The 72,089-nt window shown below is 41.0% G+C and overlaps 2 protein-coding genes and 1 pseudogene across 2 annotated transcripts; 2 read left to right on the forward strand and 1 right to left on the reverse strand.

Moving 5' to 3' along the window:
- The first annotated feature begins 795 nt into the window (after positions 1-795).
- On the forward strand, positions 796-23,435 carry LOC127754163 (parkeol synthase). The gene is made up of 18 exons (XM_052279637.1): positions 796-1,020; positions 1,347-1,532; positions 5,143-5,232; positions 5,469-5,663; positions 5,776-5,860; positions 7,443-7,609; positions 8,605-8,793; positions 13,177-13,290; positions 14,297-14,419; positions 14,535-14,657; positions 17,420-17,518; positions 17,647-17,703; positions 18,246-18,292; positions 18,389-18,532; positions 18,633-18,810; positions 20,491-20,571; positions 20,671-20,754; positions 23,316-23,435. The coding sequence occupies exons 1-18, from the start codon at positions 823-825 to the stop codon at positions 23,433-23,435; spliced, it is 2,280 nt and encodes a 759-aa protein (XP_052135597.1). The 5' UTR covers positions 796-822.
- Positions 23,436-23,470: 35 nt separating this feature from the next.
- Positions 23,471-32,747, reverse strand: LOC127754164 (probable NAD kinase 2, chloroplastic; annotated as a pseudogene).
- Positions 32,748-33,046: 299 nt separating this feature from the next.
- LOC127754165 (uncharacterized) lies at positions 33,047-36,596 on the forward strand. The gene is made up of 6 exons (XM_052279638.1): positions 33,047-33,228; positions 35,094-35,207; positions 35,295-35,699; positions 35,817-35,899; positions 35,977-36,027; positions 36,161-36,596. Exons 2-6 carry the CDS (start codon positions 35,103-35,105, stop codon positions 36,204-36,206), a joined length of 690 nt encoding a protein of 229 aa, XP_052135598.1. The 5' UTR covers positions 33,047-33,228; positions 35,094-35,102; the 3' UTR covers positions 36,207-36,596.
- The last annotated feature ends 35,493 nt before the right edge of the window (positions 36,597-72,089 follow it).

Below are 72,089 nucleotides of genomic sequence, written 5' to 3' on the forward strand. Positions count from 1 at the left end.
AATGATAATGATGTTCGATTTTAAAATCTCAGTGACAATAAAGAAGGAAGGCAGTGGGCGAGCCATAAAGGAGTACAATGGAAAAACCGCTGACGGTTTGGTGGGACTTCTATAAAGTAAAAAATGAACCCGAACGATAATTATGTTTGATTTTTAAAATCCCAATGACAATAAAGAGAAAAGGCAGTGGACGGGCCGTAGAAGAGTATAATGCTAGCGTTCGATGGAACTTCTAGAAATTATAAAAATAAAACTCAGCGAAACAATAAACTCTAAAAATTACAAGATTCAATTTTTAAAGGTTTCAAAGAGAATAAATAGAAATAGTGGTAGATCGAGCAAGCAAATAAAGAAGGATATGACAGAAGTAAGGGGTAGCAGCTAGTGTGACTTTTAAAAACTATATAATTAGAAATACGGTGATGATAAGGTTTGGTTTTCAAAGTCATAAGACAACAACATAGCTATTTAATAAATTTGAAGTAAAATCATACTGAAAAATATATGATTTTGTTTGGGTGCTAGCCGCGCAATTGCGCGGGTCACCCAACTAGTTAAATCAATTGGAGAGATGGCTATATATATATATATATATATATATATATATATATATATATATATATATATATATATATATATATATATATATATATATATATATATATATATATAGATAGATAGATAGATAGATAGATGTTTGGAGAGAGTGATTTGGGTGGTGTGTTGGAGACGCTTTGACCCTCTATAAAATTAGTTGATACCGGAGCATACGCACGTACCTTAGCTATTAGACCACCACCTGCTTCAATTCCGGGCTCGTACATGTGGAGGCTCAAGGTGTCGGAGGGCGGCAGCCCATGGCTGCGGTCGGTAAACAATCTCCTCGGCCGGCAAGTGTGGGAGTTCGACCCTGACCTCGGCACGCCAGAGGAGCGCGCCGATGTGGAGAAGGCGCGCCGCGAGTTCGCCGACCACCGCTTCGACCGCAAGCATTCTAGCGACCTCCTCATGCGGATGCAGGTTCGTCCATGTCCACGACACATCGACCACATCTTCTCCTGTGGTCCTTGGCGCAACCCGTTGTACAAAATATTTTTAATTTCCAACACGGGAAGCTAGCTAGTGTTAAAAAAAATTAAGCTGGTTCACTGGAACAAGGCAGAGCTGTGCGCTAAACTGATCCTAATTCACACTAATCTACTTAACTTCTCTTGTAAATTAAATTGGCACTGAAAAAAAAACATACACTGTTCTGTGCTCTGGTGTAAGCTAATGCTTTCGAGGACTTTCATTCTGAGCTCATGAGACCACACTGATAACTCTCTTACCTTCTCTCTATTTTGCAGTTCGCTAAAGAAAACTGTCAAAGGCTGGACCTTCTCGCTGTCAAGCGTGGAGAGCATGAAGACGTCATGGGGGAAGCTGTGTGGAGCTCTTTGAAACGGGCCGTAAGCCGCGTTTGTAATTTGCAGGCACATGATGGACACTGGCCCGGGGATTATGCAGGACTTATGTTCCTTTTGCCAGGCTTGGTACCTGCTCTAGCTTGTTTTATCTACTACCTTCATTTCAGGTTATAAGACTTTCTAGCATTGCCCACATTCATATAGATGTTAATGAATCTAGACAAACATATATATCTAGATTCGTTAACATATATATGAATATGGACAATACTAGAAAGTATTATAATATGAAACGAAGGAAGTATTTATCTATTATATTATTAAAACAGTTTTGAAACGAGTCATTACGTTCCCTTTGGAGCCTAGAAATTACCACATTAATCGAAAAAAAAAAAAATATTGACCGCGTTAGATCATAGTATATCCATATTTTAATGGTCTTAGATTGATATAACAGGAAAAACAATGGATATAGACTCCCGCATATAGTCATAAAAGGATAGAGTCTGACCATATCGACTAAATCGAGCCCGTATAGTAGAAGTCATACACGTAAAAAAAAAAGGCATCTGCATCTCCCGCGTATGCAAATATATTATGAGTTTTCTTCTTCCTTAGCACTTTATGTTCTTCCCTGAAACATATCTATCCTGGCTTGATGCATTATCTTAAAAAGTATTTTATTTGTGTATACGTTTGCACAAAAATAATGTTAGGTCTTTAAATGATTTTCTTAAAAAATATTAGTTTTATATATTCTTCCTGTCATCGAAGGAAAAAAAGATAAAATTTAAGTAGGAATACAATGTATAAATTACCAATTTTTTTTTAATAAAACGAAAATTGAAATAGCATACATCTAGAAAACAACACGAGATTAATTAAAATTTAGAATAGAAAATAAAATAAATTCCAAACTGGATTTTCAGTACAAATTTCAAATAATCTTTAAAAAACAACCAAATTCAAAATAAAATATAATAAAATAATTTTATAAGTAAAGACTGCATAGCAAGAATAATGAGTTTAAGTAGGATTATAATTTAGATCGTGGTCGGTCTAGATTTTAACGGTTAAGATTCAATAAGAATCCATAAAAAGTTCTGGAAAATTACAGTCGTCTACCTAAAGTGCATTAGAAATAGACACATCAGTACATTGCAACAACAAACTATGACTCGGATACGTAGAAAAAATTCAAACAAATTAAGTAGAAAAAATTGGAATAATAAATCAAATAAATTCCAAAATTGGATTTCAACACAAATTCTAAATAAACTTTAAAATCATTAAAGGATCAAAATAAAAACTCACTTTGGATGGTAGATAGTCCCACATTAATCTGAGTAAAAATAAAGAAGAGTTCAAGTAGAAATATAATTTAAAAATATACCATGTTTATTTTAGATGTTAGAAATTCTCACATTAATTGAAGAAAAAGAGAAATATCCTTAGAAATAATTGAATACAAAACAAAATTATATCCTTAGAAATACTAGAAAGGGTTGTAAAAGGAGGAATTAAGAAAAGGTTGCATAACCGGTGGGCATCCTAATACGATCCGGACTATTATGAGGACTTTAGCCTAATGGAATTTTTTTCTTTAAAAAAAAAAAGACTCGGGACCTGCTAGAAAAATTGAAGGCCTTCCGATAGGGGAAAAAAACATGCAGAGGCGTTGTTCGATCAGGCTGAACTGCTTAAGGCTCATGTACAGGCATTCAGCCCTATATTGCAGCCATACATCGATTATCTCATTAAAATTTGAAATAAAAAAATACATTGTAAAATTGGATTTCAATATGAGTTTCAAATAAACTTAAAGAATCATTAAATTCTGAAATGAAAATACAATATCAAGAACTACCAGAGGGCGATGACAGGAGGAAAGCGGGTAAGACAGGGGATACGGTGTCGACCACATATATGGGACTTCTATCGTAATCAGAGCGACAATAAGTTTAATGAAAATATAATATCAAGAACTACCAGAGCTACCAAAGGGTGATGACAGGCGGAAAGCAAGTAAGACAGGGGATACGATGCCGACCACATATGTGGGACTTCTATCGTAATCACAGCGACAATAAGTTTCAATTTTGTTTGGCACTAAACGATAAAGAAAAATAAAGATGGCATGGCTTGACGAGTGGATAGACGAAAAAGGAGTAGGGAGGCAGTGGTTTCCATGGGAGAGCAAACCGAGAAGCAACAAATGAGTAAAGCAATGGTGACGGTGTCTAAAAACTATAAAAAGAAACCCGAACAATGCTAAGGTTCAATTTTTAAAGTGCCGATGCCAATAAAGATGAAAAATAGCAGTACCGTTAGATAAGTGGATGGGCAAGAAAGGAGCAGGGAAACGACGATTTGCCATCGAAGAGTGAGCTGAGGGATGGCAAATGACAATAAAGAGGGGAGCAACAAATGGACTGTAAAGGAGTACATCTAAATATTGTAAAAAAAACCTCAACTATAACTAGATCCAATTTTAAGAATCCCAATATCGATAAAGAGTAAATGTGGCATATAGGTCATAAAGGTGTAGGTTCATGGTGGTTGACTGGACTACTAGAAAGTAAAAGAGTAAACACACAATAATCAGGTTTTATTTTTAAATTTCCAATGACAATAAAGAGGGGAGGGGGCAATAAGCGGACAGTAAAGGAGCAGGGTGACGATATTTGACTGGACTTCTAAAAATTGTAAATACAGAACCTGACAAGACAACAAACTATGTAAGATCCAATTATTTTAAAAGTGGATGAACATAGAAGTCATGGAGGGCTAGATAAACAATTAAACGGCCAGTTAAGGAGTAAGGGATGGTGGCTGATGTGACTTAAAAATATAAAATTAAAAACTCGATGATCATGAGGTTTAACTTTTATAAAGTCCTAAGAGAATGATATTATTATTTAATAGTTCTTAAAGAAAATTATGTGTAAAAAGATTGAAAAATTTTATCTGGGTGCTAGCCGTGCAATTGTGTGGGCCACCCTACTAATTTATTGTATTCCACGACACACCGTGCTATTTTGATAATTACCCACGTCACGACCTGGGTGCATTTAATTTTGTATATGCAGAATGCACCCACCCTCTAGGGTGTTTGGTTCACAGGGACTAAAATTTAGTCTCTTTCACATCGGATATTTGGACGCTAATTTGGAGTATTAAACATAGACTAATTATAAAACCCATTCTATAACCTTGGACTAATTCGCGAGACGAATCTATTGAGCTTAATTAATCCATGATTAGCCTATGTGATGCTAAGTAAATATTTGCTAATTATGTATTAATTAGGCTTAAAAAATTCATCTGGCGGATTAGCTCTCATTTATGAAATTATTTTTTATTAGTCTATGTTTAATACTCCAAATTAGTGTATAAAATCCGATGTAACAAAAATTTAAAAAAAAAATTTAGCCCCATCTAAAAATTGCAGTCTTGTTGTAACTGCTCGATCCAAATTGCAACTCGAACCGTTGCAGCCGGCTCCATCCGAGTTGCAACCAGCTCGGTCCGAGTTGCAACTGGTTCGGTCCAATTGCAATCCGTTCCGTCAAGCTGCAATTGGTCTAGTCTCTTGGTTGCAACTGCAGCGTACGTGCATTCTGAATAGAGAATGCAACTGGGTGCATTTTAGCCTCATATGTAAATTGATTTTTCAGTTCTTGCTAGGTAATTAAGAAAGCTGATCATCATTATGTTTTGACTCGCATGTGCTCAGATTATAACATTGCATGTCAGTGGAGTTCTGAACATTGTTTTATCATCGGAACATCAGAAGGAGATGCGCCGGTACATCTATAATCACCAGGCAAGGTTACTTTAATTAATTTGTTGATAAACTTTACATTACTTTTCGTGAATATATGTTGGAAACTGAACTTAATTACCACAGCATCAACGTGAACAGATCTCGTTTATGCCACATGCTAATGCAACCACATTAAACAAATTAATGTGACTAGCTAGAACATCTCCACCCTAAATGCAAGATTCAAACATGCATAAGTCTAGATTATTCCTAACAATTAATATATATAATTGCAGAATGAAGATGGAGGGTGGGGGTTGCACATTGAGGGCCACAGCACCATGCTTGGCTCATCCCTGAACTATGTTGCTTTGAGATTGCTTGGGGAGGGTCCAAATGGTGGAGATGGATGCATAGAGAATGGTCGAAACTGGATTTTAGATCATGGAGGAGCCACATTTGCGTCATCATGGGGGAAGTTCTGGCTCTCGGTATGGGATTAATACACTTCTTTGTTTATGGCATTTATGCCATTTCAAACTTTTTCAAACTGGTTTCATATATGGAGAAGCTTCCGTAGTTTTATTTCACTTATTATCTCAGGTACTTGGAGTATTTGATTGGTCCGGTAATAACCCAGTGCCACCAGAGTTATTACTATTGCCGTATCAACTGCCATTTCACCCAGGTACCGCTTGCTTTCTTGAGGCACCATATTCATGCACGTGTTGTATAGGGAATGTGTTTGGGGTTAGCCCCAAAAAATCTTAGTCGCAACTTAAATTTAGGAAAACCTGGGGTGTTTGGATTGTAGCTATGCCAACACTATCGGTATAGGGAGCGTATCCTATGCACACAGGCCCTCGCGTGTACATACCGTGTACACCAACTAAAAATTATCACAAAAAATTCTAGAAAAATTTATACATGTACTTTCAATAGTATTACATCTACGTACAAAGTCGCATCTTCAAATTCATTCTATGTAGAGAATAACAAAAAAGATAAATTTCTAACAAAATTGCAACCTTAAAACTGTCAGACTTTTTGTTTTTTTTGTTACGGCTAAAATATAATGAATTTGACGTTAAGATTTTACCCCTAGGTGTAATACAATTGAAAGTATGTGTATGATTTTTTCTAGATTTTTTGGTGACATTTTTTAGTTGGTGTGCACGTGTGTACACGTGAGAACCTGTGTGCATAGGATATGTTGCCATCAGGATATACCACATATATATGGGCCTTATGTCAGCTCTATGGACAGCCCCCATGTACAAGTAGTCTAATTCGCGACTAATCGCGCTCGCTACCCCTCACGGGACTAGACGCGTGTCGCACGCGGAGAGGAGCCGGCAAACGCGCGTACGGTTTTTTTTCTGTTTTTTTTCTTCCGTATCCTCTCCAGTTTTCTTTTTTTTCTTTTTTTTCTTTTCCGTATATTTTTCTTTTTTTTGGTTTTGTAATACGTATGTACGCAAACTTTGTATACACATATTTTTTTTGTTTTTTATATGTAAGCACACAAACGAAAATTTTTGGTTTTGTATACACGTATTTTTTTTTGTTTTGTATACTCTAACATTGTCTATGACATGTGGGTCTAGTGTCAAATCGTTAAGCACCTCGTAAGAGTGGCAAATAGTTAAAAGCCTCCTTGAGCACGTCCTCCCTCAGACCGTGCTGGTACATCTTAAATCCATGCAGAGAGAGTGTGCTGCCACCTCTATTAAATATGTTTTAAAAAATATAAATCATATTTACGTGCAGTGCAATATATATAGGTATCCATGCATGTGTACATGAGTACTACTAAATAATGCAGTAACGCATGCAATGTGAAAAAAATACATATTTACGGGTGTTAATAGAAGAAAAGACATATGCTGCAACACCATCAGTTGCAACAAAGATTTCTAATCTAGTGCTGTCATAGAGGTTTTTCGTTTAAATAAAAAAAATGACCATAAATGTACAGGTTTCATAAAATCTGTGCCTAAATTGTAATTTTGAGATATTTTTACATTATAAAGCTGCTTCTTGAGATTTGTTTTTTACCTTGGTACCAGCCAATTAGACTATATCCAATCATTAAAATATTGCATCATAAAATTCTTCATTTGTGTACGTAGCTAACCAATTCAATTTAGTAGTGAACAATCAAATCATGCATTCAACTGCAATACACCGAATTGATAAATGTTAAAATTTCTATGTTGTTGGCCATTCATTGATAATATGATGTATTACTGATTCACAACATAATGCAGGTCGAATGTCGTGCTATATCCGAATGGTGTATATACCCATGTCTTACGTTTATGGAAAAAGGTTTGTTGGCCCAGTAACACCAGTTGTGCTAGAGCTAAGAAGTGAACTATACAATGACCCCTATGATGAGATTGACTGGAACAAAGCTCGTACTCAGTGTGCAAAGGTTGGTATAGAAAATTGTGTAGTCAATGTACTGTACTATTTTTTTATTAATGTACTGTACCACTAAAAAACTGTTGTTTGGAAAATATATTAACAACAAACTATTTGCTAATTACATATACTACCTTGGTTCTTAAATATAAGATGCCATTGATTTTTTTTCATTCATTTGAGTTTTCATATTTCCGACAAATATTTATTGAAATAGACAAATATATTTGTTAACCATAAAATAGTTCTGATGTTAGATCAAATGTTACCCATTTCACTTTAAACTAATTGATTAAATAAATATTGTGAGTCATTTGAGTAAGAAGTTAATGGTATCATACTTTTAAGAGCGGAGCTAGTACTTGACATTAATGTATTGTACCATTAAAATATTGTTGAATCACGACAAACTATTGGCTAACTACACATACTTTAAAACAAATATAGCTCTATAATTAGCGTCTTAATCGTCTCACCAGAATATACAAGTCAAATATTTTTAACTTTAACTATTAATAGAAAAAAATAAAGAAGATCAATCATATAAAATTGATGTTATTAGATTTATCATTATACAAACTATTATAATATGCAACTCTTTTTATTTTAAATATTTTATTTCTATAGATATTGTTAGTCAAAATAGTATCTCGAAGATCGTGTTAGAGTTTAAAAAATACTTATATTCTGAGACGGAGGGAGTAGTGAAACAAGAAAGTATATATATATATGTATATATACGTATGTATGTATATGTATATATATATATATATATGTATATGCATATATATATATATATATGTATGTGTGTGTGTATATATATATATATATATATATATATATATATATATATATATATATATGTATATATGTATGTTTATATATATATATATATATATATATATATATATATAAGAGATGTCATATTATAGATGTCATATCATCTTATTCTGTTACCAAGACTTTTCTACTGTCTAGATGATCATTTATATGCTCACACCTCAGGAAGATATGTACTATCCACGTTCATCCAATCTGGATATGTTTTGGTCCTTTCTCGACAAGTTTATTGAACCAGTTTTGTTGCGCTGGCCTGGGAGAAAACTGAGGGAGAAAGCTCTGGCCACTTCCATGAGGAATGTTCACTATGAAGATGAGTGCACTCGATACATCTGTTTGGGTGGTGTACCCAAGGTAAACTGACTATGATTGTTTGTTACTTTTTACATAATAGAGGTGCTGTCTTCTTGCTTAGAACTTTCTTGATGCTAATTGACGCAGCTACTTTTTTAGTGACCTTGCAAAAAAAATACATGAGTGGGTAGTAACACTCCATTTATTTTAGGAACAAGTCCATCTTTAGTCTTTTATAATATGACAGTGCATATACACATAGCGTCCCTATACATTTTCATGGCGCGTAAACAAGAAAGTACTCCATCTGTCCCAAATAACTATTTTATTTTGTCTTTTCTAAATTAATAGTAATTTGGAAGGAAGGGAGTACTATGGTTGATGACTACATATATATGGCTTATGAGGACCGCGCGTAGCGTGGGTGGCAGGAGCTAGTGGCTTGCTCCATGCTAACCAGCGTTGAGTCCCAGACTTAACACTCGTCTCTCGCCCATGGGGAATTTTCCCCTTTTTCTCCGGGACTGTCTTCAGATGGTCCCGGGTAGATAATAGGGTACAAACATGCGTGCGCGTTTAGTGGGACGGTACGTTTCCCGTGCACTGAGAACTAGTGCCTACAATCTCTTTCCTAGTGTGTGTGCGTGTGTCGTGGTGTGAGTATGGTGTATGTAAAGTGTGTATCCTAAGTTGTACCCTTCAAAAAAACATATATATATGGCTTATAGGAACAATCTAATCTCACGGAAGATTGTTTTGCGCTCTGAGTTGGAAAGTGTTCTACTATTAGCAACGACGACATTACTATGTGGAAAACAAATTGTGATCATCAAAATGCTTGGTAGAATAGCTTAATTAGTGAGAAAATATTGTAACGGCATCTTGTTATTTATTTCAGCATATACATTAGGAAAAAGTAGTATCATAAACCACCACTAATACATAAATTATTTGTAGGGGTGGACAAAAAGATCTGTCGCCCATGGAAATATACTTCCTCTATTTCACAATATAAGTCATTTTAGCATTTTTCACATTCATATTGATGCTAATGAACCTAGACATTGTGAAATGGAGAGAATATTCGAGAATCCTAATTCGCGCGCGCGCCGGCAGCGTGCACTCTCGGCCCACACAGCCCACGCGGCGCGCGCGATTTTTTTTGGCTAACCTACCGCCATTTTCTTTTTTTCGCTTTCTTTTTTTTGTGATTTTTTTCGCTTTCCTTTTTTTGCATTTTTTCCTGATTACTTTTTAATCTTTCAGCATCAAGTGTTTTCATTTTTTTTTTTTGAAAGTTTTTAAATCTTGACTTGAAAATTTTTAAATCTTTAAATTTTCAAATCTCGAGTTGAAAGTTTTCAAATTTCGAGTTGAAAGTTTTTAAATCCGAGTTGAAAGTTTTCAATCCCGAGTTGAAAGTTTTCAAATCTGAGTTGAAAGTTTTCAAAATCTCGAGTTGCTCTCGAGTTGAAAGCTTTAAACCCTAGTAGAAAGTTTTTCAAATTTGAGATGAGAAGTTGTAAGTTTTCAAATTTTGACTTCAAAAATTCAAATTTTGAGTTGAAAAGTTTTTAAATCTAGATTGAAAGTTTTCAAATTTTGACTTCACGTGTAGATATGTTTAAATCTGTTACTTAAAAAATTAGGACACGGTAAATTACTGAGAAATCAAAACTAGTTATGATACTAATTACGGTGTTAATCATGGGCTGTCGCGCGAGGGTTGGGCCGCGTGCGTGTTGCCGACACGCACGCGCCAACTAGGAATCCCCGGAAGTATTTACCATGGGTGGACGTGGAAGGCAAGCCACCCCTAAAAAGCAGCTCCATTTCCAAGGGCGGAACACGTACAAACGGGGATACAACTTCCAATCCAAGTAACAAGCAATGAAAGGTGAACCGCTTTAACTTCGATCCGGTTCTGGAATTCACACTGCACACGCTCCGAGAAACCGATCAATTAATTTTCTCTTGATGAATGGGTTCAAATTCTTATCCTAATTGGACATATACTGATATAGGCTTTAACACCATATGCTACAGCTAGCTTCATTACCTTGAGGTCGTGTCCTTCAGACAACGGGTAGTATGAACAAACATGTTGAATAGTTTTGCTAACTTCAAATCAGAGAGATCCACTATCTGTCTATCCATCTCTATTCTAATCACAACCTCTCAAGAAATTCCAATGTTAGTTTGAGAAAATAATTGACTGTTAATCCACTGTGGGGCCAAGTAATAATGGTGTGGAATAAAGATTTACCACCCCCAGGTCAAAAAAAAAAAGATTTACTACCCACGAGTCCATATCCCTCACGTTTTATCCGATGACAATTTCCTGAGATCATATCCACATAAAGGCAAAATCTAAATCAAAAGTTCTCTCGTTTTAGTGCTAACGAGAGGGGTGTGGCTAATGGGCGATCAATCGCTCCAAAGGAGCGATCCCCATGCCCCACTGTACACACCTCTCCTCTCCTCCCCTTTTTCTCTTCCTACTACACTATAAATTTTTTAAAAAATAAAAAAACAAAGTTGGAAAATTTTATGTATAGAAATACTATATATAAAAATATTTGAATTCAAATTTAAATTTGAAACGGGTATGTAAACTTTTGACTTATAAACTTTGGGTCTATAAACTAATATTTGAATTCAAATTCAAATTTGAATCGTGTATGTAAACTTTTGACTTATAAACTTTGGGTCTATAAACTTTAGGTGTATAAACTTTAGATGTATAGAAATACTATATATAAAAAATATTTGAATTTAAATTCAAATTTGAATAGGATATAAAACTTTTGATTTATAAACTTTGGGTTTGTAAACTTTAGATGTGTAAACTTAAGGTGTATAAACTTTAGGTACATAAATAAATTAAAATTGAAAAGTAATGCGGTGCCAAAAAAGGAAACCACGTGGAGGAGAGGGGGGAAACCGATCGCTCCTGGCGATCAATCGCCAACTAGGAGTTTCGTAACGAGAAACTCTATCTCGATGCCTTAACTGTAGTACTCCCATCAAGTAAGTAGAAAATATATTCCTATCACCTATATTTCAAATAAAATTTTCTCTTAAACTACACATCTGATTTATGATCCAATTACATGGTTGTGTTCGTAAGAATTAAATCTTTACAACAAGATCTCACATGATTATATTTTGATGAAAAATTACAAATTACTTTTATAGTATATCTAAATTACTTTTGGATTTCACTAAATTACTTCTTATACATATAAAAGTAATTTCAGTAAAACTTAAAAGTAATTTACATAAATTATAGAAGTAACTTTATCATGACATTAAAAGTAGATCCGTTATGGAGGTAAAAACATGAGTCTATCTAAAAATTAAATTTAATCAGCACAAATTATGGAATTGACTAAAAAAGATAATAAAATAAACAACTCACAACATTATGATTGTATAATAAATAATTTAATCAAATCGAAAAGTAATTTATATATATGATAAAAGTAACTTACATATACAATAAAAGTAATTTACAACATAGATATTTCTTTTATCAAAATATAGTCATGTAAGATCTTGTTGTAAAAATTTAATTGCAACGAACACAATGGTGTAATCGGATTATAAATCAGATAAATAATTTAAAAAGAAAAATCTATAAGAAGAAAAAAAACATGTATCATTTGGTGTACTAGTATGCAACCAGGTCTAAGATGAATCTCTGGTTAAAACAATATAGAGTGCGGTCACTATGTAGTCATGTCCCTAAAATGTACACTAAGAAATCAGAGTCATCCATCCAAGAAATCCGAAACCCTCAACTGTAATATCCATGCCCTATGTATCACTGTAGTAGTAGTTGATGGCCTATGTGGCCCAACTGTAGTAGTGACATGGTGGGGTTGGTACAACGTTCTATGTTTAGGGGTGAGGGGCCAGCAAATACTCGTTATTGCTCGAAATGTAATAACTTTGGTTTTAACCGTTTTACATGAACTGATCCTCATATAGGTTACGATTTACTCTCCTCATTCCAAATTGATCTGTATATTTCATAGGTACACCAAGATTAAGAAAAGCTAATAACTCTTTCATACTCTAGCAACAAACTCGATGCATGCACCATCCCCACTATTTCCTAGCCAATAGTAAATCAAGATATTGAATGTGGGTTATAAATACTTGTGTGCATAGATGCATGCATCAATGTCTGTTTACTCCAATGCACAACTAACGAATAGACTTAATGAATGAACACAAATATGTAGATCATTTAGGAATGACCTAAAAAAACTATATGTAGACCAATTTGGAATGGAGAGAGGGAGTATTACTTTGTGTACTTCATAGTTATTGAACTTCTGTCAGAAATTAGTTTATGCCCTAGTGTGGTTACATTTGTTTCCCATCAGCTTGTCACTAATAGCTGAAAAATAAAATAACTAAGTAAATTATACACAGGCATTAAATACTCTTGCTTGCTGGGTTGAAGATCCAAGCTCAGAGGCATTCAAATGCCATATTGCACGCGTATATGATTATTTATGGATCGCTGAAGACGGCATGAAGATGCAGGTAAGTTTTGGTCGTTCTTTGAGTTTTTAAGGCTTACTTCCTGCTATTTGCTTCGCAACATTCCATACAATGGCTACTGCATTAACAAACTAATCAACATTAATTTACACTTCAACGGTGTTTACTAATTGTTGTTCATGCTCAATAAAACCATTTTTAGTATACTGAATATTTCATAATTGTTGAGATTGATGTATAGTTTTTTTTTTTTTTTTTTTTTTTTTTTTTTTTTTTTTTTTTTGCGGGGAGATTGATGTATAGTTTAATAGATGAAAAGTCCTTCCTACTCTCTCAATATAAGTCCTTGAATATACTACTATTCGGGCAAGGTGAAGGTAAATAGAAAAATTACATGCAAGGACTCCACTGCTACCTTGGTGGGTAGTCAGTACGAGTTTTAATTTGGGCTACGCAGCCATTTGCAGTTGCTCAGAAGTCTCCACTAGCATTCATATTAGCATAAATAATCTCCATTAGCATTCAAATTTAAAAATGAGTAAATTTCACAAAATTACATGTTTTATGGTTTAAGTTGCAAAAAACCACATACATTTTGATACTTGACACTTAAATCCATATATTTTAGTAGTTTAGTTTCACAAAACCACACTATCGATGAATGGATTAACCCTTGAGATGGCGTGTTTGTTCCATATAGGATAAGGACGTGACATCCTATTAATTTCGTGCGATGGTTGGTAATAGGATGCCATATCCTTGTTCTAAATGAAACAACCATGCATGGCATCTCGCGGGTGAATCCATTCATTAATAGTGTGGTTGTGTGAAACTACACTATCAAAATATATATACTTAAGTGTTAAGTATCAAAGTGTGTGTGGTTTTCTGCAACTTAGACCATAAAACGTATAGTTTTGTGAAATTTACTTTTTAAAAATTACTATTCATAACATAAATGTGTGGTGGAGGTGTGGAGCAGCAGCGCCCCGATTTCACTGCAGGGTTACGACTTCTCAGGCCCTACAACGTTAACTGTTCGCTGCAGATTTACGATGGCAGCCAGGTATGGGACGCAAGTCTCACAGTTGAGGCCCTTGTGGCTACTGACCTTGTCAAAGAGCTTGGACCAACTCTTAAACGAGCGCATTCCTTCCTTAAGAATTCGCAGGTATATATAATCATGCCATTAGACCTCAGTAATTTGTCCATAAAATGTCAATTTCAATCAGCATTAATTAATGGTTATGTATAATAAGGAAAGCTATTTTCTATATGAAATTAAGTTGCTTGACAATTGCCCCCGAGATTTCAACCGCTGGTATCGCCATATATCCAAAGGTGGATGGACATTTACAACAGCTGATGATGGCTGGCAAGTTTCAGATTGCACGGCGACAGCACTGAAGGTAAACGATTAAATTTTCCTTATTACCAATATAGATAGATGATTTTTCATCTATTTTAATTTCTTTCCCTTTGTCTACCGAAAACGTTATATATGTGCTCATGCATACACAAAAAATAAAGTAATTCTTTCAGAAGCATACTAATAGTTTTCCTGGACACCACTACTAAAAAACTCCTTTTACAGTTGCTGCAGAACTATTACCGCAGTAGGATAAAGAATTTGCTGTCAAATAAATTAGTATAATGTTGGAATGGCCATATATATATATGGGGCATGCATGAATGAAAGTTATCTTTTTTATTGTCCAACCAAATTAAGTTGGAGAACTAAGATACTATACATTATTTTCTCGAATACATTATAGAATAGCTGCAAATCGTATTATTATGGAAGGATAGAAAAAAACCTCTAGAAAGAACACGCCCAAATCAAAAGATGCATAATTACAACCCACCAAAGTTAAATTAGATGGGCTGGCGATACAAACACCACGTAGGATTTTTGAATGATGTGGAGGAGAGATAGTTGAGGAGAGAGAACGAGCGAGCGACTAATTAGTCGTCCGGCTCCACGCGCGACCTAAGGTCGTGGGCCCGCCTCCTGCAAGGATGGCGCACGCCGCACACCTGCGCTAGCCGCAAGCCCGCATCGCATGCCTCCATCCGCCCTCGTCGGCGGATTAGGATTCGGTGACATTCCCCCGTGACATTCTCGGTGACATTGAGTCACTGACACATAGGTCCTGAGAATGTCGCGGGGGTATGTCATCGAATCCCAATCCCTCGTCGGCACGGCCGTCGTCGGGGTCGCCGCCGTTTTCTGCGTCCGCGTCGTCTGGATCGACCGCCGCCCCGTCTTCCGCGTTCGCCATCGTCCGGATCAACCGCCGTCGCCCGAATCGGCCGTCGTCGTCTTCCGCGTCCGCCGTCGTCCGGCTCGGCCGTCCTCGTCTTCCGCGTCCGCGTCGTCTGGATCGACCACTGACATCTTCCGTGTCAGCCGTCGTCGTCTTCCAGCACGGCCGCCGTCGCTTGCCGCGTCGCCCAGCACGCCCGTCGTCGCCTTCTGCGTCGCCCAGCACGGCCGCCGTCGCCTGCCGCGTCGCCCAGCACGGTTGCCGTCGCCTTCCGCGTCGCCCAGCACGGCCGCCGTCGTCCAGCTCGACCGCCGCTGTCTCCCGCGTCTGGCGCACGGCCGCGGCCTTCGTCCTGCTCGTATCCCGCGTTATCCGCACGCCCGCCGTCCGGCCTGACCGCCGCCGTCTCTCACGTCTGCCGCATGCCCGCATGGCGCTCTCATCATGCACAGTCGCCGGCATCACTCACATCCGTCGCACGGCTGCCATCCATCATCCATGTAAAGAAGAAACAGAAGACAAAGACAGGCAAGATCGCAAGCAAGGAAGGAGGATAGGAGGGAGAAAGAGAAAGGTGGGAGAAGATGGTGGGTCCCATTAAGATAATAAACTATTTGTGCTATAGTATTTCTATTGTACACATTAGCTATACTGTTTATATAGATGATATGGCTAATTTTTGGAGCCAACAGCAGGCTACGTTATTGACCTTGCTCTTAGCTGAAGAACTGTGGGTCCCACCTGCCCTTACTCATTCCTTATCTTCTTTATTTTCTTCCTTTCCACCATCTTCTTCCCCACCACGCGTCTGCACCAGCAGCATGTACAGCCCCCCCACCTCCCTTTTTGTTTCGCATGACGAAGAGTTGAAGACAACGGGTGTGGATGGATCATGGCAGAATCAATATCAGCATCTTACACGTGTCCTTTCATTGCTTATGGTAGCCACACACGTTCATCAAATAAATAATATAAGGATTTCGCAAATCAGAACAGAAACACCACTGTCAATGAAAGGACCACCATAGCACATGACAACACATGGAGGTGTTCCTGGATCAGTATATATTAAGACCAAACTCTTTAGATACTAAATAATTGATTGTAGAAACTGGTAGCAACTTTTAAGGGGTGGACTTTCTAGCCATAGAAAATGTGAATATGAATATTAGAGACTAGCTGTTATCTAGTTAACCTCATATCATGGTTGTCTCCTTCAAATAATTAATGAGTTGTCCAGGACATTAAAATGGCCAAATTGGATTTGAGTAAGGGTTGAAGAAAGTTTTAATTATGGAATAGGTTCAAGTTCAAACTAGTCAAGTAAAATATAACAAAATTCAAGAAAATCCCATCTGCAGCATCATTCTTGGGTGCAAGTTCATTATTAGTGCTGTTAAATTGGAGTAAATAACTAGCCCAGTGCAATAGTAATTTGTTTATGCTTATTGTTGGTTCCAAATATTAAATGTTTAGCTAATTTTCCCAACTTGAAACACATGCATGTTGGAATTACAACAAAACAATAGGGTGTGCGAGTGCCTGCGGGAAATACTGAGGGGGAGAGGGAGCAAATGGTCATGGAACATATAGGGCCTCCACTTTTTGCCCTCCACATTTTTAATTATATTATCTTTGTGTCATCAAGTAACACACCAGATACACATTTAGTACAGTCAGTTAAAAGACTTGGCTCCCTTGAAGTAATATTACAGTTGGCCATGCACTGTACAACATGTTTATCAATATCAGTTCGTAGATCCTCACATGGTTCAAGAACTCAAGATAATGAACCAGCTGTACTGTCAACATCTTTTTTAACCAACTGTTGCATGTTGTTTTTTGTTTCTTAATAAATTTCTTTGGTTTTTAAAAGTATCTATGCTGTTACAATTTACGTACAGGCATGTCTATTGTTATCAAGGATATCTCCTGAAATCGTTGGTGAACCACTGGAAATTGATGCACAATACAATGCTATTAATTGTCTGATGTCTTTCATGGTAAACATTTTTCAATCTTCCGTCTACTATTCTGCACGAGTTGTTGTAGTCAATGATCAGAATTTTGTACAATATTCAACTTTGAAGAGCCTTGTGTCTGATATGTTTGTGTTAATTACCATTTACAGAATGATAATGGTGGCTTTTCAGCATTTGAACTCGTAAGGTCTAATACATGGCTGGAGGTGAGGAGTTGATTTCTTTCAGGATGCTCCTTTGTCCTTTCCCATATGTTATATACACACGTAAATCGCAATGTACCAAGTTATTTTTTCTGTTGCTAGCAAAAGGGGGAAGATAGCGCGCCTAAATAAGTGGACTTTGCTAATGAATAATAATGATACCAATGCTATATGATAGCGGTATTAATCTGTCCGGGAAAAAAAATACAATTGCACTCTTAACAGGACAAGAGAGAAGATCTCTAACCGTGGTAAATTTATAGAAATAAAGTGTTGCAGTTAAAAAAAAGGTGGATGGAGAAAATCAAGTGCAACGGATCAGAACTTCAAATTCACCCCTGTTTTGTACAATCTCAAGTAAATGGTGTCATAGAATGCAAACTTAAACAGGTTTACTGTTAACATAGTTAAATGCACATATGCATATATGTAAATTAAATGCGTATCTGTTTTTCTCCCTAATTATATGGTCGATCAAAAAGCACAGCTACATTCATCACTATGACTAAATTTGGCTAATACTGACATGTTTTGTTGGAGTTCAGCATATTAATCCTACAGAGGCATTTGGGCGTGCAATGATTGAATATCCGTAAGATGAGATAACCCATTGAATTTCATTTCTTATGTACTTCCCTTTTTTATCGTATATAAGACAATCCCAAACAATATGCATCTGAATTGACAGGTATGTCGAATGTACATCATCATCAATTCAGTGTCTAGCATTTTTCAGAAAACTTCACCCAGGGCACCGCAAGGAAGAGGTGGAAAATTGTATCAGCAAAGGTGCTAATTTCATTGAGAAATCTCAGAGAAGCGATGGTTCATGGTATGTATTAGGACAGGATGCATACATAACTACAAATATGTACGACCGATGATTTTATAAAAAATCCCTACTCAATTCTGATTAAGCTGTGTTCTTACAGGTATGGTTCTTGGGGGGTTTGTTTCACCTATGCCACATGGTTTGCAGTGACAGGATTAGTTGCTGCAGGCAGGACACTTGGGAATAGCGCTACAGTTAGAAAGGCATGTGACTTTCTCTTGTCAAAACAGCTTCCTTCGGGTGGCTGGGGCGAGAGCTATTTGTCAAGTCATGACGAGGTAACTTTCACATCAGCCTTATCAGTTTGGGACAATTTCGTTGATGCTATCACTTCAATGTCCAATATTGATTTTACCTCTATTTTTAGGATTTTTGTTTTTGTCCCCACTTTTTCTTTTAACCGAACAATCTTTTTGCCCCTGTTTTAGATGGAGAAGTTAATGGTGTTAAATACTTGGCAAAAGGACATTTATACTCTCTCCTATCTCTATTTATTAATTGTGTTTTGCCTCCATTTTATGCATGGCTTTGGAAATTTATTTATGTGAATATGTTTCAAATTAAATGATCCACATTGAGTAACATAACAATTTGGACATACTCTAAATTTGATGAAATTTTGACAAAATTCCAGGAACATTTTGACAAAATTTCAACAACATTTTACGCAGTCGTATTAAGTCATTTAACAGCCTCACAAGTATCACAAATTTCAACTCAATGTGACTTGTCCTACAAATCACAGCAACAAAAATACACATGTAGCTAATTGTTGCTTGGATGGACGGCGCCGTCCGGTTTGAACCCGCCGCCGGTGTCGTGTTGCTGCATGCTGATCCTCCGTTAATGGCGTGGAGCAGCGGCCCCGTGCTGTTGTCGAGGAGGCAGGTGGACTGCTTCCCCCTGTACGTACGGGTACGACGCCTCCAACGCCATGCCGCCTGGCCCGCGACGTGGTCCAACCAGGGTTTTCCAAACCACCGGGGCCGGGGTTACCACGCCCCAGCAGTAAGCACGGTTACCACGCGGTAACCGTGAAAAACTGTACAAAACCGTGTAAAATTTATCAAACATTCAAATTATTTTTAAAATTTATTTCAATTTAAGGAGGTTACCGTGGTATTTATATTACCGTACCCCCGCGGTAACTGCGCAGTTACCGGCGGTAACGTAAACCCTGAGTCCAACGACGTCGACACCCACCCATGGCTCGCCGCCACGCAGGTTGTTCGTCCGGATAGACGTGATGCCCTCCACCGCCGCGGCGAACGCCCAGCAGCTCCTGCAGTCACCCTGGTACAGAACGAGAGGACCTAGCCCTCTCCCCGCCGCCTAGCTCTCACAGAGCGCGCGCCTGCTCGCCGGCGGGAGGAGCTGCGCCTGGCCGACGCCTGCTTGCCGCCACCCGCACGCCGCCGCCTGCGCCGCTCGGATTGATTTCGGGACTGACCCGTGTGTGAGTGTGAGAGGAGAGAAGAGACTGTAGGTTAGATATTTCCCAGGGGTACAAAGGTAAATCACAAATTCGAAAAATGTTTATTTACTGCTATAAATCTAGTCCCGCTAACTTCCGTCTAAATCAGGGTTAAAAAAGTATGGGCAAAAATAAAAACCTAAAAATAGGGTTAAAATCAATATCGAACATTAAAGTAGGGGGAGAAACGAAATTATTGTTTTAAGCTGGTATTTAGGGATCAGGATTTTTTGTGGCTAGTGTTGCATGCTGCTATGTCAGGATTTAGTATTTCTACGTATTTCCTACAAGGAGTCAACACAACGGATGCTAATGGATTATTTATTTTCGCAAGAAATTTTGAAAAAAAAAACAGCTTGAAAATTATGGATTTTGGAAAACGAGATTTAGCAACCTGGTTCTAAAAGCTAAAATGAATAGGCCCTAAATCAAGCCTTCAACCACGTAGAGCTGACCAACCATCTTCTGATTTTCATTCAATCAGGTTTACACAAATCTTAAAGGCAACCGACCTCATGGTACGCACACTGCGTGGGCCATGATTGCACTAATTGATGCAGGGCAGGTATGTTCTTTTTTTATGTATAACTTTTGGTCTGTGGATTTTGGGACAATAATATAATGGGCGCATTCACAAGGAAACTAACTCAAGGTGCTGTTATAGGCTGAAAGAGATCCAGTGCCTCTGCATCGAGCAGCCAAGGCTTTGCTCAACTTGCAATTAGAGGATGGAGAATTTCCACAGCAAGTAAGTAACAGCTGACTGCTTACAACAGCAGTGTTAATTTAATTATAAACTATAATGGTAATAAGGTATCATGCACTACTACAGAAAGAGGCCCATCGTTTGGCCTAAACAGCCCAAAAAACAAGCCAAAATTTAAATTTTTTATCTTGATTTTGAGATGCTTTTAACGTAATTTTTATTAATGTTGGCTTTTAAATCGCTACGAACAAATCTATAAAAGTTTTATTTATAAATTAATTTTTATCTTCTAATAAGCCATTTTGGCTTATTAGGCAAAATGGGCAACCGATGGGAGCCAAAGCTTTTGATCGCTGATTCGTAACAACCCCCCCTCCCCTCACCACTGGTTTTGGCAACCACTAGATGAATAGTGACAGCGATAGTGTGTAGTGCATAGTTGCTTGAACCCACAACGATAGCCCTTAAGAATGAAAAAGAACAGTGTAAAAAATAGATAATGGTGGTAAACACTTTTCTCCCAGGAGACTACCTAATGTAGCACTGGATCAATCTTCCGGTAGGTATGATATATAGATTCGATTATTGGTGGATAGTACTTGGCTTAATGATCTAGGCCGGCTTTTAACTCGAACCGTTGAAGAACCCAACTCCATTGATATTGCCAAGGGCGGATCCAACGTGGGTGAGGGAGGGACTTAAGTCCCCCCTACACCTACAAGACCCATGGATATCCTCGAAGCACCCCCTGCGATTTTTTCACTATAAATAATAAACTAAAGGTCCCTAAATAGTTGGAGGTTGAAGAAACTGTGTAATTGAGCCCCTAAATTTTTGTTCCTGGATCCGTCTCTGGATCTTGCCAAGAATGCTTTCCATGCAAAGCGAATCAAAGGACACTAACAAGAAAGTGAAAGAACGTGATCTGAAATTGCAGATGCATATGAAGCGAATCCGAGTATGAAGTTCGAGCTCTTAACATGAAAGGACCTAATTGCCATTGTCGAGAATTAAGAACAAGAACAAGGGGCTTTGGATCACAACAAATGGACATGACATCACAGTTATAGTGAACGATATGTCTAAATAAAACACATGAAACTAAGAGGCGGCTATTGAGCTTTATGCACTATAGGATGACCTAGCTAGGGTTGGGAGGATTATTGCCCGACACGATATGAGGCCCGATACAGCCCAAAACTGGTGGCGTACATAGAGGTGTAAGTGGTTAACCCACGAAACTCACTTATAGACTAAAATAAACCGTAACCTATAAGTGGGTTCGCGGCTGATCCACTTACACCCACCGCGTACGTAGCACCTTGTCGTGAGTTCGTGACTACACGGTATGATCCACAAGATCGGCTTCTAGAGATAATACAAGAATTAACCGAAAGAAATCATTCAGCATTATTAGCTTACCAACGCATCAAATTAAGTATGCGTCGCTTCAATGTCGTATGAAGGAGATATTATCATTTCCGTGTAGGGTGGTCAGCTAGTTCCGAACCGAACGCTAAAGACTGAGTTTGTGACAACTTGTAACTTGGTGCGAGAATATTAATGGCTCGTGTGTATCCACCATGGTGATGTCCTAATTAATCACTACCAGACGATTTTGCACATATGTATCCTCGGGGATTCAAACACTCGTGCGACCAGAGCATACTATGCCATACAGTCGCTTGTGATTAGTGAAGGGACATTTTTACACTCTCTCCCCGTTTCGAAATGTTTGGCGCCATTGACTTTTTTAAACATGTTTAACCATTCATCTTATTCAAAAAATTTAAGTAATTATTAATTCTTTTCCTATCATTTGATTCATTGTTAAATATATTTTTATGTAGGCATATAATTTTACATATTTCACAAAAGTTTTTAATAAGACGAACGGTCAAACATGTGCTAAAAAGTCAACGGTGTCAAACATTTCAAAACAGAGGGAGTAATAACTAATTCTCTTAATCTCGCTATATTAAATATTTGGATATAAGAAAATGAACCCAACTGAAAAGTTCTAAACAATTAAGGTTCATATCTCGTAAAGCACTACAATTTCCTTCTGAGGTCATTTAAAAAATTCAAAATTTTGAATTTTAAAATATCAAAAATATTAATAAAAATATTTCAGCACCTAAACTTATAAATTATTTCATCAACTAAACCATTTTAACTGAAAAAGGTTGTCAACTACAAACTTTTACGCCTAATCGAGTTCTGAAACTTTTTATAGAACTTATCTCCATCTGAAGTCGTTTACAAAATCAAAAATTTAAATTTAGATGAAAACTTGTGAGCTACAAATTTTAGATGTCCTCAAAATCTATAATTTTAATACACAAAAAATAATCGTTATTGATCTCAAAATTTTTACACTAGTCTCAAAATCGTTATTGATCTCAGTATGTTTAAACATAATACACCTGAACCTATTTTGTATATATATCTGTGCACATTTTTTGCATTGTATAATATGGTCAGATACAATAGATCAGTCGTTGAGTTGAAATGAGAGAACATGTTTTATTGTAAATATACATAAACTTTTATTACTATATGCAAACAGTTGATTAAATTTTTATTATGACTGTCAACAACAGGAAATTGTTGGAGTCTTTCTCCAAACTGCCATGGCCAGTTATTCCCAGTTCAGGAACATCTTCCCTATAATGGCTCTCACAAGGTATCGCCGCCGAGTACTGCTTGAAGGCAACATATAGGAGCATGATTTTAAGTTATGCCAGCTCTTGGCATGTTGGTTTGCCAATAAAGTTACTGTTCTAGCGTTTGTATTTTGTATTTTTTAAGAAAAAAATGTTTTACCGCATTTACTTAGTTCCCTTTGTTTGTAATAAAACATGGAACATTATAGTACTGCTTCCTTGTAGTTACACGTGCGTTCTAATAAAGAAACCTTATTATATCTAGTATGCTTACCAAACCCCTAACACGTCGGCAATCCTCAAAACACCTGAGCCTCTTGAATTGCATTCTCAGTTCTGGCAACCACCGTTCTGATACCATCTTTTCTTGTTCACCATTAAGATAGCAGCTGGCCACCCTGTATAAAGGAAACATCAGTAGCCATTCTTAAAACGTACTCGTAGTAAGCTGGAACATAGATTCATTCCACCAAATATAAGAAAATATTCAAGACCAACACACAAAAAAAAAACAGGATTATTTTTGATAAATAAGGGCATCCCAAATTGCAATTCCTGTTTTAGATAGACATCAGCTGCAAATAATTATTTTTCCCTGCTCATCAGCATACTAAATAACATCTTGTGGACTTGCTACTAATTCAAAATAAGAGTATGGCTTCAGTTCATGAATCCCAACAGTACACTGATCAATTGGTAAATGTTACAGCTGACACAAGCATTACAGTGAACAAAATGTATTTGACACGCATGTTAGAATTCTTATTAAACAAAACCCCCCTTCCAAGAGAACATATGTACTGATAAAAAATACCCAAATTGAAATACTGTGATTCTAAGGAACAAGCCAAAAGAGGGTGGAAGGGCATAGAAACAAACATTGACACCAGTCCTACATACTGTATACCGACAATCATTGACACACTAGACATGCTTCATGCCAGTAAAGTTCCAGCTGGATTCAGTAAATATCTATTGTTAAGAAAGAAAAAGACTGAGTAAAATTTCGGCGTACCTTTCATATTCCTGTTGAGCACTATGTGCAGGGTTTAGCAAACACGATCATTCTCAACCAGATTTCTTCGCATCTGCACCAAATTAATAGCTTTTGATAAATCCTCTAGTAGACACGAGCAATGTATCAACAATTAAATCAAGAGAATACGCAATTGGTTGGGTTGGACACGAGACGGCTTGGAACTATACTATCGAATACTCCCTCCATCTATTTTTGATAGTCATATTTCCAAATCTGAAAAATTTATTTTTCATAGGCATATTTCAATCCAACAACTTATCATCTTAATGACTTTCTCGGAATTAATGCGTGACTCTTTATTCTTTCACACAAGATTAGCTACATGGGCATCGAGAAATGTAAATATTAATGAATCGCTTGTTTACGAGGAATGACTAGTAGCATGTTTAAATAGATGATAAGTAGAATTACTTATCCTTGGTCTATGTGTTAAGATGAAATATGACTATCAAAAGTAAATGGAGGGAGTATTAATTAACCATTGCTGGCATTACACCTGTCAAAAGGTGTATCTATGTGTAGTGTTATGTATGTACAAGGGAAAACTAAACTATAATGCCTTCTGGTCCAGTCGCTCTTTTCAGTTCAGGCACCTGATCAAGCTGAGGATCCAGTCACCAGTTTGGTCAGATTTATTAACAGTTGGGAGTGGGTGCTGACTCGTGGATATTTGAACAGTCTACTCTTGATAATTGCTGCCTCCTTTTGCCATCAAATGATACCCAGACGTTACTTCTTGCATCATCTGGTATCTGTGGAAGTTGCAAATGTAATGGCAGTTACAAAAGAGTGTGCAAATTTTACCAGTTAGCTAACCAGGTTGTGGTATTGTGGGTTAAAAACAGGAGCTAAAGCTGCTATAGAGTCTGAGTTACATAGTCATAGTAAACATTCTTAATTAAGGGTGATAATAAAGGTTGCGTGAAAGCATAAACATTTTATCGGATGTTGAATGTTGATTGCTCCATACCTTCAATTCAAGTCGTGCAGAAATCAGGAAGGATGACAAGTCTAAATGACAATGAGTGCGGGCAGATTGGAGTAAACAGCAAACATGGGGCATTTGGATGGACCTAGATAACAAGAGCAACAATGATCATAGTGAATAACTGTCCTGTTCAATTGGCACTGGGTAGCGTGCTTGGAAATGAAACATTTCCATGGCAGATATGAAAAGACTAATAAACACACATTATGTGATTGCATATCGAACACAATGTATTTGAATGAAACAACAAACAAGAGTACATGACCACCATAAAAGCAACAAATCTACCCATCATTTATCCTTGCTCAGTTTTCAGAAATCAAACTGGATTATACAAGAGCGCCAAAAATGATAAGTATTTTCAATGCAGTAACAATGTTCAATATTAAATATTTCCGATGAAATAGTTAAGAAGAAAGAAAATGATATTTAGCTCATTGACCTTGGAGATTGGCTGTTACAATTATTCTTAAAGTAAATGCTGGGCATGCTTCTTTGAAGTTTAGCAAGATGGTTCCAGGAACTATTTCACTGGTATAGAGTGGAAAGCGGCACAACTAGCCTTTTCATATGTTCCTCTTTGAACATGTACAGGATGCATTATTAGAGAGAAGTCATATTTATATAAAATAATGTCGTATTTTCATGTAAAAATCTTCCCTGAAAATATTAAGCATGTGCGTCATCAATGAGAAATATCTATAGATAACATGGAGCGGAAGGCAATAGAGGAAACAGATCTTATTTAATAACATGGGAAAATGCTTTTTTTCATGGTCATTTATCACTTAACATGGGGTAATTTAGTGCTTCTGAGGATTCCTACAACCTGTAAGAATTAGCCTACCATTGAGCCTCCAGCTGCACCAGAGTATGCTGTACTGCCAGTCGATATAGCTACTATCACCCTCATCTCCTTCAACCTAGAAATATTCTCATCATATTAAAAAAATAGAAGTTTTTAGTACATATCTAAAATAATATTAAAAATCCTGAACTTATAAACAAATACAGGAATAAAATAACAAAAATAAGCTCCAAGAAGTGTGTCTACATTAGTATTTAATCATTAGTTCCAACAAACACTTGCTTCAGGCAATCAAGTGACACAATGAGTTATGAAATTGTGAAGGACAATTCAGCTTAGAGAAATATGAACATAATGCAATATGTTTTTTATCATATGAACAGTAGCAAAAAACATAGTTATGGCTTCTCTATTTCAGTGCAGCTGTCGCCTAAACTCTGTCAAGCTTAAAAGAATTGAGAAATGGGCCTACCTTCATGATTCCATCCACTAAATATCCAAACAGAAAAGGTGGATTTATGCTACAAGAGATGTACTTTTTTAATACCCTCTGAATCTTACCTTTGTGATTAGATGGTTATGCTCGTAGCATTCAATTTTGGGCACGTATGGATCAGAACCCTGATCAACAAGTACGTCATTTAGGACATCAAATACTTTTCCTGGCATTGCTTTTCCATTGCAAAAGATCTCACCTCATATATGCATTTTAAGGGTTATATAAACTCCAAGTGTAATGTTACCATGGATGACAGTTCTCAAGTCTTGTCGGAAACTTCGAGCTGAGGAATCCTAGCACAAAACCTTGCATCTTGAATATAGAAGGTGTGCACAAAACCATAACCAGGAATCCTAGCAAATATATCATGAACAGCAGGCTCGATCAGAACATTCGAATGATCAAAAGCAAATCAACCTGAAAAGAAAGTGAATGAAAGTCAGCAGATCAAAAGCTATGTCTGTTGCCAAACAGAGATGGGAATTATGTAGAAGTACATGAAATATATTAGCCTAAGTGGCTAATAGACAGCTTTAGGGAGAACTAAATCAAGACCACCTTTGACACTCACAAAGATATGTTGCCAAAAAACATAAAATGAATGAGCTATCGATGCTGTGAAATCTTTAAGACTTAATTTATACACAAAAATACAAAACTGTGTCACACACAAAAAATCCCTACCATAAAATACCAGTTAATCAACTTGACATGAAAAGTGGTTATTGTATCCAATCAATTAAATAACCAGAAGACAAGTCCAATGGTGTATCCCACATTCCCATGAATTCATACAGCTCATTTTAGTTTTGAAGCAAGCTCTTAAACAGGAATTGTTGATCAATCAAAATATTTCTATAAACTAAAGCCAGAGAACATTTCCAAACTATGGAAGAAATTATTCTACAAGTATTGACTGTATTGTACTCCTCATACGATCCTAAAGAACTTTCAACTAATTACATGTAGTCCAACATCTTACTATATATTAATGAGATGCTCAGAACAGATCAGGACAAAAAAGTGCATTCTAACCATGAATCGTACAACTTTCATGGAAAGAATTCTCTAGCAGGATCTTTAAAAACTTCTAAAATCCTTAGTACATCGAGTTGCAATTTTGCATAAATAAATACTGTTCTCTAAGAAACAGGAATGAATAATAAGAAATGTCAGTGATAGCATATGAGGCAACCGTGGAGGCGCAATTGGCCGTACCAACAAAATGTAGAAATGTGCTATCGATTGCAACTTAGTGAACAAATCTTGGAGAAGACCAATAGTTTATCGTTCAGACAAAAATGACAGTTTTAAATTCTATACTGAGCAATGGAATTTTATACAAAACCATATGCCTTTGAAGCATGAAAAAAGGGTTTACTCCTATGACCACCAAGAAAAAGGCAACACCAAATGAGATTGCAATTTTATACTGATCGATAGGATTTTAGTACTGACCTGGCTATATGAATCACTACAGTCTCTGTTCACTTGGTAAAAGAGTTCACAATTCAATTTAATCCACTTTGGTCACTACTCATATTGGAGCACTGTTCCACGTCACAATTCTGGGTATTTTGACTCTTAGGTAATAGGCCTAAACATAAAAAAGATTGCAATTATCTTCCCTGAACAACTAAAGGACTCTCTTCTAGTGAACTAATCTATCACCAGGAGTTGTTGAGCTCTAGGTTCAACAGGTTAAAAATATTTCCCTCAAGCACATAGACAAACAACAATCTAAGCAATAGAGCACAAGTCAGAACATAACAGCTAGTTGACCCAACAGAGAGCACTCTCGGGTCCTCTCCTGTCCAGATCATATTAGTTTAAGATCAATTATGTGTATTATCATATTAGTTTCAGATCATTTCAAAAGATGCACAACATGATCGCTAAAAGGAAGATCAAATGTGATAATTTGAGTTCATTTGTAGAAATTAAAAAATGCATGCAGTTATCACGACTATCATGATGTAGAATATTGATGCTATGAAGGAAGGGACATTTTAGAATTTATAGAAAAACATCACATGATCTAGCAGGATAGAAACATATAATATACCTAACAAACCGAGACCCCATATGGCAAAATCTTACCATACAAAACCAGTCTACTATGTTTAGCAGTACACAAGATAATTTAATTAGTTCTCACTTATGTCAAAATCTATTTCAGAACTATTATTTTTAATGCATCAGGTATGCGTAGAAATTTAATCTATTAGTCATCTTGTCCGGCAGCTAACATATACAAAACATGGACCCTTGTGAAATATCCATGGAAACCACAAATCAAAAGAAAAAAAAAAGCATGAAGGCACTGAGGCACAAAAGCAAGAGAAAAGGATGCCACCATGGAATTCATCGCCAGCAAGGCTACATTTCATAGAATGGCTCTGCAAGTTCTTTGCGATAGCCAATAGCACGCACATCATTGTGTCACATATAGTGAACTATAACGATGGGTTTGCATGCCATGTTATGTCTAATGGTTTTTCAAATCAGTTACAGTTGAACAATAATAATAGGAATATATCTTTAAAAAAAATATGAAAGGAAGATTTAATGGTATTCAGCAACTTACTGTAATGCTATGCAGGATATCTGTCAATTGTTGAAACGATAACCTCTTTAAGATGCATCAATTGCAAGGGAAAGCCTGTTTCCTTTCCTCCCTTCTGACGCGGCCCAGTCAACCTCTTTTTTCCTGCACCAGCCTGGCCTAGTGTGTCGGCCTCTTCCTCCTCCCACGTGAGCGCCGTAGGTATAAAACCCCCTTACATGTACAGCTGTCAATTATTTATTATTTATACGCAAATAAAGATCAGACAAACATATATATTTGTAGCCGAGTCCATGAATATACCTTGAGACGAATTTCAGGCCTGCTGATCGATTATCAATTGATCTGCACATTTGGACTGCAGTAAAAACAGAAGAAAAAAGAAATCTCAGTCAATAAACAAAGCCAACGTGTGGGAATATCCTGTAAATTAGAACTAAACTGCACATAGATATTATACTGCTCTTCCTTCCTAATATCTGACCATGTACCGACTTGGCTATTCCCAGGAATCGCATGGGAATGATTAGAAAAAACCACTGTATACAACTATGATATGAAGTATATGAACCGTTCATACCTAGAACTCTGCATTGCAACACGATTACCTGACCAAACTTATCCAATGTAAACCTGAAAAATGTATCAAGCTTAACCAATGTAAACAAAGAAAAAAATTGAACGGGATGCTCATCAGCTGGGATAAAACCGGATAGAATATAACCAGCTCACGGCCATCAAGAAAGAATGTCGACGGCAGCGGCATGCATGCCAGGAGATACTTAACGATCTTCTCCACCGAGCAACAGCACAACCCAAGTCATATTAACATGTCGCATGAATCTGGCGAGGCTATTGAATGAAGAGCACCCTGAGTTAAATCTTAACAAGAGGGAAACATATCAGGTACGAATAAAGGTTTTATCCTAATGAAATTATGTTGCTAGGCTATCGAGAAAAATAAATTGTATTTACCATTAGCTTCCAGGTGTTGATGATCCATCAATATGACCTGTTTTTTTTTCTCTCCAGATAAGGGATACCGTTCCTTTCAGCAGATTTTTGTGATCCAAGCTGACAATTGCCTTTAGAATTGCTGGCATCAGATGTCCTAGGATCAACTGTTACCACTGAAGCTTCGATTTACCTTTCCTCAACAGATGTGGAGGCTCCATTGCTGGATGGTTTTCCATTAGTAATACCAGAAGCAACTGATAGAATATAGTCACTATCAAAGGATGCCCCAACTTTTCAAGACCATAACATCTCAGCTGCTTTATAGTCAATGGCTCATTTTGTTCAGCGCTGAGACTCTGTTTTGTCCTTAAGTGGTCAGTAAACTACTCGACCGTCACTGAGGGTTCAGAACAGATTTTGGATATACTCCTTTGCTTCTAAAAATGTCAGTCATCCCATTTGTTTGGGGAACACATCTCAAGAAGGAAACCATGCCTCAAGGGGATTACTCTCTAATCTATAGTTGACTGAAGTTCTGTCCTGGTGCCATGCAGTTCACCTTGCTCAGTACTTCTGTCGTGCTTGCTCAGTACTTTTGGATACACTTCTATGCCACATCCAGATTATGCCGTGCTGCTTCAATGCCTATGTTACATGTTTCCCTCTCCTTCACTGTTCCATCAGATTACAGAAGTGCTGTTTTTGCTACCTTCTGAGGAGAAACCTGGGCTGTTTGTGAGCTGGTCTGTTTGATCATTCTTCACAGGCTTACCATTCCAATTTAATGAGCCATTTTGTGTATCCACAGTCTCTCAGCACAAGTGACATGCTGCTTCCATCTCGAGACCATCACATATGTCCTACCATTCCCTTCCTGGCAATGAAGATAAATGGGCTTCTTCACACTATCAGACACAACTTCTGTCAATCACTGAACCTGTTTGGCAGAGGGTGCAGTCCCAATCTCAACAGGTATATTCACCACCTCTATCTTTCCCAGTGAGACAGCTTCCTGAACTGCCAAAGATATAAATCATCTTTAACATCTTCCTCCCAGAGATCAACTATAATTTTGAATCCCTTTGACAATAACCATTCTAGTTTCTCCCCGCTGAATTGTCCTCCCCTCCAAAATGCAACCTCAACAGTCTATCTCATCTGATGCTGAATCATCTGTCACAGTTGAAAAGTATACCGGAAACCAATTTGGAAATAGCGTTGGACAGGGATAACCATCAGCCCTTGGGAAACCTGCATAATATCAGGCATTTTCAACCTGTGTAGCATCCTCCATATATCCAACCATTGGGCCTCACTTGGTACAAGGTAGCTAGCTGGCAAGTGCAACCTGCATATTCTCACAGCATCGCTTCAAGTCCCCACAAAACATGACGAGAGGTGGAATCCTGTCCATTGTGCTGTCCTCAGAACCCTGAAATGCACTCGCAATACCTGATCGCCCTGAGAGCACCTCTTTTCAGCCCCGGTTCCGCAATGCTATCATGCATTAGAGCATGGCACCAACTTTGTCCTCCAGTACTGGCAGGTCCATGGCTTGCACATCATAGCGGACTGGGCATTCCCCTGTCTCTGGATCACAGATTGGCAACATGACTGCAGTGTGGAGCTGCTCGGCAGCACCGAATATGTGGCAGTACACCTCAATCTCTGGAATGTCGCCAGGCACCGCACCCACCCACAACAGTTGGGACAGGTCCCTGTGTGATAATTCTACAAGAAATCACTTAACCAACACAGAATCATTTCACTTGAGACATAATGAACTAATAGCCATCAAGTTTCATATCAAGCTATTGATGCAAAGAATTGATAAACAAAATTTCAAGCTCATCTGTAGAGTACAATCAAACTGTTCTACTAAATGCCCCCCAAGACCCAGAGTCCCTGATAATCTCAGGGTGAACTAGCATAACTGCGTAAGTCGTCAGCCATATATAACGGAAATTGATAGCCAAAAGAATTAGACGCCGCATCAACCCAGCAAGCAGAGCGCCAAGGTCCGCTCCGCAGATGTTCGACGAAATGCTCACAAGCAGCAGGAGATCGAACCAACGAACCTGGCAGTCGAGCCCGATCCGCGAGCTGAAGAACGACGCCCACGCGGCGACGACACCATGCCGCGCGCCACCACCACCTCCCGAAGACACCATGAAGCGCAGGAAGGGAAGGAGAAGAACGCGGTGGCGGGTGGCGACGGGGAAGGGGACGGAGTTGGCCGCGACGGCGTCGACGTGTGAGGCCGTGACGCGGAGGGGATCGGGAGGCGGCGCGGCGCTTCCGCCTCAACTCCGAGCGCCTAAGCCACAGCCGCCGCCCCACCACGCTCGAGCGCTGGCCCTACTCGCCGCCGCCTCCACTCGGACTCGCCGTAGCAGCCGCCGCCTCGGCCGCGCCGCCACCGCCGGCAGCAACGCCGCCGCGGCGACTGAACGGGGAGAGGGGAATCGACACGTCACACGCCACACGCCTCTCCCTTCCCCAAATCGACTTGACCCAAAACCCACCTAAAACCACCGGACCGGACCCTTGTGCTAGGTGACTGACAGGTGGGCCAACCACCGGAGCGCAGGACTGGGCCCACCTGTCAGCGAAGTGAACGGAGCGAGCATGAGGTGACCTCGCCGGCGCAGCCTCCTCCCGCCGAGAGGGCTGACAAGTGGGCCAACCAACGTCGTCCACATGGGACTGGGCCCACCTGTCAGCGAGACAGATTTGAACTGCGAAGGCCCCACCTCGCCGGAGAGAGCACCTCCCCCCTATAAAATGCCGTGCCTCGACTCCCTTGCTTCTTCGTGGCTGGCTCACCAACCAATCTGCCGCGGCGTGATCGGTTCGCAGCTTGGGCGTCTCGGAGCCGGAGCGGCGTGAACGCCTCCTCCCGAGGCGCGGGTTCGGCGTCTCGGAGGCGAGCGGCGGTGAACGCCTCCTCCCGCGGCGCATCGATCTTCCTTGGCCGGCCACCACCAGACCAGGTACGAGCCCAACTATCCCCTCCCCTCCCCTGCACGGATTGGTTCCCGATGAGGTGGGTTGCGGTTCACGGAATCACGGGTGAGGACGAGGAGGTGATTTGGTGGCGCGAGCACGAGGGGGAGTAGCGGCGAGTGGGTGGGTGGTGTTCTCCGGCGTCGACGAGTGGGTGGGTGGTGTTTTTCCGGCGGCGTCGAGTGGGTGGGTGACTGGGTGGTGTTTTTCCGGCGGCGTCGAGTGGGTGGGTGGTATTCTGTTGTTAGGCGCGGCGAGCCGGCGAGTCCCCGTCGAGTCGTGGTGTGACTGGTGTCCTCGGGGGTGTGGGGCTGTGGGCTTGGTGGGGGTCAGCTCTAGGGCAGAAATGGAGGTGAGCGAGCGGTTCGTCTCGGGTGGGTGGTGGAGGCGCGGGGTCTCAGATTGTGTAGCCGCATGCATTGATCGCCGGAGAGTTGCAAGGAGGTGGAGGTGGAGACGATTTGGGGCGGTGAAGAGCGGCGCGAGGCGAGCACGAAGGGGAGTCGGCGACGCGGTACGGGTCGCACGGCGTCGACGCGTAGGTCATGTTCTCCGGGGTGGCGAGTCCGCGTCGTGTCGTGGTTTACGCGGGGGCAGCGTGGTGGCGGAGGGCGCAGTCGCGGAGAGGCGAATCGCCGTGTGGTGCGGAGACGGTGGGCGGTGGAGGGGGTCGGGGATAGTGCGACTGCTCGAGCACGATCCGACTTGGGATGGTGACGTTTCTGGTGTTCGTCGGCGCTCCAGCGATCGAACAGCAGAGAAGGCGCGGTGTTGGTACGGCGGGTTCGCCACGTGCGGGCGGCGTAACCGCGGTGTAGCTAACTGGGAGGCAACCGCCGACGAGGCTCGGTGGTCTCGCGGAGGGCGCGGTGGCGAGGGGCTCGCGTGTCGACGATGGAGGCGCGCCGCGCGCACGGCGGCGTGGCGCGGTGGCAAGGGACTCGCGTCGACGGTTGAGGCGGGGCGTTTGCACTGCATGGAGAGGCTGAGTGGCCTGGCGCGGTGGCGAGGGGGCTTGCGTCGACGCGCTCTGGTACGCGTCTCTTCGAAAATGACAAGCGCGGGGTTCGATTAGGCTGTCCACGGTGGCCGCGCTTCGGATTTATGGCGCGGCGCTACTATTGACCGTGCGCTGCAAGGCGGTGAGCTAGGTCAATTGTCGTGGCGAGGAGGTGGCAGCGACGAGTTTAGGCGGTAGCCTTGGAAACCCAAGAGAGGGAGCAGGGACACTATGTCAATCTTCGTGGCGGAGCGGCAGAGGCAGTGCACGCGACGCGATCGCGCCCTGGCGCGCGTTGGCACGGCTAGGCTTGGAGGAAGGCCTGGGGCCTCGGTGAACGGCGGCCATGGTGGCGGCGCGCGCGCGAAGGCCGAGTAGCCTGACGCGCGGTGGAGAAGTGCTCGCGTCGAAGGTGAAGGCGGCGCGTGCACGGAAGCCGAGCGGCATGGCGCGGTGGCGAGGGGAATGGCGCGCGTACAGACTACATAGGGCGAGCGGCGTGTCGCGGGCGGTGGCGAAGGGCTCGGGTCGACGGCGGGGAAGGTGTGCACCTGATTGCACATGGGGGCGTTGGTTCTCTGGAAGAAGGAACGCGTAGATGATCCAGGCATCCAGCTCGGAGGGTGGCAAGCAGTCAGGAACGTCGAGCCTAGCTGGAGGTGTCGCCGCCTTGCCAGGAAGAGAATGACGGCGGCTACCACCTCTGTTGCAACCAATTGGAAAAATAGAATGAATGGACGATGAGAAATGTGTGTTTTCTCTACTGTTGTGTGAAGAAACTTTGTATATTTTGCCTATCTCACACTTATCCATTCCTACTCAAATCTAATCTTCAACGTGTTATAACTACAGGTGTCAACCATGAAAGACGACAACACTAAGTCTTTTCTGAACAAGGTGAAGGATTTTTGGACTGAGATCACAACCAGAGAGTCGCAAGTTGTGAAAAATAACAATGCGGATGAGGTAGGTGCCTATTATGTTTTTTCTATGTTAAAATTAATTTCGTATAAGCTTCACTTGATTCTAGACTGAGTTCATTTTTTCACGCAGATTGAAAAAAACAACAAGAAGCGTTCAGGACTCTACCGCGACCTAATTGTGATGTTCGCCCTGGGTAGTGTATTTTGGAGTGGCGCGAAAAAAGCACTTTCTCAGCTAAAGGGTTGGGTTTTTTGTGTCGCCAGTGTATACATCAACTTCGCGCTAATCTCGATGATGGTAGGGGCTGCGGCTGGTACCTTGCCCGATGTCTTTAGATGTCACATGGGCCTCTCGGGCAATGGCGTGCTTCAAGGACTTCTCTTCAATATCATAGCCTTCAACTATGAATTATTCACAACCTTGTTGCCCGGTTCCTTAGTTAAGCTGTCCCAGAGAGTTATGTACTGGGTTACAGGAGCAACAAGTGCTATTGCAGTAACAGTCATTTGGACGTTGGCCACGGAAGACCCCCTGGTATGTACCTGCAGTACAACTCTTTCAATATTAGTCTAATCCACTGGTACGTACTCTGCTAAGTATCCACTGGTAATTAGTCTAATCCATTAAATTGGTATCTTCCATTTACTGTAGTGTGCTCTGGTTGTTCTGAGGATAATTGGGCGCTTCTTGCGATGGATCTGTGTAGCCATTTGTTCTTGCTTTCCTGATTTCAGGTTTGAATACTCCACACATATCATTTGTTGTTTGGGATGGTACGGTGTTTAACTAAATAACCCCGTGGCTCTTGCAGGCACCCGAAAAAGATGTCGAAGAGTGCAGGGCACAAAGGCACGACCAATCAGTAAGTATAAATATTGTCATTAATCATGTCCCTCATTCTTTGGTAGGCCCAGCACAAAATTTGTACACTCCCACTTAAATCCATGCGTTGTCTAGTAGTAACAGTATTACTAACATATTGTTTACGCAAACAGGGATCTTGCAGCTGCTCTGGTGGGGACCAATCACTCACAAGTCTGATGTGGTACCCAAGAAGAGACCATCTGATAGTACAGTTACTCTGACTGACATGATCAGCATAGAAGATTCATCCTATATACTCCTGCTATAGATGCATACTCCTACTCCCATCCAGTCCTCTATTTGTTGACGTTTTAAAGCTGGGCTTTTTGGCTTCAAAAGCTTGACGCTTTCGCCTCCACATACTCCTGCTTTAGATGCTTTAGGTGTACTACTGGTACTGGCAGGGAGCATAGGCCAGTACCACTGAGATTTGCCAGATTGAAACCTTTTGTGTTTCGTCCTATGTGTTGGGTGGATTTATCATGACATGTCAGGCTGCACCCTCCAGCAGAGACGCGGCCACGTTTAATTTCATGCTAATGAAATTTTAGACCATGTGACGTTGAAATTCAGATTTGATCAAATCTAAAAATAATTAACTTAACGAAAAATCAAAACATCTGTAATATAAAATGAGTAGTACACCATTTAACAATCAGCGCGGAGGATGACGTTGGCACGGGGAGAGGTGCCAACGCTGGGTCGAGCCTGGCTTCCTCGGCTCCTCGCTCCCGTTTGACACCAGCGGCTGGTGGCCAGCTCGCGGATGCAAGGCAGGGTGCTCCTAATGCACGGCTGATCGCTCCCAACGACCAACCCGTCCTTTCCCCTATACTCCTCTCCCTTCTCTCTTTTCATCATAAATTTCAAAAAAAAAAAAACAAATTAGTAAAAAAATTAGAAAAAAAATCTAATACTCTCATTCATGTGCATAGATTTTATACCGTAAACTTTGCACGCATAAACTTTATAATAGAAATATTCCATATATAAAATATTTGAATCCTAATTTGAATCGGGTATATAAACTTTTGGCTTATAAATATATTCGCTCTACAAACTTTAGGTGGATAAACATTAGATGTATAAACTTTAGGTGTATAAACTTACTAAAAGAGAAAAATAATGCACGCATAAACTTTGTGTATAGAAATATTCTATATATAAAATATTTAAATCCAAATTTAAATTTGAATCGGGTATATAAACTTTTAACGTAAACTTAAGATGCATAAACTTTAGGTACATAAACTTACCAAAAAGATAAACTATATGGAGAAAAAAGAAGATGAAAGTAGTGGGAAAAAAGCGATCGATCGCTAATTAGCGATCTCGCTCTTTGCATGCTCAGGCTAGGTCTTCGCCAAGCGGCACCGGTGCGTCCATCAGCGGCAAACACTGGGGCAGAGATTTTTTTTTCTTTTTATGTGTGTGTGCTGGTGAGGCCACTTGGGCTGAGGCACCGAGCAGTGCAGGTTGAGAGAAAGTATAATAGAGGGTTATAAGAAGGCTGAATGCTGAGGTGGGTGAGGGAGGAGAGGGGAGGGACGAGAAGCGGGCTGAAGAAAATCTGTAAGACAGACAGGTGGACCATATATATATATATAGTGAAGAGCTAACCACTATATGAGTGAGTTGAGAGATAGGCTATAAAGATCTATATAGTAAGCAGTTGGCTGTATTATTAGCCTTGCTCTAAGCGCAATTCTAGCTTGGTTTTCATGATGCTGCTGGAGGCTCCGGTTGGTGAAATGTCAGATCCTAGGAGTAGAACAAATTCAGAAAACGAGATCACCAGAGCACAATTTTTCCCATGAAGGTGGATGCCGCAAGACTATTCTAGGGTTCTAGATATTTTCTACTCCTAAAGACAAATGATATGGTGTTCGATGCCTCTTTCATTCATTCTCCAAAGTATTTAAGCTTAGAAAGTGAGAACCACAGCTCACATCACCAGAATACAGCTCATTCAGAGAAAAAGAGGAAGAAAACGACATAATATGGGCCACAGTGGTCCCCGACAATCATCTACAGTCAGATGTCGCTTGTACCGCTTCGGAATTAATCCTGGCCGTAGGATCTTCATAGACGTAGGCTTTGCTTTCCCCTCTCCCTAAATCGATCAATCTTTGAAATTCTAACTGAACAACTGAATCTTCAGACTCCCCCTATTCTCAAGGATGAAATGTTGGATACATGCTTTGAATCACAGCAGCATCCTCCCATGTGGCATCTGCTGGTCCCAAATTTTCCCACAGTATCAACCATTGAGTTATTGCTACTCCATTTCTGGGAATCATCCTCCTCTGCAATACAGCTACAGGTTGTGTTTTGATCTGTCCATCAGGACCCACAGAAGGCAGATTAGACATAGGCACTGCTCTCTGACCCAAGTGCTTCTTCAACTGACTTACATGAAATACAGGGTGTATACTGGCATCCTCTGGTAGCTGTAATTTATAGGCCACTTGACCTATCTTCTCCAGTACCTTAAATGGTCCATAAAACTTAGATCTCAGCTTCAGTGATCCCCTGATACCAAATGCAGTTTGTCTGTAGGGCTGCAATTTAATGTACACCATGTCCCCAACATTCAGACTCCTTTCTGTCCTGTTTCGGTTGGCATAATGTTTCATCCTTCTTTGAGCCTCAGTCAGACTTGCTTTCAATTTCTGCAAAATGGCCTCTTTTTTCTCAATTGTCACCCTTGCCTCAGTAGACACATTGCAAGAAATTGAAAATTCATTGATTTGTGAAGGTGGATACCCATAAAGAGCTTGGAATGGTGTCATCTGAAGGGATGTATGATAGGTGGTGTTGTACCACCATCCTGACAAGGATAGCCAAGAATACCATTGATGTGGCTCCTGAAATGTCATGTTCCTCAAATAGGATTCAAGGCGCTGATTGACTCTTTCAGTTTGCCCATCTGTCTGTGGGTGGTATGAAGTACTGAATCTTAGCTGAACCTTCATGCTTTTAAATATTTCTTAAAATAGTTGGCTGGTAAAAATCTTGTCTCTATCTATGATAATTGCCATAGGCATCCCATGCAGTCGGTGTATATTGTTCATAAATATCTCCACCACCTGTTCCACACTGTATGGGTGTGACAAAGCCAGAAAATGAGCATATTTTGTCAACCGATCCACCACTACCAGTATGGCATCTTTCCTTTTCGACTTAGGCAGCCCTTCTATAAAATCCATAGTGATATGTGTCCATGCCATGTCTGGAACCTCTAGAGGATTTAATAGACCAGGTATATGTATATGTTCGACCTTAGTGATCTGACAGACAGGGCACTCCCTGATGAACACCTCCACTGTCTTCTTGAGACCTGGCCAATAAAACAAAGCTTTGATTCTATGATGTGTTGCCCTCATCCCTGAATGACCCCCAAAAGCAGAACAATGGTAATCTCTAATTAAGTTAGTTCTGATAGAGGTCTCTTCACCGACATATATTCTTCCCTTGAATCTTAAAATTCCATTTTCAAAACTGTAGTGTTGATCAGGATCACTATTGGTTCCAATCATATTCAAAATTTTGTGAGCCTGCACATCACCTTCATAGCTATTTTGAACATCAATGATCCATTCAGGTATAACCACTGTAATTGCATTACATATTTCAGTTTGAAGCTGATCTTGGGGAAGTCTTGACAGAGCATCTGCCACCACATTATCTTTGCCAGCCTTATACTCAATTATATAGTCATATTCCATCAGTTTTAACAGCAGCTTGTGCTGAATTCCCTCAACCAGCCTTTGGTTCATCATGTGCTTCAAGCTTTGTTGGTCAGTTTTGATAACCAGCTTACTGCCCAGGAAGTAATGCCTCCACTTCTTCAAAGCCTCCAATATTGCCATGGCTTCTTTTTCATAAATTGATTGAGCTGCAACTTTAGGACCAAGAGATTTGCTGTAAAAAGCTATGGGTCTGCCACCCTGCATAAGTACAGCTCCTATTCCAGTACCACATGCATCAGCCTCAATTGTAAATTCTTTGAAAAAGTCAGGCAAGGTCAGGACAGGACTGCTACACATTTTCTGTTTAAGAAACTTGAAAGCCTCAGTTTGTTTCTCTCCCCATTGAAAGCCTTCTTTTTTCAGCATGTCATGTAATGGTCTGCAAATTAACACATACCCTTGTATAAACCTTCTATAATATCCAGTCATACCCAGGAATTTCCTGAGATCTGTCACATTCTTAGGAATGGGCCAGCTGACAATCTTCTCAACTTTGCCTGGATCAGTGGCTACACCATTTTGGGATATAATATGTCCCAAATAAGACACGCTGGACAGACCAAAAGCACACTTCTTGGGTTTGATCACCAGATTGTTTGCCTTCAGCACTTGTAGTACCAGCCTGATATGTTCTTTATGCTCTTCCCTGTCTTTGCTACAAGTATATCATCAAAGAAAACCAATACAGATTTCCTAAAGAATGGTGCTAACACTTGGTTCATAAGTGATTGAAATGTGGCAGGGGCATTAGTGAGACCAAAGGGCATGACTTGATACTCATAGTGTCCCAAATGGGTTCTAAATGCAGTCTTGGGAATGTCAGGTCTCGACATCCTAATCTGATGATACCCTGACCTGAGGTCCAACTTAGTGAAAATTTTAGCTCCATTCAATTCGTCCAACAAGTCTTTTTGTTCTTCACTATTTGTGCATTTAACTGTCTATAGTCGACACACAATCTCCAGGAACCGTCTTTCTTTCTCACCATTACAGCTGGTGATGAGTAGGGACTATTGCTAACCTGAATCTCCTTGGATTCAATCAGTTCAGCAATAATTTTCTCCATGGCTTCCTTTTGATGATGAGGTACACGATAGGGCCTGAGGTTAGGGGGTACAGTTCCATCCTTCAAAGTAATAACATGATCACACCCTCTCTGAGGTGGAAGGCCTTTTGGTTTTTCCAAAACAGTAGGAAATCTTTGCAATATATCTTGAATATCATCAGGAATGCTGATGCTTTCTTCCACATCACTCTCTTCTGCCACTTGGGTGATTTGAAACAAATATCCCAGACCATCTTTCCTGATAATTTTGTCCACCTTACTGCTATCAACTAACAGATGTTTCCCAGTATTAGTGAAATCTTGTAAGGTGATCACCTTTTCTCCCTTAGTTATACCCAATTCCCTTTTCTTCAAATCAAGAGTGATTGGGCTATATTTGTAAATCCAATCAGCTCCCAATATAATGTCATACCCCTTCAAAGGTATCAAGTTAAATTTGTTGGAGAAAGTTTCACCCTGAATTTGGTACAGAATGTCAGGGACTTGTACTTCTGATTTGAGCTCTCCACCCCCTGCCACAACAACTTTCTTAGAATCAGTAGATACCAGAGGACAGTCATTACGTATAGCATACTCCTGATCCATGAAAGTGCTTGGACTTCCACTGTCTACCAGCCCTACTGCCCTTCTTCCATTGATTTGTATAATCACCGAGAACGTGTCCGGTCTGGTAGCCCCTTGCATAGCATTCTGTGACACATACATCAGTTCCTCCTGATCAATTTCTTCAGGTGTATGTTCAGTTTCTTCCAAGACTTTCTCCTCTGCCTTCCCTTCCCTGCCTACTTCCTCGGTTCCTTCATATTCCTCCTCCTCCAAAAGTAGTGCATTTAGTGCCTTCTTCACCTTGCATTGATGTCCAGGAAACCATGCTTCCTTGCAAAACCAGCATTTTTTTCTCTCCATTCCCTTTGTTTGGTCCCTTGTTCCCAGTATTCCTTGCTTGGTTAGTCACAACTTGGTTTTGTGGACGATTCCTAAACAGATTCAGAGACATTCTTCTAGCATTAGCAGCCCTTTCATAGTTTTTCGCAAACCAATATGATTCCAGTAACCCCTGTGGTTTGTGCCCACTCACATCATGCTTGATGTCACTTCTCAAATCTCAACCCCCCAATAAAACAGCTGTTGAGGTATTGCTCCTGCAAGTATGGATGGTCCCTTCTCACCGAATCCATGTATACTTCTAATTTGTCAATATAATGTTCCACAGTTTGTCCATGTTGTTTCACATTTTGGAAAAGTTCCACTGCCTCATGCACATTTGCTGCAGAAAAACTGGTGCGAACCATAGCACACCATTGTGGCCAAGTGATCACCTACCAAGGAAGACCAATTCCCCTATACCACTTGAGTGCTCTGCCCTGTAAATGTGCCAAAGACAGGTTGACCCATTGCTCCACTGGAGTTCCAGTGATCTCGTAAAATTTTTCACACTATTTCAGCCAATCAATTGGATCTTCTCCACTAAATAGAGGAATCTCCAATCTGGGGCCTTTGATGATAGCTTCAGCATAATGGTTTCCATCAGCTCCCTGTCCTCCATACAGACCCCTATTCTGATCCAAGATATGTACCCTAGAATTCCCCTGAAACCTTCTAGGTATTCCTCCCACACGGTCAAACCCCTGCTGACTCCCATTTCCAAACACATTAGGCCGATGAGTGCCCATACTAGTGTCAAACACCCGACCATTCATTACAGCCGCTGCATCCTGAGGCCCCCTTGAACTACCAACTCCCTAAACAGAAACTGTGTTGTGTTCAATGGCAAAACGTACCTCAGGAGGATTCCCAGCAGTGGGATTGCTTGGTCCTGCACCCCCAGTATCTGAACTAACAGTTTTGTTAGCCTTTTCAGCCGCAACAGCAGCAGCTACTGCATCTGTGTCACCGTCAACCTCCTCCACATTCTTCTGCTTGCAAAGTTCCAACAGCAACCCCTTGATTTATTTTACTTTAGACTTGAGAGTTTTCAGATCAGCCACCTCCTTCTTGAGATTCGCCATATCCACCCTGAACTCATTCAGCTCCTCCATATCCAGAATTGTCTCGTTGGATCGGGTCTTAGTAACCATCCAATTTTTCTGCAAGAAAAGTTCAGGAACTAGTTCCCTCCCTTGTTTCCTCTTGCAGAAGTGTCTATCACCGCCTAGTTCAGATCTGAGCTCCGGAGATTTTACGGGAACACAACCTGATGAACAGGATGGTCCTCCAACCCTTGCTCCAAGATCTGTTCCTCACTCTCACCTCCGGATTGATTTCACCACAGCTCAGGGATTTTACAATGGATCTCACCGCCACCTTCCACCAACCCTCACCTGATGAAATCAAGAGCCAAGAATTCGTACTGCTCTGATACCTCTGTCTGTCAGATCCTAGGAGTAGAACAAATTCAGAAAACGAGATCACCAGAGCACAATTTTCCCCTGAAGGTGGATGCCGCAAGACTATTCTAGGGTGCAGTAGCAGTAGAGCAAGCAGAGCAGCAACAGTATGCATATTATTAGATTATGTACCAAATATACTAGTCCTACTAGAAGTTGTACTTAGAGTTGAAATAGGTGTAGAATTGTCACGATCTAGGATTATGTGGAGAAGAATCGGGATGAATGGGGATAGATTGGATTATAGTAGATTAAATAACAAGGAACGATCCTGAACCTAAACGGCGCGACGCTCTCTGTCGCACTGAGAAGGTAGGCCGATGGGCACTAAGATAAATCTTGATCTAATGCCTAACTGACCTGGGATAGGATCCCTCCTTATATAGATGGAGGACTATTTAATCTAATCCTAGCAAACCTTATCTAATCCTAACAAACCCTAATCCTAACATTACTCCCCCCTTTTTAAGCAGCTCGTCCTCGAGCTGCAGCATACACCCTGCTATACTCAAACGAAGTACCATAACCTAAACGAAGACTCTTAAGCCTTTTACATCTCAGCTTGTAAACAGCCATAAAGAACTAATACTGTTGTCATCATGGACATATTCAGGAGAACCTCATCCAGAACAGAAAAGTAGGCCCACGCCAAAAAAATCCAAATCTGATAGCCCAACTTGATTGGCCAGCTGCTGATCGAAGCCCAGTCCACCAATCCAGCCCATGTGACTTGCCCAGCTGAGTGAAGAAAAAGAGAAACCCTTGCTCCTCCCATAGACAGCACCGCTTCCAACAACAAGCGCGAGAAGAGTGCCGTCCGCGAGAAAATAAGCTGGTCCACGCCAAAAAAAAAAATCGCCCTCCCCCCCAAACTTCCTCACGAAGTCGTCGCACAGTGGTCGTGCCCACAATTCGCATCGCGCGCATGCCACTCGGAGACCCACCGCGCCAGCCAATCCCGACAAATGCGCCTAGAAATTGGACACCCTCGTTGCCCAGCCACCACAACAAAAATCTCCACTTTCTTTTCCATCTCTCTCGAGGGTATCGACCGAGACAGCACCGCCGCTCTCGCTGCTGCCGGAAAAGGCGCCATCTCTAGACCCCAACTCCAAACCGTCCCTGCCGCTTCCGGAAACCACGCCGCCATTCCTGCTCCTTCCGGAAACTGCGCCGTCTCAGTTGGAGGTGCCAGCGGCGGCAACAGCGCCATCGATAGGCCCAACAACTGAGTCGAAGACCGCTTGAGGGCAACTTGGGCAAGGGAGGCAATACCATGGATGCCTTCGTGCCGCCGGCTACTGATGGATGGCCAAGAGGGGCTGCCACCTTTGGCTGCTGCTGCAAGCGACGCATCCTGCTCCACGAGCGGTGCTTGAAGTCTTGCTGCCGTGGGCATAGGAACAACATAGCCTGCCGGTCGGATCACTCGGTGGCTCCGAGAGACATGACTTGCTCGACTGAGTGAGCCGCCAAAGCCAGGAGGTGGGCTGCCAAATCTATCATCTTCTTCGAGATCTTGGCAAGGCCTTCGCTGATGTTGGGGACTGCAGCAATCTCGGCACCCATGGGCACAGAACCTGGCTCTGATACCAAGTTGTCACGATCTAGGATTATGTGGAGAAAAATCGGGATGAACAGGGATAGATTGGATTATAGTATATGAAGTAACAAGGAACGGTCCTGAACCTAAACGGCGCGACGCTCTCTGTCACACTGAGAAGGCAGGCCAATGGGCACTAAGATAAATCTTGATCTAATGCCTAACTGACCTGGGATAGGATCCATCCTTATATAGATGGAGGACTACTTAATCTAATCCTAACAAACTGTCATGGTTATGGATACCACATACCTAATAGTAGTTAACTAAATCTCGGCAGGACCCACCACCATAGTAGAAAAAACCAAACCGAACACTGAACCGCTCGAGCTCTTGGTTCACCGGGTCACTGATTGGACCGGCGGGTCGAACGGTTCAATTGTTGAACCGGAAATATATCTATCATACATAATTTAACTTAAACAAGGTGACCAACTTAGCTTGGTGGTGTGGTTGATGCTCTTATATCCCATCAGCCAAGGATCGATCCCCATGTGGCGCACCCTTTTTGCCATTTTATGCAATAAAAGGCAATTGGGCCGCAATAATCCAAGTGGGCCTTAGAAGCCAGCCCACCTGCTTCGAACCGACGGTTCAATATAGCCCGGGTAGCCGGTTTTTCTCAAAAACCGCCCGGTTCATCCGGTTCACACCGAGTCGATTGCATAAGTGGTCCTTAAAGGAAACCGAACCGGTGGGAGTGCTGGTTCCGGTTTTTTCCGGTTGGACCGCCGGTCCGGTCCGGTTTTTTGTACTATGCCCACCACATACCATGTCCTATACGGAAACAACCTGCGGATATGGAGGGAGTTCCGGATAAGGAAAGACAACCAGAGTTCTACATGGAAACGACAAGGACTACTCGGATTGTATTGTACTATGCCCACCACATACCATGTATACCATGTCCTATACGGAAACAACCTGCGGATATGGAGGGAGTTTCGGATAAGGAAAGACAACCAGAGTTCTACATGGAAACGACAAGGACTACTCGGATTGTATTGTACTATGCCCACCACATACCATGTCCTATACGGAAACAACCTGCGGATATGGAGGGAGTTCCGGATAAGGAAAGACAACCAGAGTTCTACATGGAAACGACAAGGACTACTCGGATTGTATCCATATTGGTTTCCTTAATTCTACTTGGACAAGGAGACACCTATGGGTATAAATACAAGCCCCCCTAGGAGGAGAGGGGACACAGGACACCCACCAGGGAGAATCAACATACATCCACCAGAAGCCACAACATACAAGCCTACATACGCCAAGACACGCCGCCGGATATCGACTTCAGGGATAGGCATGGCTATTCCCCTACGGTGTCTCCGAATACCGTCAGGAGATACGAAAGCGCTATCTCTGATCTTGCCGGACACGGATTCGAGGAGCAAGGCTACCCTGTTGTCGACTACGAGTCAGACCTTCAGACCACCATGTCGACAACAGTTACATAGGCTACCCCACATATTGTACTGGTGTGATTATGGTGAATAAAGAGCAACATCGGCTCCGGCCAAAAGGATGTAGGGTTGAAAACCTGTATAAAAATCCTCGTCCCCATCTTTTTTACCTCAGTCTCATGTATATCCTAGCACCGACGATCCCCATACTGTCCAAATACCGTAGTCGCGACATCAAACGTCGACAGTGGCGCGCCAAGGGGGATTTTGGTGCTTCAGGATTTCGACAAGATGGGTTTAAGAGATGGATTCTCCAACAACAAGCTACTCGATGAATTCGAACCAGGGGGATCCAACCCGGCCAGAGTACGTCTCCCGACGAGATTGGAATCATCGCTATCAACTATTCGATCCTGCGAGATCGATCAAGCTTCAAGATGTCGCAGCGGCTGATTACCATGGTGTCGGCGGCATCCAAAACTGATCCGACACCAACCCATCGACGTGCGGGACGCCAACCGGTCGGAGGCATCGGCTGGCCGGGTCCAAGCCAGACTCGGCATCGATCTCCATCAACAAAACAAGCACGTCGAGGAGTTCTGTAGTTTGACCTAAAATTAAATTTCTAGTTGACAAACCTGACTACTCGTCCTGATGACGCGGGCTAAAAGCAACGAGACATCGATCCAACAAATATGCCTGCTCCTGACACGTACACAGTACACATGCATATGCATGGAGTCAGTACGTATCCAGCCACCCATGATCTGGTATTTAGTAGATCAGTTTACCAAATTAATCTACTAATTCCGTAGATACATCCGGCATATATCTACAAAGGTACGCAATATTTTATACACAATTTGTCGTACCTATTTTTCCAATTTATACAGCATTGTCAGATCTATAATTTATTATGTTTACCTAGAGCATGTTTTTTATACAATATCTGTTGCGCGAGTGTCCCCGATGCTAAATCGACCATAGTTTAACGCTGGGGACTCGCTCTATCTTCTTCTATATAAATCATGCTCGTTTACGGTTCACATAATCCCTAATATTTAATCTGCTCGTTATGTCCTGATAATACTAGAAGATCTATGCGGTTTTTGGGTACATACTCGATATTATCTGCTATATATCTTTCCTTCTAGAAAATATTTTTCAGGAACAATTGAGCACTCTAGCAGGTTATGGTCGAGTACACTCCATTATTGAGAACATTCTCGATAAATGCAGAGTTATCGCACCCAACCTACCAACGAAGACCGACGATCTATCTCATAGCACTGGCCATGGCTGTACTACTCGAGAAAAGGTTGTTAACGGATAATTCCTCGCGAACGTCGTTGGCTTGATCACCCGACATGATTGCGAACGGACATCCAGATATGCTATAAGTTGGGTACGTGAGTCATGCTGGCCACATCGGTGTTCGAGAGATAATTCCGCTCGCTCACTGGTTCTCGCACCAGTACACAGCAATCTCTCCCACCGCAACTTCCATCGGTGTTCGAGAGATAATTCCGCTCGCTCACTGGTTCTCGCACCAGTACGCAGCAATCTCTCGCACCGCAACTTCCATCGGTGTTGGAGAGATAATTCCGCTAGCTCACTGGTTCTCGCACCAGTACGCAGCAATCTCTCACACCGCAACTTTCATCGGTGTTCGAGAGATAATTCCGCTCGCTCACTGGTTCTCGCACCAGTACGCAGCAATCTCTCACACCGCAACTTCCATCGGTGTTCGAGAGATAATTCCGCCCGCTCACTGGTTCTCGCACCAGTACGCAGCAATCTCTCGCACCACACCTTCCATCGGTGTTCGAGAGATAATTCTGCTCGCTCGCCGGGGTACGACTACAGCAATAACATAGTGGTCCTCGTACCACGACTCAAAATGATCGAGAGACGCCTACTCACCGGTTCTCAACCAGTTAATCGTAGTGATCTCTCGTACATTTGCTTCTAGTGGTCGAGTTACGACTACTGCCTCGTCCTCGACCAGCGATGTAGCGTTTCTCCCACTTTCCACTTTAAGTGGTCGAGCTACGACTACTGCCTGGTCCTCGATCAGCGATGTAGCGTCTCTCCCACCACTTCCACTCCAAGTGGTCGAGTCACGACTACTGCCTGGTCCTCGACCAGCGACGTAGCGTTTTTCCCACCACTTCCACTCCAAGTGGTCGAGTTACGACTACTGCCTAGTCCTCGACCAGCGACGTAGCGTTTCTCCCACCACTTCCACTTCAAGTGGTCGAGTTACGACTACTGCCTGGTCCTCGACCAACGACGTAGCGTGTCTCCCACTACTTCCACTTCAAGTGGTCGAGTTACGACTACTGCCTAGTTCTCGACCAGCGACGTAGCGTATCTCCCACTACTTCCACTTCAAGTGGTCGAGTTACGACTACCGCCTGGTCCTCGACCAGCGACGTAGCGTCTCTCCCACTACTTCCACTTTAAGTGGTCGAGTTACGACTACTGCCTGGTCCTCGACCAGTGGTGTAGCGACTCTCCTACTACCTCTATTTTAACAAAGTTGATAGCAGGTACACAATATCGCCAAGTGTTTTACCCAGAGATCCCTTACCACGACGACCTAGCGTTGAAACCTATCCTACTGTCCCTTTACGCCGTCTTGACAAGGCCTCCAAGGAACCTAAGGAATCTTCGGCTGGGGACGCCCAGAGCCGATAAAGGCCTTGTCGGATCCTTCAGAGACGAAAGATCATGTAAGATCTGGCCGTGTAAAAGTTCTCGCCGTGCGTATTAACCAAGCCGTGTAATCGGAAATTGACTTTTCCAACTTCATGGCTGGGGGCTAGGATCAGTGCTTATTCAACCAAGGCAGGTCAAGGGTCCAAGAGCCTTCTCCTCCGAGAACGATTCTCCGACGACAAGGCTGGGGGCTAGGGAGAGTGTACAACTCAAACGACTGACCAAAGTCGTGAACTGAGAAGACACTCTTACACAAAACATTGGTCGGTAAATTTGATTCATTTTCAGTTTACCATACATATTATAACATGTCACCCTTTGAGCATTCGCTCGGGGGCTATTTCTATCTAATATTCTTTTCTGAGTATTGATTTCAGGAAAGTTCTATTTGACATTGACGAAGACTCCATGTCTCTATGGTTCTACACCAAGATCGACTAAGGCAAGTACGACAAATGTTGACAAAGCTCCTTCGTAGACTCTACGTCTTCTCGATCGCTCGAGAACGGTTGCTGGATCTCGACAAGGAATACGGAATGAAGAGATGGTGTACCTGCCGAGATAAAATTTCTTGACTTCAATCCAAATTCTCGATTACAGCAAGACGGGAAACTTAGTCGTACGCTCTGTACTTTCTTGGTCGACATCAGAGATTGACTTAGACAAACCCTTTCGGTGCCCACACAAGGCCGACAAAGGAATTCCAACGTTATCTCTAAACTCACCGAGAACAGTCACATGAGCTCGATAACAGTTACTCCAATGTCTACGCGCGGTTGAGAATATGAATTCGTTCATTTGCATTGAAGTCGGGGGCTACTGTCATGGTTATGGATACCACATATCTAATAGTAGTTGACTAAATCTCGGCAGGACCCACCACATACCATGTCCTATACGGAAACAACCTGCGGATATGGAGGGAGTTCCGGATAAGGAAAGACAACCAGAGTTCTACATGGAAACGACAAGGACTACACAGGACACCCACCAGGGAGAATCAACATACATCCACCAGAAGCCACAACATACAAGCCTACATATGCCAAGACACGCCGCCGGATATTGACTTCAGGGATAGGCATGGCTATTCCCCTACGGTGTCTCCGGATACCGTCAGAAGATACGAAAGCGCTATCTCTGATCTCGCCGGACATGGATTCGAGGAGCAAGGCTACCCTATTGTCGACTATGAGTCAGACCTTCAAACCGTCATGTCGACAACAATTAGATAGGCTACCCACATATTGTACTGGTGTGATTATGGTGAATAAAGAGCAACATCGGCTCCAGCCAACAGGATGTAGGGTTATTACCTGACCACTCAGGAGCCCGAACCTGTATAAAAATCCTCGTCCCCATCTTTTTTACCTCAGTCTCGCGTATATCCTAGCACCGACGATCCCCATACTATCCAAATACCGTAGTGGCGACATCAAACGTCGACACAAACCTTATCTAATCCTAACAAACCCTAATCCTATCCAATGAGCCTAGGACGCCCGACCCAAAGCCCATGACAAGAATTGAGTTAGAGTCGGACTCTGTAAGCTCTCTCTAAAATAGAGAGGAGACAACAATGTAATCATGGAGACTACAATATAGCTTAGACACGCAGGGAGATGATGACGGCAAGGCCATAGACTCATAGCGGCTAGGTGCTATATTGATTGAGGAGCGCCTATAATGAGAGCCCTGAAGATGTAGGCTTTGGTTGAACTTAGTTAATAAATATCGTGTCTATTGGAATAAATGGGCTAGGCCGAATTTATTCTCAATTAATTCCATTGTCCTACAATTAATGCTATGGAAAATAATACCACCTTCTTGGTCGGACTTTTCCACTTCTCTAAAACATAAGAGGCAAGAGTTCAGTGTTACTGATATCATTGGCTCTTTGGGTGTTGAGGAGAAGGCGAGGGCAAAGGACAACCGCGAAAAAAAGATCGAGGGAGGTTCTTGCGCCAATTTGATGCAGAAGAAGAACCCTCATGCATCCAACAACAACAACACGAAAGTCAAACCTGACATCAAACCCAAAGCAACAACCAATTTTTAGAAGAAAGGCAAGGGAAAGACGAAAGGCGACTGCTTTGTGTACGGTAAGCCTGTGCATTGGACCAAGGATTGTCCTGATCGCAAGGACAAGAAGTCTGCAAACATGGTTGTTTGCGAGGGTGGAGGAACATCGGGATACGGTAAATCCTTACCTACAGTTCTCTGTGTTTGTCACTCTCCTGATTGGTGGGTTGATACTGGTGCTAATATTCATGTGTGTGCTGACTTTTCCCTGTTTTCCTCTTATCAGGTCGGGAGAGTGTTGACGGTCGTTATCGATCAGTTTCGACCATCAATATTACTAAAATAGAGGAGAACTAGTGATTCTTGCAATGCATATATCTGTTAGAATAATAAACTTCCACTAGTATTAGGTATACTAACCTTTTGCAGAGAATGACAATAAAATGGGAGAATCGACATCAACACAGACGACAAATCAATCGGACGATGTCAAGAACCAGACTTATGTATGAATGGGCCAAGAACTCAGAATTGATACGAAGAATTGGGCCAAAATTCACAAGTCTGCGAATAGAAGCAACAGAGGAGGCCGCCAGCCGAAATTGGGCTGGATTGGGCCAGCCCCAGGTTCGGCTAAACCAGGGGGTTCGGCCGAACCCTCCTCAGCGCCATCCGATCCAGGGCTTCGCCTGGACGGTGTGGCTTAGCCTCCAATGACGGTTGGAGGGTATTTCCGACCATTCCAACCATCACAACCGTCATTGGGAGGCTATATAAGGAGTTGCCATTCTCACTTCACTCACACACCTCAAGCAATAGCTCTCTCATTTCTCTCAAGTTTAGTTTAGTAGTATCTAGCTGGTGGAATAGGAATAGAGTAGAAATCAGGAGTCCGGAAGCCTTCGGAAGAGTTCGGGTATGGCTCTAGCAGCTCTCCTTTACTCTTTTGTAAGCTTTGTACTTTTATTAGAATACTCTTCTATATACATTTATGGTATTGAAATACTTTCCGAGTATACGAGTACCTACTTTACATTATGTTCATGTTATACTGAATATACGGCTAGCTTATCTGGGATATGCTTTGGTGCGGGTATAATGTTTGCTTATGCAATTAATCTATGTCATGACAATTATATTAGAGTAGTATCTGGTAGTTTACACGTGGTATCTAGATTACGGGATATCATTATTTGGGGTTATATATTGCGGATGAGAGGTGGGCCGCTGATGGTGACAGCTCAGTACGGGTATTCCTCCGTGCCGGTATATAATCCTAAGTTAATTTCCTGGGGAGATGAGGGTGGGATTACACTTGCGCAATCTCACTATGTGGACAAGGTCTTGAGTCGCTTTGGTTACAATGACTACAAGCCAGCTCCTATTCCTTATTATCCCAATGTGCTATTAAGGAAAAAACCAAAGGATAGCAAGGAATCAAAATATGCCGAATTGTGACCAAATTTCCAACTGTGATAATAAAAAGTGATTATCAAGGTGAACAGTTTGAAGGACAACATGAAGTCATCCAGGCCTGTGAAAAGAAGACTGAAATCTGTCAGAAAGCAGAGAAACTCCGGAGTGATAGCTTTGGACTATGTCCAGACAGCTAAAAATCTGGCAGATCAGGTTACTAAGGGACTATCACGCAATGTGATAGACAATGAATCGAGGGAGATGGGTTGAGCCCACTTTAGTTGTCAGTAGTGGTAACCTGTCTTTTGTGATCAGAGATCCCGTGAATTAGGATGGAGAAACAAACTATTGGGTGACTGGGAGGAGAGACCCTGAAATGGGCTCATCTCTATGATGTACTTCTCTCCTTATCTGTATGGAAGGATGGTACGTATATAATTTAATGTGATCCGAGTGGCTTTTCTTAAAGCAGAGATGTTGGTCTACAGAACATCTTAGAAGGAACCAACCTATACGAGTTCGTCTGCTAGTAACAGCCTACGAGATTTATGTGATCTCCAGATACTTATGAAAGGCCTGGAGTTTGACTTATATGCTCCAAACAGAGGGGCCCAGCACCAGTCAAGGATTTGGGTAAAGCCTGACTGCACAAAACCGACAAATTCAATTCAATTGTGGTCTGGTGTAGCTCATTTTCCCCCCCGAGCAGTGACGAATGCGGCGGCGACCTCCCCCACCACCGGCAGCAGCAGCACCCTTCCTCACCGCGAGCAACGACGGTGGAGATGGAGATGCTCTCTCTCTCTCTCTCTCTCTCTCTCTCTCTCTCTCAGCGACGGCGGTGACGACCCCCTTCCCCCCACACCGAGCAATGGAATCGGCAGCGGTGCCCTTCCTCCCACCCCATGAGCGGCGGCGCCCTCCCCACCTGGCAGTAGCAGCGGTGCCCTCCCCCACCACAAGCGGCGGTGGTGGAGATGGAGATGGTGGGCGAATCGCAGGGGGAGCCACTCCAGTCGGTCACCAGCGCCACCCGTCCTCCTCTCCATGTTGCAGCGGACCCCTTCGCCGGCAGCGACGACGGCCTCCTCCTCCATCCCCCTCTTCCGGTGTTGGGCGTAGTAGCCATCAACGATTGGAGTGGGCGCTGTGGCAGACACGACGGCGACGAACGCGGTTGTGGGTGGTGGTGGTCGGCACGCTGGGGCTCCTCCATCCCCTCGTAAATTTCTTTTTGTGATGAATGTGTTAAGAGATTTCTTTTTGCACTTTTTTCTCTGTTTGATTCGATTTTCGCCTTCCTTATGATTGAATTGGCTGCCTAACGAGGTGAATCTGTGATGAATCGGCTGTGAATTCGTGGGTGGTTTCTCTCTCTCTCTCTATTTGCAATTTTTTCCATCACTATTGCTAACCAAATTAGATTGTGATATAACGTACAGATTTACGGACGAAAACACGGTGACGATTGGAAAGTTACGAATCTTTTAATTAGTTAAGATATAAAAGAATATACTACCTCCATCCCAAAATAAGCGCATCCATGAATATACGTGTCCAACGTTCGACCGTCCGTCTTATTTGAAAAGTTACGGAATTTTTTTTAAAAAATTATTCACACATAAAATACCATTCATGTTTTATCTCTACTATTATAAAAACTAGTATGGTGGCCCGCGCATATTGCGCGGCTAGCATTATTATATTTTGTCTCATATAATAGCATATATGTTTTCTCATTATATTATTTAAATATATTAAAATGACAACATAATTTTAAATTTTGCAATAACTTTACGAAACTACTAATGTGTAATATTCATATTGTATTTTATATACGTGTTAGTTATTAATTATTTTTAATATCAAATTTTAGTTATTTGTAAATTATATATACTAGAAAAAATGCCCGTGCGTTGCAACGGGTGAAAAATTCTAATGATAATATACGTTTTTCACGCATAATCATGTCAATGACAATATTTGTATGGATCGTTTGTAGTTAAGACAATCAGAACATCTTCAATTTAATGGCCCAACCTCGATGATGACAACCTTCATGATGCTTACTTTACTTAAAATAATTGGATTATTCATGTGACAACATACATATAATTAAAAATACTCTTTCAATCTCATTCGTGCAACCAGTAACAAGATCAATCAAATTCTACACTACCTCGCATGATCAAGTCTACACAAAATAGAGTCACTGTGCACTCTTCTCTAAATAACAATTAAAATATGTTTATTTTTTATTATTATTTTCATATCTATGTTATCAAGAATAATAGCTATACCTAACAAAAATAGTCTGATAATTGCATATAGAGACGTGATGGGTTTCCAATACAGGGGAATAGATGAGGAAACAAAAGCTGTGCATGAGATGGAAAAAAAATCGATGGATCCTATCCAACCCAAGCGTCCATCAATTTTATCTCGCGTTGAGTCGGACGGTTTTTAGGAGCGGTTCTTATTATAAACAATATTTTTTCTCGTGTTGAGTCAGACAGTTTTCTCGAACCGTTTTTAGAAACAATGTTTTTTCTCCTGTTGAATCCGATTGTTTTTGGATATGGTTTTTTATAAACAGTGCTTTTTTCTGATAGTTTTTTCAGAGCGGTTTGTTTTTCTATAAACGGTGTTTTTTTTCATGCATAGTTTTCTCAAACCATTTTTCAGAAATGGCTCATTTCTTCCTGACAGTTTTTTTTCCTAGCATGTTTTCTTTTTGCTTTTTTTTTCTCGCTCGTTTTTTGCTTGTTTTTTCTGATATTTTTTTCTCGCGCGTTTTTTGCTTATTTTTTCTGACATTTTTTCTCGTGTGTTTTTTTTTCTCTAAGTTTTTTTTTGCTTTTTTCCAATACAGGATAAAAGATGATGAACAAAAGAAGGGTAGGAGATGGAAATAAAATAGTCGATCCTATCTGACCAAAGCATCCATCAATTTAGCCTTATTTTTCTCACAATTTTTTTAGAGCAGCCCTTTTTTTCTAATTGGTGTTTTTCCTTTTCTTTCATGTGCGGTTTTTTCAAACCATTTTTTTAAGAATTGGCGCGTTTTTTCGAACAGTTTTTCCTCATATGTTTTTATACTTTTTACTAACGATGGAAAATGTTTTTCTCGTGCATTTTCTAAATTTTTGTATGGGCGATGGAACCTTTTTTTAAGCTTTTTTGCGTTTTTTTCTAGCATTTTTTTGTCACGTGTTTTTTTTGCTTTTTTTCGTGTATTTTTTTAGTTGTACGATGAAAACTTCTTTTTAAAATTGTTTGATTAGATTAGATTAGATTAGAGACAGAAAAAAGGAATATACGGACTACTACAACCAACAGAAATCGGACCTTTTTTTTTTGCCGCGCTTTTTTTCTATTTTTTACGAACAGTTTTTTTCCACTTTCTGTAGGAATCGGACAGACCATTTTTACATGTTTTTTCGGCTTTTTTATATTTCTTTCGGAATTTTTTTTCGCGTCTTTTTTCGGTCTTTTACATGAATCATTACTTTTCCCTTTTTTTAAGGATAAATTGATCTACGGTTTTGTTTTTTTTTTCGCCACATTTGAGTCGGTCTTTTTTTTTTTGTTGTTGTTGTTGTTTTTTGCGCTATTTTTTCTTAGACTTTTATTCCCTTTTTAAGGGATCAAATCTTTTTTTCCAGGGAAATCGGATATTTTTTTCCAAGTGGAATCGGACTCTTTTTTTTCGCTTTTTTTTATTTAAACGTTTTTTTTCCCTTTTTAAGGGATCGGTTTTTTTGCCTGGGGGAATCGGACGTTTTTTTTTTTTTTGCTTTTTTTCGCTTTTTTTATTTACTAGCAAAAATGTATGTGCGTTGCAACGGGTGAAAAAATTCTAATGATAATATATGTTTGTATTTTGATGAGCGGCTTGTTTTTTTTATAAACGGTGTTTTTTTTCTTGCGCGATTTTCTCAAACTATTTTTCAGAAATGGCGCATTTCTTTCTAATAGTTTTTCCTAGCATGTTTTTTTTCTTTTTTTATGACGATGAAAACCATATTTTTCTCCCTTTTTTATTTTCTCGTGTGTTTTTTTGGCATGTTTTTTCTAGCAATCATTTTCTCGCACGTTTTTTTCTTGTTTTTTTTTCAAATGTTCTTTTTTGCTTTTTTCCAATACAGGAGAATATGTGACGAAATAAAAGCCGTGTAGTAGTTGGCAAAAAAATCGATGGATTCTATCCGACTCAAGCGTCTATCAATTTAGTGTTTTTCTGTTTTTTTCGTTGCGCGGTCTTTTCAAACCATTTTTTTTTAGAAATGGCGTGTATTTTTTATAGTTTTTTCCTCGCATGTTTTTCTAAAAATTTTTTTTTACCGGCGATGGAAATAATTTTTCTCACGCTTTTTTTTGTTTTATGGAAGATGTAAAACCTTTTTAGCGTGTTTTCTTTCACCTTTTTCTGACTTTTTTCTCACGCGTTTTTTGAACAGTTTTATTTTCTCGTGCATTTTCTATTTTTAAATAGTTAGATTAGATTAAAGATAGAGAAGAGATATATACTGATTAGAAATTGGACTTTGTTTCGCTCTTTTCATTTTTTCTCACGAGCATTTTTTATTTTATACAAACCAGCTTCTTATTTTCTACGAACCATTTTTTCTCGCCACTTTCTTTGGGAATCAGACAGACCTTTTTAGATGTTTTTTTCGGATTTTTTCGCCTTTAAAGGAATCGTTTTTTTCTCTTATTTTTCTGTTTTTAAAGGAATCGGATCTAGCGTTTTTCACCACATTTTTTTGCCTTTTATAGGAATCGATTTTTTTCTCGTTCGGATCTACGTTTTTTTTCACTTAGGGGAAATAGAGATTTGTTGTTGTTGTTTTTCTTTTTATGCGGCTTTTCTTTTTCCTTTTATGCACCTTTCTGCCTTTGTTCTCTCACTTTTATCATTTTTTAACAAAAACAACCTCAAGTACCTTATTGCAAGATTATAGGGACTCAAATGTAAATATAAAAATTACAGGGACTCGAATGCAAAAGTACAAACCCAAGAATTAAAATCATATAAAAATGGAATGCTCTCGACCTGTAGGTTCCATTTTTACAAACAGATCTTCAATCCGGCACATTAATTTTTTTCACCAAGATGGATATCATGGTATAGATTGAAACCAAGAGGAGGGTGCTTGAGATCTCAAACTCAAACCGAGAGGAGTGGTGCCTTTTATTTTTCCTTTTTAAGGGGGAATCGGATATAGAGTCGGATTTTTTTTTTGTTTCTGAGAGTCGGACCAGAGGAATAGGAGTCGGACTTTATTTTTTTTCGCTATTTTTTTTACGGACGGACTTTTTTTTAGAGGAATATGAGTCGGACCAGACGAATAGAAGTCGGACCTTTTTTTATTTTTTCGACGGACGGAATTTTTTTTGTTTTGTTTCTAAGAGGAATGAGTCGGATCAAAGCAATAGGAGTCGGACTTTTTTTTTTATTTTTTCCCTAATTTTTTTGTTTTTGACGGACGAAGGAACCATCTCTTTTTTTTTTTTTAAGTAGTAGAAGAAGCGTTTCTTTTTTTAAGTAGTAGAGATTCCTATATGGACTCTAGACTCGTCTTTTAATATTTTTCTTTAATTCCGAATTTTCTAAATTGTATTTCTATATAGACTCTTGGCTCTTCTTCCAATATTAAATAATTTTTACTTCTGAAATTTTATTTTTTTCTAATTGTATTTCTACGTGGACTCTAAACTCATCTTTCAATATTCTTTAATTTTTAATTTCGAATTTAAGTTACTTTTAAATTGTATTCCTATATTCACTTTAAACTCTTATTCCCATGTTTTTCTTAATTTCGAATTTTAGTTATTTGTAAATTATATTTTTATACGGACTCTAAACTCTACTTTTAATTTTATTATGTTTATTCCGAATTTTAGTTAGTTTAAAATTCCTATATGGACTCTATACTCTACTTCTAATATTCCTTTTTTTTAATCCCGAATTTCTATTTTTTTTCTTAATTGTATTTCTATATGGACTCTATACTCCACTTCTAATCTTCCTTATTTTTAATTCCGAATTTCTATTATTTCCTAATTATATTTCTATATGGACTCTAGTCTCCTCTTCTAATATTTCATATTTTTTAATTTCGAATTTCAACTATTTCTAAATTATATTTCTATATAGACTCTAGTCCCCTCTTCTAATATTCCTTATTATTTAATTCCGAATTTCAGCTATTTTTAAATTGTATTTCTATATAGACTCTATACTCCTCTTCTAATATTCCTTATTTTTTAATTCCGAATTTCAGTTATTTCCTAATTATATTTCTATATGGATTCTATACTCTACTTCTAATATTCCTTATTTTTAATTTCGAATTTCAGCTATTTCTAAATTAGATTTCAATATGGACTCTAGTCTCCTATTCTAATATTCTTTATTTTTTTAATTCCGAATTTCAGCTATTTCTAAATTGTATTTCTATATAGACTCTAGTCTCCTCTTCTAATATTCCTTATTTTTTAATTCCGAATTTCAGCTGTTTCTAGATTATATTTCTATATGGACTCTATATTCTACTTCTAATATTCCTTATTTTTTAATTCCGAATTTCTATTTTTTTAATTGTATTTCTATATGGACTCTATACTCTATTTCTAATATTCCTTATTTTTCATTCCGAATTTTAGTTATTTCCTAATTGCATTTCTATATGGAATCTATATTCTACTTCTAATATTCCTTATTTCTAATTTCAGTTATTTCCTAATTATATTTCTATATAGACGCTAGTCTCCTCTTCTAATATTCCTTATTTTTTAATTCCGAATTTCAACTATTTTTAAATTGTATTTCTATATGGACTCTAGTCTACTCTTCTAACAATCCTTATTTTTTAATTCCAAATTTCAACTATTTCCTAATTTTATTTCTATATGGACTCTATACTCTACTTCTAATATTCCTTTATTTTTAATTCTAAGTTTTAGTTATTCCTAATTGTATTTCTATATAGACTCTAGTCTCCTCTTCTAATATTCCTTATTTTTTAATTCCGAATTTCAGCTATTTCATAATTATATTTCTATATGGACTCTGGCCTCCTCTTCTAATATTCCTTATTTTTTAATTCTGAATTTCAGCTATTTCTAAATTGTATTTCTATATGGACTCTGTTTTTTTTCTCCGATTAATATGAGAATTTTTCAAATTTCAACTATTTCCTAATTGTATTTTTATATGGACTCTATACTTTACTTCTAATATTCCTTATTTTTAATTCCGAATTTCAGTTATTTCCTAATTGTATTTCTATATGGATTCTTGTCTCCTCTTCTAATATTCCTTATTTTTAATTCCGAATTTCAACTATTAAATTGTGTTTCTATATAGACTCTAGTCTCCTCTTCTAATATTCCTTATTTTTAATTCCGAATTTCAGCTATTTCTAAATTGTATTTCTTTATGGACTCTGATTTTTCATTTTCTCCGATTAATGTGAGAATTTCTAGGCCATGAGAGCGAACGTGGAGGCTCCTTTTTCTATTCCTTTAATAATATAATAGATAGAAGATAGATAGATAGATTGAAGATGTTTCCGCGGTCCGTCATCCGTGTTTGAGTCGGTTATAAAAATTGAAGATGTTTCCGCGGTTCGTCATCCGTGTTTGAGTCGATTTTAATTTTATGTTTTGGGTCATCCGTATTTGAGTCGGTTTTAATTTTATATTTTGGTTTTAATCTATATATCTTCTCTACTGTTATAATGTTTTTGCCGGTATTTTGGTACGTCATCCGTGTTTGAGTCGGTTTTTAAGTTCGTTTGCTTTTAGAAATACATTTCCGTATTTGAGTCGGATTTTAAGATCGTTCACTTGTGGTAATACATAAGGAATCATATACGAAATCTGTTAAAAAACTCGCATGCTAGCTTGAGACGATCGGACTCCTAACTGCAGCTCATGATTTTCTAAAAATATATATATTCAAGCGAACTCCCACAGTGATTTTCATCTTAACTAAATCATATAACAATAATAAGAATAAAATAGACTTCACGCATTGCAGCGCACGGGCATTTTGTCTAGTCATCTAATAACAATGAAAATACTAATCATAAAAAATTTTAAATAAAACGAATAGCTAAACGTTGGATATAAACCGTTTAAAACTAAACTTATTTCGGGACGGACGGAGTATATATAACGATACAACGACTCACTCGAAACCGTATGTGAAGGCAATAAAAAAACGAGTAAATTAAGGACCAACGAAAATACGTAGAGCCAGGCAACACGCGTATGTATATATACAGCATATACGTACGTGTTTGTCCTAGCTAGCTTCTGATTCGAACGATCCATCGTATATCTCTCTCTCTCCGTCCGTCCGTCCGGCCGTCTCGACCGACGATCTCGATCTCGAATTCTCGATGCCGTGCGACGCGTGCGGTTGCGCCTGCGCGCACGGCGGCCGCGGCGTCGTGGCGCCCATGGAGGTGGATGACGACGGCGACGAGCAGCAGTCGTTGGCGGCGCCGTTGCTCCTGGACCTCGAGGCGGCGGCGGCCGTGGGGTCTAAACCGCCGGCCGACGACGACGATGACCATACCACGGCGACGACTGTGGTGGAGAAGATGGCGGCGGTGCTGCCCCGTATACGGCTCTCTTGGGTACGTATATTCGCCGTGCGTGCATGAATATGTATAATCCTAGCTAGCTAGTTTTGCAGCGCATCTGCTTTAACTTATTTTTTTTTCCTTTTCAAAGACTACAAGATGACTAAGAAGTTGGATCAATTTGTTTAAGGTTTGGCTAACTAATTTAATTCATGCATATAGCATCCTGTCAAACCACAAAAAATATTGAAGTTTTTTTTTCCTTTTTCTTTTAAATGACGGCTCAATGATTCAGTTGGTAGCATATATCATTGATCTAGGGTTAATGGAATCCATACCACTTCAAAGGAGCCATATTAGAAAATACTATTACTAAAAATGAAATCAGGTGGATACCATTGATACTCTTCCAAAATTAATTAGAACTATCCCATCTCATCAATATTTCCGTAGCCAGAACCTCTTCCAGGCGTCAGCATTTAGTAGCAACTTGCCCATCAACCGAAATACGTACCTTACCGCAGATCTACTTCTGCCACCGCCGTTGCCTTCTTGGCTTTTAATTTCTCATCTCTCGTGCGCGTGCGCTATGATGATGCCATTGTTGGCATTGCCCTCGTGCTCTTCATCCCGACTCCATCATTGCCGATGCCACGGTCGCTCCGTCCTAGCCCCCTTGTACCACCTCTATCACCAAGTACGATGAGGAGGCCGGTGAAGATGAGCATAAGGAGAGGGTCGGGGAAAAGGAGGAGGACTACTCTCGTTGACAGCTGAGGAGATAAAGGTCATTACCACCAATGACAAGGCGGAGGAGGAAAGAGAAGAAGCATGGGGACGAATTGAATAGTGACAAGAAGGCCAACATTATTGGGACCTTCATAGCTAGGAGACAAATTCTAATTACTTGGGTGGATGTTCATCCGTTTAGTGCATGCAAATTAAATAATTATGAAAAAATTTCAAAAAAGTGACAAAATAGATTAATATGGAATATTTCACTCCACAAACATACAAGTTCAAAGTCGACTTTTACAAGTTGTCGAAAAACAACAAATTCAGTTGTAAATATACGTACACTAATTAGAATTAAATTTATTGTTTTTTAGTTCTGTTATAACTTATAAAAAGTTTAATTCAAACTTGCATGTTGGCAGAGTGACATTATCAATCTATTTTATCATTCTTATTTTTATAAAAGAGCACTCTCATATATAGTGAGATGAATCTAATTAACCCATTGATCTTTTTTTGGATGAGAAAAGATAAAAGGTCTAGATTAACTTTTTTTTGTGTGTGCACATGTGTGAATTTTATCGCTAACAAAGAAAAAGTAAACTTTCGTTAATTTTACGCATGCAAAAAAAAATACATGTGCAGGTGTTCTTGTTTTTGCTGTGGGTGTATTTGCTGAATTGGGTGAGAAGATTTACCTTGACATACACCGACGGCAGTATATGGTTGACTACGTTTGCTGTGATGGTTTCGGCGATACCCTTGACCGAGCTCTTCTACATACATGCCATGCGCATCGATCAGGAGATCACGGAGGACGACGACGACGCCAGTTACGAAGAAGCATCTTATAAACACAAGCAAAAGATGGGCAGGTGCATTCTCCGGGTACGTACGTATATACGTCGTTCTGTAATTAATTAATGAGATCCATTGATTTAATTATTTTTCTCTAAATAATTGGCATGTATGTGTGTGTGTGTGATATACTTGATGATAAAAAAGAATATGGCTAAAGCTTTTAAATGAATTTTGATTCAGTTCAAAAATTCTCTACATGCATACTTATATTGCATGGCGGGTTCAGCAGTACAAAGATTAGTTTTCATTGGTTTCTTTTTCTTTATCCCTAAATAAATACTAATATGTGTTATTAATGCATACATACATACATACATACATATATTGCAGTACGTATATGCTATACTTGATGGAAAAAAATGGCGTCTTTTCATTGAATTTGATTCAATTCAAAAGTAGCTTAATTACATCATTACATGGCGGGTTCCTCACAAAACTGAGACTCCTTTCTTTAGAATAGATGGTTTTTGAAGGATAATTGCAGGATTTGAATTAATTAATTCCTACAAGATTCATGTATCATAACTAATTCATGTGTTGATTTTGTCTCCCGCTCTATGATAACGAGCTAAATCTGCATTATTTGTCTCCAATATTGTATACTACAATTAGCTTAGGTGGTGTTTGGTTGGAGAGACTAAAGTGGGGCTAAACTTTAGTCCCTCTCACAAAAATATAAATCCCTACCATAGGGACTTATACTTTCGTGAGGGACTAAATTTAATCCCTAGTTCCCAAACACCACCTTAATTCCCCTGCATTTCAAAATAAACAAAAGTAACATCATCTTTTTTGTTGTCTGGATTCTCATTCGTTTATTATATATCAAGATTCAAGAAAATTAACCTAACTGAAGATGACTCGATTATATATTAATTTGTAGGGACTTTTGGTCTTGGCATGGCTGTTTGTGATCGATTTTGGGAGAAGGGTTTGGGGAGAAGTTGATGAATTGCTGCCTGCAATTTTTATCGTCTCCTGGCTCGTTATAACGGCGACCCAGTTCCTTGTCATGGCCGGCTTGTACATCGAGGGACTGCCACCTGTAGTGAGCGAAACTTAATTAGTAGCAGATAATTATACTAGATGATAGACGAAGATGTACCTGCATGTTTACAACTTTACAATGCATAGGAACAGTGCGCGTGGAGCCAGAAATTTTGTAAAGCCTGACAAAGTACTAGAAAAAATATAATTAAATATGTGATCTATATATACTCTCAAAATAACCGTCAAAGTATTGACCGCTATAATTCTTATAATTTTATACAAGTGATTAAGCATGGTCCGACAAACATGCATATAAATTTTCATAGATTAAAATAGATATGGTAATTAGTAGAAAATCTTAACTTACTTTGGCATTGATGCTTTGTAATTCTCCAACAGAAGTCCAAAAGACCAAAAAAGGAACTCTAGAGAACGAAAATGTATATTACTGCATGATATAATAAGACAACAATGTATTTATGACATATAAAACTTACTACTGTAATACTTAGCCCCAAACCTCTTCAAGCACTCCAAAAGAAAAAACATGTCAGTTCTTGAGGCAATAACCAATGATGCTTGGATCGAAGACATCCGTGGAGGGGTGACAATACAGTTGCTTCAGGAATATATATGCGTATGGGAAGTGCTCCACAACGCAGGAGAGGTGATCCATGAAGGGGCTGAGGACATAATCCTCTAGCGGTGGTCGGCCAGTGGCTTGTATACAGTAAAATCAGCATATGTCATGCAGTTCATGGGCAAAACGTTTTTGGATTCTGCTGAGCTTGTATGTTGTATGGGAAACTTGGGCACTAGGGAAACACAAATTCTTCGTGTGGCTGCTGGCGCAAAATAGAATATGGACGGCAGATCGTTTGCAATGCAGGGGCTGGCCAAATAACTATTTCTGCCAACTCTGTTTTAGAAATCTCGAAACGGTACAACACCTCTTCATGGAGTGCCCCTTCACGCAGCAGGTATGGCGGGACATCGGTCGCAAATTCAGACCGCAACGTTTCCTACATGCAGGGGCGGATCTACAGTATAAGCGTCGGTGTCAGGCGACACCGACGACTTTCGGCAAAACCTATAACAAAACTGCTTATCCATATACTATAACACTATGTTCTAAGTATAATTAGCATACTATGACACCGATAGACATGTTATGACACCAACAAACTGATTTTCTGGATCCGCCACTACCTACATGTGACAACAGACAACACTCTCCTCAATTGGTGGCATGAGCAAATAGATGAGGCAGAAAAGTTGCAACAGAAAGGGCTACGTTCAGCAGTCTTGACCACACTTTGGGAGATTTGGATGGAAAGGAACAATCGCATCTTTAGAGGGAAAGAATCTACAGCATCGGCACTTGCTAGCAAGATCATAGATGAGCTTCATTTGTGAGAAATGGCAGGTGCCAAGGGAGTGAAGTGTATTATGTTAATAGATTAAGCTTTTGTTTTTTTAGGGAGTGCAGGCAGGAAGAGTTCCTCCGGGAACGCCTCCCCTGCCTTCTGTTCTGTACAGTTTCTCTCACTTCTTCTATAATATAAAACCAGCTTGCTGGGTTCTTTCAAAAAAAATAAAAATAAAACTTACTACTAATGGATTAATTGTGTGTACGAGGTAAACTCATTTTCCCATGCTTAAAGTCTTTGAAATCGTCGAGTCAAGTGCCTTCAAATCTCCTGCTCAGTACAACAAACCATTGAACCACTCATCAGCTATCTACTCATACTTAAAACTTTAGCACCAACAAACCATTGAAGCCGCCTCCGCCTTCAAGGACCGCCGCAACGACACCACCCCGTCCTCCTCCTGCTACAAAAAGTAGCACCTCAGAGTTGTACCTCAACATCTATGACATCGCCCCATCCAACCATTACCTGTGAGCCTGTGACGGCAGGGGCCGTCGTGGTCATCGGCGGCGATGGCTGCGGGAAGGTGGCACAGCGGTAGCCGGCCGACGGAAGCGGAAGCTCGGGGAGGGAGGAGGTATGGCCGGGAGGGAGAGAGGAGAGGAGGCATCGACGCGCCATAAGTCATCTGTGCAGGGCTCACCTTTTCGGATCAAAATTTCCGAAATTTCGGTTCTATCGGACCCCAGATACGATATTATTTCGGCCGAAATTTTTAATTTTTTTTCTTGAATTTGGTAATATTCTGTCCGAATTTGATCAAAATTTATTTAAAAATCCATATAATTTCGGATTGAAATTTTTGAAATTTTGGTATTTCTGCCCCACCAATACAAAACCCTAAACCAAGATATTAAACCCTGCGTCCGTGGAGATAGAGAGGAGGGCGGGACCCATTGACATGTGGGTCCCACTTTTTTATCTTTTATCTGACTGACATGTGGGCCCACAACTTTGTTTTATTTTATAATTTTTATATTTTTGCTTCCAGTGACACGTCATTGCCACATAGGATGATGACCAGGTCAAACCGGCTACATAGGCGCCACGTCAGCCGAAACCGCCATCCAAACTGCCTTGGGACCTTATTTACACGGTTTTGACAGTTGAGGATCCCACTATATCTGGGACGAAAATCGAATTCCCCATCAAGTTAAGGGACTAAAATGAACTTATTCCTTGAGTACGTAGACTCTCATGAAGAAATCCAATCAGCAGGCTGCAAGCCCATTGTACCGATTACATTGCTACATGATGACAACTGCCACACCAGATTAATTTACATTGACCTTTATCTGATTCTTTTCCCGGGCATAATTTACATTGGCTAGTTTAGTCTGAATTAACCAAATTAACCGGAGGCATAATTAAAGTTGGTAGAAACAATTAAACCGGATGGTTTTACGTACGTAGAAAGGTGGAAAACCGAGGTGATCCAACTGGTCAATATTTTGTTTCTAGAAAAAATGAGATGTGCACATGTCAATCGAACCCCCGACCTCTCAAAGCCAAGTGACAGCACGGCTCCTTCGTATATAGACAAATCATCACAGATCATAGAACATCTTCAAATCCTCAAATAGATTATCTCCAAATACATCACACTCTTAAAAAAAATTACATCACAAGTTCTAAAAAAACATCACATATTCACATTACACACAAATCAAATAAATCACAGGATCATACAATAAATCATAAATTGTGAAAAAAAATGCCGCCCGGCCACTACCGCCTCCCCTCCACACCGGCCGGCTGCCACCGGCCACCGCCCGGCCGGCCCGCCCTCCTCCTCGTGCCACTCCGCCTTCTTCGCTGTGAAGGAAAAAGGAAAGAGAAGGCTTGTAGTTAGAGATAAGGAAAGAGATAAGGAGTTAGAGAGGAAAAAAGAGATAGAGGGAGGAGTTTGTTATGTGGACGGGAAAAGAGGATAAATACTAGGGATTATATAGTGTGTTTTGATCTTTATTCCCAGTTGGTAACATCAACCGGGACTAAATTTAGGTTTTTAGTCCCGGTTAGTGTTACTAATCGGGACTAAAGATCCTAGCCCCTAACACGGCCTAACATGGAATCAACCGGGACTAAAGATAAACTTTAGATGATTTGGTGTTACCAACCTGGACTAAAGATGATTTTTACTCTCGGTTGGTAACAACTACCGGGACTAAAGATCAACTAGTCCTGTTCCTCTTATAAACCAGGACTAAAAATCATTTTTAGTCTCGGTTTTTAATGAAATCGGGACTATTGTGGATTTGGGTCGACCGAACAAAGATGATTTCTCCAGTAGTGTTTCGACCGCTTTTTAATAAATTATGACCGAATTTTAACCAAATTTACTCTATAACATTTGAATTTGTCCAAAAGCATTCGAAATTCCAATAAAAAATTAATTTCAACCGTGTCGAAACATTGAAAAACCGCAAAAAATAAAAAGAAAAACCGCAAAAACCGACCGGTTTTCGTCGGCTTTGTGTGAACCCTAGGTGTGGCTTGGGTGCGCCCAGCTGCGGGAAGGGAACACAGGCATATTTGGAGCAAATTTGTCCAAATACGCCCACTTTTCACATAGCACATTGTTTTAACATGTTTACTTGGTCCCTTCTCTTTTATATGTCATTGCACATAAAACTGGACGATCTTATATGTTTTAGTATGGGATTGCTAAAACTACTATAACGATCATATGATAATTGTGTCATTAGGATATTGTTCATGGGAATTGATGTTAAGTAGTAAGTAAAAGAACTTTCTCTAAAATACGGCGAATGTGATATGATTGTTTGATAAAATTGAAAAGTAGGCATTGGATTTCGTGCATTAGCAAGTAGTCGTACTTTTTTTTTGTTAATTGTCAAGTAAACCAGAACTCAAAAACTTCATTTTTCACCATCTTATCATCTCAAAATAACTTCATCTTTGAAATAATTGTTGCATTAGAGTGTGCGTAGGTGAAGAACAAACGCATCGGGAGAATGACAATTGCATTAGGATTTGATAACTTTAATCTTTCCTTATACTTTTGTATTGACATGTATGAAATGTGTAAACAATGAATTATTTTGGACACATATAATAATTTTTAATAACATGTATTCTCGAAGTACTTATTTCAATATATCATACTCAACTGCAGTGTACATATGGCGGATCCTAAGCCCTTCTGTAAGGCCCTCAAGGAATTCTGGCTTCAAATCTGCAGAAAGAGATCCACGACTGAATATCAAGAAAATAGGAGAACAGAGGAGGACGTAGCTACTTGAGTATCTATGTGTACTGAAAACCTTTATCTTTTTTTTTTGCGGGCGTATTAAAACCTTATTTAACTGACCACTAGTTAATTTTGGGACTGATCATTCTATCTAAGGCCATTTCCAACCCAAGACAATAGACATAGTTTCTATAAACTCTACATCATCAAGAAACTAGTACTAGACACTACTATTTCAATGCAAACACCACTATTCTATACCTAAATTTAATGCTACTTATCTCACATAATATCTTCTATGTTATGTAGAAACCATGTCTCATACAAGTAGGGTTGTCAACGAATCAAGCTCAAGCGAGCTTATAAAATCAGGCTCGAGCTCGTTATGAATTCGAGCCAAGCTTGAACCGAGCCTGGATTAGCCTCGAGTTTGCAGTCAAGCTCGGGCTCGACTCGAACGAGCCTCGAGCCTACTCGAGCTTGCCCAAGAGGAACAACAAATGCCGGCACATCCGTACAACATCAATAGAATAAACACTGACACTGATAAAAGGCTGCACAAGTACTGCAACTAGCTACTAGTAGCCTCTGAATTTGAACGTTGGAATATTGATTGTTTAAAAGATGGATGTTGCAGCTGGCCAGCATAGTAGTAGTACTAGTACTCCTGCAGTAGTACAGCAGTAGCCGCTTAGATAAAAACACGAACTCGAGCCTTTCTCGAGCTATTCGAGCTCGGTTCGTTAATGGACACGAGCTTTAGTTGAAGCTCGAGCTTGATTAGTTGTAGCCTCGAGCCGAGCTTATAACGAGTCGAGTTCGAGTAGCTTGCAAGCCTCGAGCTTTTTTTGACAGCACTACATACAAGACATGGTTTAATTCTCTTTCCTCATTTACTCACTTGCCACATCATTTTTTATCCTAGGTGGCAACTTATTTAATGCTATGGACACCATCCTAATCATTGGGTTAGGAATGACCTAATGCAGATTGAGCATGGTGCATGGACGAGCCAATGGATAAGCTAATCTTGTGCTGGTGAGCCTGGGCGGAGTTGTTTTGGAGTGGCGCGAGAACTGCTGTGTTGGCAAACTTGAGAATCCGTTACGTTAAGTCTGTGGCGAATGCCTACATAAACTTTGCCCTGTTATCCATGCTCATCGGTGTGGCGGCTGGCACCTTCCCTGGGCATTTCAAGTGTCCACTGGCCCTATCAGGCAATATAATGGAGTCCTCCAGGGGTTGATGTTTAACGTGATGGCCTTCAACGTTGAATCATTCACAAGCGAAACAACATATTTGCATATTAAAAATAATTTGTGAATAAAACTTTTATATACATTGTAGCGCCCGTTCCGTCGTGGCGCCTAGCGGGAAAACTATCTCTTAAAAACCCTAATTGCGAAATCTGTTTCTTTGCTTGTTGTCTAGTGTCCATGCCATCTCAGATCTCGAATCCCCAATCTATCGTCAAGTTCAATCCCGAATCCAAATCATTCCCAAATCAAATCCCTCCGCAAAAGTCTATTTTGCCTCCCTCAGGTTCGATGGGCCGAATTCCACTCAGCCCATCTCTCCCTCCCTCCCCATCTCTCTCTCTCTCTCCCTCTCCCCCGCTCTGCCTGTGCGCTACGCGCGTGTGCGCGTCAGCCGCGCCGAGCCGAGCTCCCTCCGCCCTCGCTGCCGCTTCCCGCCGACGCCGCCCAAATTGCCGCGCCGCCCGTTGCTTCCGGCGCGCGCACGCCGTGGTGGCCGACCGCCTGGTCGCCGCCGCCGTCAGCCTCTGCCGCGCCTGACCGCGCCTGCCGCCCGTGTCGCCGCTCCGCTCTACCGCCCCTGCTGTCATCTCCGTCGTCATCGACCCGGCCCCGCCACTCCGCGCGCTAACCTCTAAAGGATGGAGGCAGAGCTCTCCCCCCCTCTGCGCGTCGCTCTCTCTCCCTCCTCCTTTTCCCCAAAGTGGCAAGGGGCAAGCCCCCTTTCTCCCTTCCTTTTTCCTTTTCTCTTCCCCGCCGGCGTCATCCGCCTCTGTCGCCGTTTTGGCCGCGAACGCCGAGCGCCAGCTCGCGCCTTGACCGCCCAAGGTCGGTTTCCGAACCGACATCGCCGCCCTATAAACCTAGGCGCCCTCCCTTCCTTTTTCCCCTCCCAATCTTCCCCGTTTTTCGCCCGCGCCATTGCCGTCCCTCTGTCTCTCCCGCCGACCGCCGCCGTCGCGTGTGCCGGAGGAGCCGGTGCGCGCTAGGACGCGGAAGGGGACTCCAGGCGCTCGTCTTCTTCCTCTTCCCCGGCCCAAGGCCGGAGAGATTACTCCCGTGCCGTCGGCCTCTCGTCACTGCGCCCCATCACCCCGCACGGTAGTGCCTCCCTCCGTTCTCCCTCCTCGTTCCATCTCCTCCCCTTAGCTTTGAGTAGCCGCTCGAGTAGTACCCCAGTAGCTAGCTGGCGCCGCCCCGACTGCTGCCGTCGCTCGCCGTGTGCTCGCCGCCGTCGCCGCCCGAGCTCGGATGCGTCTCTCGTCGCCGGCCTCCCTCGATGCGTTCCCTCCTAATCCGGCGCAAGGGGTGGGTTCCCGTAGCCGCGTAGATGCTCTCACCGCCAGGAATCGGCCCCTCGTGACCTCGTCGTCGTTTCCCCCTTTTCTCTCCGCCGGTTGCCGCCGCCGCAATCCGCCGCCGCCGGACTCCCTCCGGTGAATCCAAGCCGTTGGCTCGCTCCATCTCGTTCTCCCTCATCATCCCGGTGTACACCCCGTCGCCCCTCGTCGTCGCACGGCGTCCCGGAGAAACCGCCGCCGCCCGCCGTCCATTCGCGGCCGGCGCCTTCGTCTTCCTCCAGCCGGCCCGCGTGGCAGCCATGTAGGCGCCACATCGGAGCCACCTCGGCACGACCGAATCGGCTGATCCGACCAGCCGCTTCCTCCGTCCCCCCCCCCCCCCCCCCCCGTGCGCATGGTCCGCGGTGAGCCGTGAGGCTGCGCGTGGGAGCACACCCCGCGTGCACCTCGCTCACGGTGAGCCGAGCCGCCGACAAGCGGGTCCCACCCGGGACCACGCAAGGTGGACCCGGCCCACCGGCTCTCTCTCTCCTCCCCGCCCGCGCGCGCGCTTTGGGCCGCCTTCTTGGGCTGGCCGGCCCATTAAGCTCGGCCGAGCCGCCCCTTTCTCTCGGGCCGCGCCTTAGCCACCCGAGGAAAGTCTAATTTCCCTCCCTCCTTCTTTTCTTTTCTTTTCTTTTTCAAAAAGGATTTAAATAAATCCTTTTCCTTTAGATCAAAAATCCAATAATCTTAGAAATTCAATATCTTCCCAACCGTAAGCCCGTTTGACTCCGTTCAACTTCCAAAACTCTTCAAATCTCGAGATCTATCTAATGGCACGCCTAGAGGTCAATAATAGGGCTTTATTTTCGCTGTTTGCTGAGTTGTCCCGTTTCGCGTGTAGTTTCGGAGCCCGAAGACCCGCAGTGCGAGGATTTCGAGGATCAAGCTCAAGATCTCGAGCAAGGCAAGCCACCTTTGAACATCTTGAGCCTATATTTGAACTTAATTATATTGCTTGCAAAATATTATGCATTGATAGGAATGCACTTAATCTGTTTGCCCCGTCTGCAAGGCAGACCGATGGGCCTACCTAACTTATTGCAACTGATCTTTCCTTTGTTAATTGTTATACCATGTTCCCTTGTAACCACCTAGTTGCGCCTCGGTAATCGTGCACTCTGCACGAGTATCGACGGTCGCCTGCAAACTTAAAATCTGAGAAACATCTTGGGTAAAACTTGGGTTTTACAAAAGACTTGGAAAACCCGACACCTGGGTCGGTGCTTGCGAACTAAATGAATTTCCAAAATCG

The sequence above is a fragment of the Oryza glaberrima genome, chromosome 11, assembly GCF_000147395.1.
Source record: "Oryza glaberrima chromosome 11, OglaRS2, whole genome shotgun sequence".
Lineage (NCBI taxonomy): Eukaryota > Viridiplantae > Streptophyta > Magnoliopsida > Poales > Poaceae > Oryza > Oryza glaberrima.

What these genes read in the sequence shown, in the direction of transcription:
- LOC127754163 (XM_052279637.1), top strand. Translation starts at nt 823, where the DNA reads ATGTGGAGGCTCAAGGTGTCGGAGGGCGGCAGCCCATGGCTGCGGTCG. An exon ending in GTTTGGGTGGTGTACCCAAG is followed by an intron (nt 8,794 to 13,176) that starts GTAAACTGACTA and finishes AATTATACACAG; the next exon opens with GCATTAAATACTCTTGCTTG. An exon ending in CCTTCCTTAAGAATTCGCAG is followed by an intron (nt 14,420 to 14,534) that starts GTATATATAATC and finishes TATGAAATTAAG; the next exon opens with TTGCTTGACAATTGCCCCCG.
- LOC127754165 (XM_052279638.1), top strand. Translation starts at nt 35,103, where the DNA reads ATGAAAGACGACAACACTAAGTCTTTTCTGAACAAGGTGAAGGATTTT. An exon ending in TGGCCACGGAAGACCCCCTG is followed by an intron (nt 35,700 to 35,816) that starts GTATGTACCTGC and finishes CATTTACTGTAG; the next exon opens with TGTGCTCTGGTTGTTCTGAG. An exon ending in TCTTGCTTTCCTGATTTCAG is followed by an intron (nt 35,900 to 35,976) that starts GTTTGAATACTC and finishes TGGCTCTTGCAG; the next exon opens with GCACCCGAAAAAGATGTCGA.